At 33.4% G+C, this 72,089-nt stretch overlaps 3 protein-coding genes across 8 annotated transcripts; all 3 read right to left on the bottom strand.

The window, feature by feature from the left end:
- Positions 1-19,353: 19,353 nt before the first annotated feature.
- Positions 19,354-28,223, bottom strand: LOC100807768 (uncharacterized). 5 transcript variants are annotated; one of them, XR_005892077.1, is made up of 8 exons: positions 27,839-28,220; positions 27,597-27,633; positions 26,376-27,495; positions 25,225-25,431; positions 23,506-24,373; positions 20,640-23,265; positions 19,827-20,037; positions 19,354-19,536 (listed from the first exon to the last, which is right to left on the bottom strand). XR_005892077.1 is itself a non-coding variant. In XM_003528184.5 (6 exons), exons 2-6 carry the CDS (start codon positions 27,532-27,534, stop codon positions 20,008-20,010), a joined length of 4,890 nt encoding a protein of 1,629 aa, XP_003528232.1. In that variant the 5' UTR covers positions 27,535-27,633; positions 27,839-28,222; the 3' UTR covers positions 19,354-20,007. The 5 variants fall into 5 exon arrangements, 1 of the variants encoding a protein (XP_003528232.1); XR_414782.4 differs by having other exon boundaries at positions 25,225-25,401; positions 26,376-27,633; positions 27,839-28,223; XR_414781.4 differs by having other exon boundaries at positions 26,376-27,633; positions 27,839-28,222.
- A 1,256-nt stretch (positions 28,224-29,479) lies between these two features.
- On the bottom strand, positions 29,480-36,882 carry LOC102662757 (zinc finger MYM-type protein 1). Its single transcript, XM_006582501.1, has 2 exons — positions 36,774-36,882; positions 29,480-30,747 (listed from the first exon to the last, which is right to left on the bottom strand). Exons 1-2 carry the CDS (start codon positions 36,880-36,882, stop codon positions 29,480-29,482), a joined length of 1,377 nt encoding a protein of 458 aa, XP_006582564.1.
- Positions 36,883-36,966: 84 nt separating this feature from the next.
- LOC100808826 (tip elongation aberrant protein 1) lies at positions 36,967-46,646 on the bottom strand. 2 transcript variants are annotated; one of them, XM_014776614.3, is made up of 12 exons: positions 46,551-46,646; positions 46,154-46,392; positions 45,328-45,477; positions 44,976-45,143; positions 44,646-44,798; positions 44,382-44,534; positions 44,052-44,216; positions 43,750-43,920; positions 43,121-43,304; positions 42,845-43,049; positions 41,491-41,758; positions 36,967-37,292 (listed from the first exon to the last, which is right to left on the bottom strand). In XM_014776614.3, the coding sequence occupies exons 2-12, from the start codon at positions 46,311-46,313 to the stop codon at positions 37,228-37,230; spliced, it is 1,842 nt and encodes a 613-aa protein (XP_014632100.1). In that variant the 5' UTR covers positions 46,314-46,392; positions 46,551-46,646; the 3' UTR covers positions 36,967-37,227. The 2 variants fall into 2 exon arrangements, with proteins under 2 accessions (XP_014632100.1, XP_006582028.1); XM_006581965.4 differs by lacking the exons at positions 46,154-46,392; positions 46,551-46,646 and adding an exon at positions 45,999-46,146.
- Positions 46,647-72,089: the final 25,443 nt, after the last annotated feature.

The raw sequence follows: 72,089 nt of genomic DNA on the forward strand, positions 1-72,089 counted from the left end.
ACCACGCTGTCAATGTCTCACCTTCGACCACCGCAAATGCTAGAGGAGGGACACCACCATTTCCATCTTGTGATGTGGCCATTAAGAGGGTCCCACGGTATTTGCCGTACAAATGTGTGTCGTCAACTTGTATGATTGACTTACAGTACTTGAAAGCCTCTTTACATTGGCCAAAAATCCAAAAGACTCTATGAAACTGACAGTGTTCGTGACTAACCGTATTCCCAACGATAAAATCGTCATGTAGTATTTGGAAATATGATCCAGGAGAATGATTTTGCATGTGTGTTAGCCACAACGAAAGTTTCGCATATGACTCATCCCAATCACCATATTCAATAGCAATGGCTTTCTGTTTCGCCAACCAAGCTTTTTTGAACGACACCTTGTACGCAAATTCACTGTTAATCCTCTTTTGAATCAATGAAATTTTTATCGATGGATCTTCTCTGATCATGCCTGTCAATAGAATAACAAAATTTAAATGACAATTAAGGCTAAACAATAACATAATATGAACATAAAATACACCTATTACACAAGTGACAATTAAATCTGAATCAAGCTTCTCGTGATCTTGGGTCATGGTCATATTGAGACATGTGTGTGGTCCACCCCATTGAGTGACTTTCCATGAATCAGTTTTTTTAGATAGAATTGCCCTCATATAGAAAGGGCAAGGACAATCTGCATTTTTATTCAAGCAACAAACGACATACTTGTCCCATTTGCTTTCAACCACTTTGAAACTTTGATGCACCTTCATAACATATTGTTTGACTGCATTCTTGACCGCATCTTTACTATCAAAATCCATGCCAACATATAATTTTTGGCCAACATTAAAATTGGATGGCATCTCCAAACCACAAATGTCCTCCTCATCAGGATGACTCCAGTTGATATTATTATAATGCAAAGCATCATTCCAAAATGGATTTTGAATTCCTTGTACACCTTATAGTCCAAAAAAAAATTATTCAAATCATACTTATTTAGCCTTTAATACAATTGTCGTTAAATAATAAATGTATTGACGTATTTTTTAAGAGGAAATTATACCTTCTACTGGGTGAACAATTCTTACTGGTGGAATCATGTCAGTGATTTCATTGTCTGTATCAGATATACCATCAACACTGTCATCTTCGTCTAAAGACTCTTCAACGTATGAGTTAGACACAAGATAATCATCATCATCATCTTCGTCAAGATGTAAATTGCTCATATTTGTTGGCGGTTGTGTCTCATCATTAGATAAATAATTTCCACATGATGTAAGCGAATTTGCAGAATGAAACATTGAACCACCAACCACATCCTTTTCTATGTACAATTCTAGAACTAACATTTGCTGTTGTTGTTTAAAACTTTCCAGCATCGTTTCAACGTCTTCGTCATCACAAATTTGCAAGACAATATATTTTCCTGACACTAAAAATCTACAACTGATAGCAGAAATAATTTCATTATTTTGTAACTTTACCTTGTCTTCAATTTTTTTTCTTCAAAGCATTGAAACTAATTTCATGTTTAATCTGAATCGCTTTTTTACTGCCTTCAAATATTACACCATCATTATCTTCATATATTCTTCCATTGAAATACAACACTGTTATAACCGAATTCATTGTGTACCTACAAAAATAATATTTTAATTAATTAATCATAATAAATTCAAAATAGTAAAATGTAATCACAAAAAGTCTCTTTAACACAATTTGACATTAAAACTTTATTCTATAAAAAAGTTATTAACTTTAAATATTTTTTATGGTAAACACTTAAAAAAATAAACAATTCCAAGGTAGTAATTTTAAAGCCCAAATAAACCATAAACAAAGTTAGTATTATTTATAAATAATTCACTTTTACAATAATAACTTCAACATACGTACTTCAAATAAATATAATGGGAAAAAATTATTTTTAAATACCGTTCAAGTGGAATGCTCATAAATTTTTAACACACACCAACAAATCATGAACATCAATCTTATCTAATTAAAAAATTACTATAACTTTATATTAAAATAAATTTCCACACTCAAAATACTTACTTCAAATAATTATGATGTTACAAATTTTTTTACTTTCACAGACTTTTGACAATACACGATTGATCAATTTTTAACACACTAACAAAGTATCAACACCAACCTAATCTAATTAAAAATATACTATAAATTTTATATTTACCAAATTTTTTCGGGACTCAAATATTTTCTTTAAATAAATATCATGACAAATTTCTTCTATTTTATACACACAAACAAGCATATAAAATATAAAAATAATTTAATTAAAAAATTATTAAAAACTATAAATTCAAACTGCTCTAAAAAATTACTTAAAAAATATTTTATAATACAAATTATTTGACTAAAAATTACGAACCTCATTTAGCACACTCAAGAAGCAAATTTCAAACCTTATGCGGACAAATTTAAATATCAAGAACACTCACAGTTTTTTAAAGCTTAAATCTAGTTTTTAAATCTACTTTTGAACACACACCAACACTGAAGTAATTTAATTAAAAATTTGATGACAAATTTCTTCTATTTTATACACAAACAACCATATAAAATATAAAACTAATTTAATTAAAAATTTCATAAAAACTATACATTCAAACTGCTACAAAAAATTACTTAAAAAAATTAAATACAAATTATTTTACTGGAAATTACAAAATAAAATATAAAACTAATTTAATTAAAAAATTAATAAAAACTATACATTCAAATTGCTATAAAAATTACTTAAAAAAAATTATAATACAAATTATTCCTACGAACCTGATTTAGATATTGAAGCTTCAAGAAGCAAATTTGAAACCTTATGCGGATAAATATAAACCCTAAACACTCACAGTTTTAAAAACTCAAACTTACTTGTGTACACACAGCAACACTGAAACAATTTTCGCGTATATAAAGACCCTAAATCGCCATCTGGAATGGCTATTCCTACTGCCCTAACTCGCCAGTGGGAGTTGCAACTTGCCCTTAACTCGCCAATGACAGTTGCAACTTTCCTTTCTCTGATTAAGCTCCCCTACCACTGAAAAGCATCTGAAAAAAGACTGGTACGCGCCTGAAAAAAGCCTGGTTTTCTGCAACTTGGAACTCGCCAGTTTGACTGGCGGTTCCCCTTGATGCTGATATCGCCAGTGGCAGTGACAGTTCCTTCGAAAACACCAAACTCGCCAATTCCACTGGCGGTTTGCTTGGGGCCTCCATGCATTTTACGTAAAAAAAACAACCCCCTCCCAGAAAATGTTTAGAAAGGACTCCATCTGGGGAAATAGTTTTTAAAAGTACCCCAGATGGGGAAATTTGCCGAGGTATGCCAAAGGTCCAAGTAATTTGGATATTTTCATAGTTCTTTAGTTAATGAGTATAAGCATTTACTTCTCTCAAGGTGGTTTTGAATACTAAAGACCCATCTCGATCCATCATGTTTTTAATCAAATGAATCAGACATAGATGAGGGTGGAAGGTTGTTGGAGGATCACAAATAAGGTCTAACGCCATTTGGGAATCACTTTCACACGTCACAAAGCAGAAACCATCATCCCAAGCTTTAGAAAGACCATGATAAATAGCAATGAGTTATGCATGCATACTAGTTGTAAAACCACAGTACCCTAGAGAAGGCAGATATTCAATTACTAAGATAGTGTCGAAGGATATCGTCGAAGCCTAAACGACCAAGACTGCCTTTGGAACTCCCATCAGTGTTGACCTTAATAAAAAAAAAAAAGACCTTGTGGCGGCTCCCAATTGACTTGACAAGAAGGTTGAATCTAACAGGCATGTTGAAAGGCCACCATCATATCGTTATAGATAGTTTGAACCTGATTAATAAGACGCCAAATGTCTAGATTCTTATCGTAAAAAACTGAAGCATTCTTTGCCTTCCAAAGAGTCCAACATGTCACCACATACAAGGAACTACTAGAGCTTTCCAAATTAGACAACACCATTCATACCAATCCACAATATAGAAATTTGGTTGTTGATCAAGCTTCAAATGACAACAAACTTGTTGAGATAGTCCACAATCCTAAAGTAAGTGGATCATCGTCTCATGTCCATTGTTGCACCTGATACAAGAGAGGTCAAAAGAAACATGTTTATAGACACGAAAATCAATAGTGGGGAGGCTCCCGTGTAAGGTAAACCAAAAAAAGTGTATGATATTTTCTGAAAGTTTTAGTGACCACACTCAAGACTAGTTCTTAAATTGAGTATTAGACGATAGTTTTTGGACACAGACCCATAATGGAAATATTATATGAGAAGTATAATGAATTTTTAGGTATTTTGTTTGAGAGAAATAAAGAAAAAAAGACATAAAGAGAAATAAAATAAAAATAAGTTTTTTTTATAGATTATTGATTTTAGTTTTTGATAATCAATATTTATTCTTGTGGTTTTAAATTGTTGGAAAATTAAGAAAATTGCCACAAGAATTTCAATTCCTCAGATTTTTTTAGCTGCCACAAATAAGTTTGTTTTTGGCATTTTTAAATTCACAAAAAAACACATAAAATTGTCATAAAACGTCAATTTCTAGCTGGCCCAAATAAATCACCATAAAATTATCTCATTTCCACCTAGTACTATTCATTTTCACACAATTTTGTAGGGAAAAAAAGTATAAGTATCATACCATTTTATTTCTCTCTTACCTTAGTTCCTCCCAACTAAACAACCCAAGCTTTTCACATCTCACCTATTTCTCCTCCCTCCTTCCTATTTTCCCATAATTTCCACTTTACGAAACAGTGTCAATAACACATGGTGGCACTTGGTAGTTTAGTTGGACACTTCTATTATTCTATTATAGTTATAGGGGATCATGCATGATTCATCCTGTCTCAATAATTCGACCCATTCAAGGTTGATTTTGGCTAGTTTAGATTTTAGAAATTAGACCTCAAGTTCTTTAAGTTATTTTAATAATTAAAGTAAAAACTGGGTAGAACTATTTTTAAATAAGCTATAAGTTGTTTTTAATTATAAACTATCTTGGAGAACTTATTGAAACAAGCTCAAAATATCTTATGGACACATCGAAAAGCTCTCACAAACACATACACAATTCCTTTGTGAAATCCTCTCTCCAAGAGATTTGTAGGCCATGAAGAATGGTTCATAGTTCACTTGAATGGTGAAACATATTCACAATCTACATGCACAAGCAAAGATGAAAAACTCATGTAGTCCCTTAAAATTCCACCACATAGGCAAACTCTTGAGCCTCCTTCTGTCATAACACAATCACAATTAAGCTTCAGAATGCCTATTAGTGGCAGCAAGCAGCAAATGGCTAATATACAAGCTTCAATTTAAAAAATGAGAAAGATAGAGGCTAAAGTAACCTTAGTTAATCACAAATGAAACACTCAATTTAGGTCAAATTAAGTTAATCATAAATTTTTAATGTTTTTTTAAAAAACACCTAAATAATTTAGAAAAAAATGCAATTAATTCCTTATTAATATAAAAAAAATTACATAACAATCCGTACAAAATAATTGTTAAGTGACCTCAATAAAATTTGAAAATTTGAACATCGGTCCCTAGTAAATTGCAAATAAAACATTTGTGCATTTACCAAGAGGTCCCTAATATAGTTGTGAAAATTGCAAGTAATCCTTTTGTGATTGCTAATAGGTCATTGACATAATTATAAGAATTGCAATTCATTGCTAAATGACTCCTACAGTAAATGTTGCAATTTACAGTAACACCCTTGTGTGTTACAAATTTGTCTTTGAAATTTTTATTTTTTTTACATTGGTAGGAATGTTGGAGTGATTATTGATGTTTATTAAAAAAAATACTACATTATATTATTATTATGAGGTCAAATTAAAAGTGTAGTTTAATCATTTTTATAAGGTTTAATCTAAAATGTTTCACCCATTAATTGTTTTTAACAAATATGTTATTCATTAAAGTTAGTCTTACAATGATGTGATAGTAACAAAAATATAACTCATTAATATTTATTGTATTAATTTTGTTCAAATAAATAATTTTAAAAGAAAAAAATAATTTAAAATAAATTTAATACTTTCAATTAATACACAAAATCAGATGAGTCCAAGTGAAGTTCTGATATTTAACAATGTAGAAACCTACTTTCTAAATATTAATCACATAATTTATCTTTTGTACAGAGACAACAAGTTAATAGTGTTGTTAAGTTATCTAGAGCAACACCATTTTTTTTTTCATCTTTCAGTTTTCTATCATGTTACTACTGAATGCATTATCAATAAATGTCATAAGTATCTTTTCGTAAAAAAAATAAAAAATTATTGAGGGCTACAACCTCTAAACTAAGATTGAACCGTGAAAGTGGAAATTCATTGTCCATGGAGATTGCATCCATTTTTCTAATTCACATCACCCAATGATCCAATCTACACCTATGGTATTTTTTTATATAAAACACCGATGGTATGTTAAACGTTTAAAGTCGCTAGTATAATTATCTAAACGTTTAAGTAGATAGCTTATATTAAATCATTGTTGTACATGATATTAACGTGTAAAATTTTCAGGTTATATCTTTTCATCTTTTTCTCTTATTTATTTTATGACATTTTTTATAACCTTCATTGTTGTCTTTTTATTTCATTTTATTCTTTTACTCCATAGAAATGTTTAAAGAAGTTAACATTCTTTTCTAAATGCATGCAAAGTTTTTCATAAGAAAAATGCATCCATTATTTATAGAATATTATTAATAATAATAATAATCATTGCTACAATTGAATAAAGTTTTTCAAAAATAAATTTTCTTAAATCCTATTTAAGATCAACAATACTATTACACGATATATTAAATGAATTAGTTATTTTATGTATTAGAAATGAAATATTAAACTTACTTAATTATAAATTATTAAATAAATGATTTTGCAACTCATATAGTTAGAAGAATATTAACATAAAAATAATTAATAATATTACATTAAATTGCTTAAAAAATTGTCTATGGTCCCAAAATTTATAAACACGACCATATTTATACATATGCATAGAAAATTGGTGAGTTGATCTCCTTGTATAGTGGTGAGTAATTAAAGATGAAATACCATTGACTTTTCTTGTCTACTTTTAGGAAAAATATTCATTGCTAGTACTAATGGGATAATGGTCATATTGGTTACGTAGATGTTGTGTTTTTGGTTTTAATATGGGAAAAAATTATAACTAATTAGTGTTAGAATTTTCCTATTAATTATTATGGTCTACAATTCATTCATTGTAATATTTTATTTTTTCAAAAATATGTTAATATTATGATTGATTTGATGATATTTAAGTCCATTAAATAATATGATTAATGGTAATGGGTTTCGGACACCTAATTTTGATCCGTGTGAAATAATTTGGGCTGAGCCACTAGGTCTATGATGGAGGTGCCTATGGTTAATAAATAGAGATGTTAAGTCCCCTTCATTGTCATGTCATTAGTTGTTATCTAGGATTTGTCCCATTGAAAACTCTAGAATTTGAGCATGTGTGATCAAAGGGAGGAAGACTTGTCTTTTGGGTTTCAAGTGATTGTTGCATATACACACATGATTCTTTTGATTATGTGTTCAACAAGTAAGTAAACTTATCGGTGTTCTAAATTTCACATAAATTGCTTGATAAATTATTTATCCTACATTTGGTATCAAAGCCAATTTATATGATTTAGAACCAGCTTATGGATTGAGTGTTTATTCTTATTTCTAATCATGTTCGGTGCATTGCATGTTTTTCAAATAATTGTAATTGTAATGCACCTATTATTTTATAATCGATTGTATTTTTGTGTGTACGTGAACTTTTTATCACGATGCCTCTATATGATCACAATTGTATTTTATGTTGGATATCTCATTCACCCCATGCCTCTGATGATATGCTTTTGAAATTTTGATCCTCAACGCCTCTGATAATATTGAAATCAAAATAATTCACACCTTTTCTAGTGATACATGTTTCCAAATAATTCACGCCTTTGATGTTTCTTTTCATGAATCCATTCGACAAAATTAATTTAGGCTTTCAAAAAATGCAAAATCAAAATCACACTGGATTTTTGTTTTGTTTTTGCAATCACAGATTTTGGATATGCATCTACAGTGAATTGTTATGAAAATCATATTTGATATTTGATTTTGGTTTTGAATCATTATTCCTTTTTAATATGATATTTTTATTTATCTTCAATAATAAACTACAAGTAATTGTAAAGTTTTTTTTATTTGATTGTATTATTAAGTTATTATATAATATTTTGTTTTTGGACAAATTATCATGCTTAATTGGAAAATATCATTAAAATATTTAATATGATATTATGTTCCCAATTATATTAGCCTATGAGTTATTGATAATACCAAATCTGTTGCAATTTTTTCTTAAGCGATAGAATTTTTGTGATTGCGCTTTGAAAATTACTAATAGCATATATTTAATTTATATCTTTATATTTGATTTCAAATTTATTAATTTCCGCTGCTCTAAATATTATTAGAATATTTAAGAAACTTAAATGTTTGAATTTTATTTGATTGTTATTGTTTAAATTCAAAATATATGGGAAATGCTCTTTTAATTTATTTGACGGTGCTTTTTTATGCAATTGTCTATTGACTGGATCAGGTTTTTGGACAAGAGAAAAAAAATTGATTCCTATTCGAGAATTTTCATGGATTACTATAAGTCGTTACCGACAAAGTGGGACCACTTATTTTGATTCATGAAAATTTTTTTAATTTGAGGAATGCTTTTAACGAGGGTGGTTGTGTGTTTGGGTTGAGAGTTAAAAGTAGATGAAGTTATTGGGGAACACACAAAGTTAAGGATATGTTTACCCAAAGGGGACTATTTTTTTGTGTATGCTGATGGATTAACCCATCTAAGGTAGTGACCTCGGTTGTAACCTTGGTTTGTATATTCTGCCCAAAGTAGAATGTGCTATGGTACTAGCTTCATTTTGATAGCTTGTTTCATTTTGAGCTATATCTTGTCCTGAATTTATCCTAATGCATTCTTGTTTTGACTTAGCAGTGAACTTTTTCTGTGAATAATTTCATTGAGATCTTGAATGGATCAACCTACCCCAAATGGAAGGAAGATTTGGAATTTTCCTTAGGAATTTTTTATCTTGATTTAGCTTTACGTGAGAGCAAGCCTGTGATCAATGCGGAGACTGCACCTGTACAAAAGGAACTTTTGGCTAAGTAGGAGAGGTCTAATAGGTTGAGTCTGATTGCCATCAAGAGGATAGTCTTTGAACATCTTCCAAGTTGTTTGCCAAAGAAAGTGACAACCAAGGAGTTTCTTGACGCTCTAGGAGAGAGGTATCGAGTATCTTATAATGCTGAGTCTGGATGTCTAATGAAGCAGTTAACAAACATGAGATATGATAATGTTAGGGTGTAAAGGAATTCATTATGAAGATGGTTCACATCCAAACCAAGCTTAAATCCCACAAATTGACCTTAATGAGAAATTCATTGTTGAACATGCCTAAAATTGCCTACCCACCGATTTCACACAAATTAAAACTGACCATAACACCATTGGCCAAAAATGGATTGTGAATTACCAAATGAGTGACAGATCTGTGTTATCTGTCCATAGGAAACCTACTTCTGGCAAAGGACATTGGAAAAATACCAAGAGTACATCTAATGCTTCTCATAAATATCAAGGTTCTTGGAAACCAGACAAAGGTTAGAAACAAAATGTAGAAGGTCCTAAGTCAACTACCTTTAAGAAGGATATTTGGTGCTTTTGATGTAAGAAGAAAGGGCACTAGAAAGCTGACTGTAGGATGTCCAAGGTCTGGCTAGAGAAAAGGCAGAAATCAGAAGGTAATAACTTAGCTTTTGTGTGCCTTAAGTCTAATCTAGTTAATGATCTTATAGATTCTTGGTGGCTTGATAGTGGTTCCAACCCTATATTTTTGTGTCTTTACAGGGGTTCAGATATCTAAGGGAGCCCAGTCTGAGGGAAAGCAAACTAAGGGTAAGAAATGATCTTAAAGTGTTTGTGGAGAAAGTGGGAGACATTAGCCTAGTATTAGCTTCTGGATTTGAATTAGTTTTGAAGGATACCTTTTATGTACCTTCTTTTAGGAGATATTTAATTTTAGTTTCTTGTTTAGACAAACTTGGTTTCACTTTTACTTTTGGTGATAGGAAAACAAATCTGATGTTGAACTCCTAAATTGTTGGTTATGGGTATTTAGTGGATGGTTTATATAAATTTTCTTTAGATTATGATAATGTTTCTGCATCCGTGGTTGTTGAGAGTTTTGTTGCTAAAAGGTCTAAAATTGAGGAAAAATGTTTTGTGTTGTGGCACAAGCGCTTAGGTCATATTTCTAGGGAAAGGGTTGAGAGATTGACAAAAACAAATATTCTACCTTCCTTGAATTTTGATGACTTGGGCACTTGTGCGGATTGTATAAAGAGAAGGTTCACTAAAACCAAAAAGAAAGGTGCAACTAGAAGTTCAGATCTTTAAGAGATTATTCATACAGACATCAGTGTGCCCCTAACTCCTACAATTTGTGGTAACAAGTTTTTCATCACATTAATTGATGATTTTCTCGATATGGTTATCTTTATTTGATTAAAGAAAAATCTGAAGCACTTGAAAAGTTTAAAATTTTTAAAACTGAAGTAGAAAAACAATTGGGAAAAATTATCAAGGTTGTGAGGTTTGATCATGGTGGAGAGTATTATGGTAAATATGGTGTCACTGGGAAACATATGGGAGACCATTCACTTTATATTTGGAAGACTGTGGAATAGTTTCGCAATACACCATGCTTGGGACCCCTGAACAAAATGGTGTAGCCAAAAGGCGTAATAGGACACTTAAAGATATGATGAGAAGCATGATGAGTGGATGTAACTTGCTAGAATTTCTGTGGGGAAAGGCCTTGAAAACAATTCTTTACAGTCTAAATAGAGTTCCCAGTAAATTTGTTCCCTAAACTCCTTTTGAACTTTGGACAATAAGAAAATCCAGCCTAAACCATCTTCAAGTCTGGGGTTGCCCAGCTAAGGTGAAAATCTATAATCCCTTATAGAAAAAGACAAACCCTAAGACAAGTCATTGTTTTTTATTGGATATTCAGATTGCGTTAAAGGATACAAGTTCTTTTGTCCTAGTAGCGGGAGCAAAACTGTATTATCCATGAATGTCATGTTTTTGGAGCTTGATGTGGCAGACCCCATTGATCCATTTAATGGTTTTGATATTGAGTCACCTAAGACTATCTCTTTGCCACTACCTATTCCAAGTGTTGGTTTTCTAACGATATTCCAATTGAGACTATAGTTGCAACTAAAGATATAGTTGGCCCTCAAGCCAATTATGTGATTGATCCTCCTACTGTGGATGAAAATGAACAACCTATTGAGCAGGTTCCACAAGTTCCTTTGAGGAGGTCGACTAGATAGAGAAGACCAACTATTAGTGATGATTTTCAAGTCTATCTCAGTGAAGATGCATATGATATTGGAGATATGGTTGATCCAAAGAGCTATTGGGAAGCTGTTTCTTGCCCCCAGTCATAGATGTGGAAGCGTGCAATGAATAAAAAGATGCAATCTATGTCAATTAATGGAGTTCCAAAGTTTGTTGAGTTGTCTAAAAACTGTAAGGCAATTGGTTATAAATGGGTCTTCAAGAGAAAGAAAGACTCAGATGGTAGCATTGAGAGATTCACGACCAGACTGGTGCCAAAGGGTTTTACACAAAAAGATGGTGTTGACTTTAAAGAGACATTTTCACCTATGTCTACAAAGGATTCTTTCATAATCATTATGGCCCTCATAACTCACTTTGATTTGGAGTTTCACTAAATGGATGTGAAGACAACTTTTCTGAATGGTGATTTGAGTGAGACAATATACATGCAACAACCTGAGGGTTTCCATGCTGGTGGTAGTGAGAACTTGGTATGTAAACTGAAGAGATCAATTTATGGCTTGAAACAAGCTTCTTGATAATGGTATCTAAAATTCGATGAAGTTGTTAATTCTATGGGATTTAAGGAGAATAAGGTTGATCAGTGCATGTACCTCAAGGTCAGTGGGAGCATATTTGTCTTCCTTGTGCTATATGTGGATGATATTTTGTTGGCTTATAATGACCTTAGAATGTTGCGTGAGACAAAACAGATGTTGACGAGATCCTTTGACATGAAAGATCTTGGTGAAGCTTCTTTTGTGTTAGGGATTGAGATTCACAGAGATAGATCACACCACACACTTGGGTTGTCTCAAAAGGCTTACACTAATAGAGTCTTAGAGAGACTCTATGAAAAATTGTAAACATGGAGATGTTTCAGTTGTCAAAGGCGATAGATTGAGCATGGATCAATGTCTAAAGAATGATACTAAGCGAGCAGAGATGAAAGATAGGCCTTTTGGCAATGCTTTGGGCAGCCTTTTGTATGCTTAAGTACGCACTAGGCCATACATTGCCTTTATAGTTGATGTTATTGGTAGATACCAGTCAAACCCTGGGAATGATCACCAAGTAGTTGCTAAAAAGGTGATGAGGTACTTGTAGAAGATCAAGGAGTATATGCTCGTGTATATGAGAGTTGACAACCTAGAGGTTGTGGGGTACACAAATTCAAATCTTGGTGGGTGCCCCAATAATAGGAAATCAACTTCTGGATTCATCTTCATGATGGCTAGAGGTGCGATATCCTGGAAAAATAAGAAACAAACTCTAGTTGCCTCTTATACCATGCAAGCAGAGTTCATTTCTTGTTATGTTGTTGCTACTCATGTTGTTTGGTTGAGGAATTTTGTGACAGGACTTCGCATAGTGGACTCCATTGCTAGGCCATTAAGGATTTTCTGTGTAAACAAAATCGCAGTGTTTTATACGGAGAATAATAAGATCTCTAGTGGATATAAGCACTTGGAGTTGAAGTACATGACTGTCATAGATCTTGTGAAAGACAGTTCCATGGTAGTAGAGCATATGCACACAGATTCCATGCTAGCTAATCCCTTAACCAACAGACTTAGGTCTATTGCTTTCATTCGACATGTTGAAAACATGGGCATTTTGAGTTCTTTTGATATGCTTGGTAAGTGGGAGCTTTGGATTTATGTTATTTCTTTTTATGTTGTTGACTCCTTATTTTAAATTTTGGGGAATAATGTACTATTGACATTTTGCATTTGATTTGATGAATAAATGATGAGATGAATTTCATTGTGATACTTTTGTATGTGTATATCAAATGTGAAATTAATTAAAAGCTTGGTGCCTTTGGGATCACTATGGTGGTGATCGACACCAAAATTGGAGTTGAGGCATAATGATATCAAGCTCAGTGTCTTTGGGATCACTATGTCGGTGATTGACACTCGGATTGGAGCTGAGGCATAATGGTTTTAAGATAAACCATATAATTTCTCTAGCTTTTAGGCACTTGAGATAAATTGAGGACTAACGAAGAAAATGACAGTATAGCTTTGAAATCACATTGGCACATCATTTTCTTGCTACACTCCACATTGATGACTAGTTGACGGAGTCAGTGATATTTGTAACTATGGAAGGTGTTGCATCAATAAGGGATGTAATTACTGCCATGATCTGGTGTTACATGACTTTTGTTGGATGAAGATTAGGCGTGTGATCAAGTAGACGAAGCCTTGTCTTTTGGATTTCAGGTGATTGTCGTGTATACACGGACGTTTCTTTTGATCATGTGTTCAACAAGTAAATTTATTAGTGTTCTAAATTTCATATAAACTGTTTTATAAGTAAAATCTGAGAAAAAATTATTTTTGTAAAGGCTCGATGTAACATTCCAAAAATTATCCAATAATTATTTAGATAAAGATTATCTAAATATATCTTTTAGTAAAGGAAAAGATAGATTAAATTATTGTAATATATTAGGTTGTTATATTTTTTTGAAAAGATATTAGTATAATAATATATTAGATTGGTTAAAGATAATAATAAATAAAGATAATAAAAATAAGAGATAAAGAAAGGTTGGTTAAAAAAATCTCAAAAGATATAATATCAAACTGAGTACAACTCTTATATAAGGATAAACAGTTTCTTTTCCTAGAATCACACAAATAAACAGTCCCTCTTGACATTAGTGGGTTGCTCAAGGATTAAGAAAAATGAAGAAAATGGAAAAAATTTGTTGAGACAAAGGTAATAAAGAACTCGAATGACTTGCTTCTAGAAGTGAGTAAAACAACCTTCTTCTAAACTTTCATGGTATAATTATTTTATGAACAATTTCTTCTACGGTTTCCTTGATATAAAGAACTCCGGAATTAACGGTGTTTTAGACGTTCACATAATATCAAATATATTTTAGAATGGGTATAATTTCTTTAACTAATTGATTTGTACTATAGTGTGTTACACTAATATTTTCTCTCAAGACAACAAACTTCAATGATATTTTAATTTGTTATACAGGGATGTGCGGGAGTTCTTTTCTCGTTCAAATATTTGTGCCGATGAATGTAAATATAAGTCTAACTACTTTTGATTTATGTTGGACTATATTATATTTAATTTTTGAATAACAATGGTAAAGGAAAATTTAGGGTACAAGTGTTACGAACATGCACACGCACACACACACACACACTTTGTGCCTTGTGCTTGAATGATAATATTGATATTAATATATTTGTGTGTTTACTTAATTATAATTGTGAATGAAGCATTGTTCATATCATATATTGATAATTTTGAAATATATGATAAATACCTCCATATGGGATGGGAAGAAATTCTAGACACCTCCATCTATGATAGGGAAGACCACTGCATGAAATATGAACTCATAGATCCTTTGAAGAATCTGAGATTCACCTTGGTTTTGGAAACCAAAGAATTGAGTCTTGTGATTATGGGAATCACTAAGTTGTGTTTGTTATATTTATTTGGATGCTTGAGGTGTTGTCGTTTATTTAAATTTTTATTTATTCAGAATGTTGTGAATTGTGATTATTTTAATATGATTTTTATTGGAGTATATATCTATATATATACATATATAATCTTATTTTAAATTCATTGCGGATATCATGACTAATTTTTTGGATTACCGTGCTAGCTGAGAACAACACTATTTACAAACACTTTAGGTTTGTTTTATTCATTGAGATTATCATCTCATTAAAAATGTTATTTTCAGAGCATGGGGAAGAAGCCGCTGAAATTAAGGTGAAGACTTAATTACCTTTAGATACATTTTTAACTTTTTTAGTATTTAGAATAATATGCCGAATGTGGTTGATTACATTATACTTTTAGTGTTGGTTATTTTTAGATGCTCATATTTGAGAGTAATATTTTTACTTATATAAATACTTATTTATTTGACTTTATTTATTATACATGAGATATTTTTAGATTAATATAATTTTGAGATTTTATATTCTTTTTAATATGAGTTCAAATTTGGAACTTGGGTAGTATCCAGATGATTCAACCTTAACTTAGAAATGTTAATCACTTTATTTAGGCACATGTTGTTTATGGCTTTTACAAAATAAAAATAAAAAAATTGTGGAAATAAGGGACTAAACACCCCTGATAGCATTAAAAACTACAAGAGAATGTAGTTGAAAATATAACGGTCATAACAACATGAGAAATACAAGCAGAGATAAAATCAAACACTCTAATGTGGCAATCTAAAGACAAGACATAATTAGTCATCCAATCTACAACTTGATTTGCTTCTCTCAACGCATGAGACCAATAAAAGATACCACCTTTCTACACAAACTCATTTATACTTTGTCTGATGCTAAAGCACGCATAAGAAGAGTACCAGCCATGCTTCAACATGTTGATAGCAATTTGAGAGTCTAACTTCACCTCACAATTGAAAATGACTTCAGTTGGAGTACAACCAAAGTCCCACATCATATAAGCAAGGGATGAAGCATGGGTTTACAAGGACAAACATGTCTCAATCGGTACGAGGTCTTTTGGAGGAAGTCAAAACCATGAATCTAACATTTAGATCAACCAATTGGTCAAAGAACTAGAAAACTAATAAAAACTGGTAAAAAAATAAAAAATTCTCAAGTCATGTTTAATATGTCTTTCTTGAAAAATCAAAATCAACCTAAAATATGTCATTTTCTCTTTTTATTCTCAATGTAAACTTGTCACTGTTAATGAACATTGTTAGTTATTATTGAAACTTAGACCTTGGTGTTATGATATATTTTATTCACTTTTCTGTGTACTTTAAATGTTAAAAACTTATAAAATGATATTTTATTTTTAGTTTAGTGTTACCAAATTATGATACTATATTTCCTTAAAATTATTTACATATCATTTAATTATTATTAACATTATTTTAATAGCAAAACAATCCTTTAAGTATGATTAAAGCATTCAACTAATGACTTGACTAGCATAGATATTTTTACACGGTCTTGTTTTTTTTGGTGCTACTAGGGACTAAAAGCCCAAACTAAAAACCACGAAATAAAGGAACTGAAAAACATCCACAACCATAGGAATCTAGATCCAAACTGGAGGAGAATGAAACACATAGAATTGATGTCGTAAATAAATCTATGATGATAAGTTTATTAAAAAAAAATAATTAGTTGGTTGATGTAGTATCATTACATCATTTTCTGAAAAATATATTCTTAGTTTGTGTTCAATATTTTTAATAAATTTTAAAAAAAAATATTAATTTCATAAATTTTCTTTTGAAAACAATTTGGTAAAGGGCTAAATTAAAATTTCATCATCGTAATTTTTTTCTCGTTTTAGAATGATGTACTTTAATGTTAATTATCAAGAAATTCTAACAATTTGACTTTTAAATTGGCAGACAAATTTATTTCAGTAACCTACTATAATTTTTTAAATTTAGATGTATTCATTTGAATTTATTATAAACTTGGTAAGATACAAGATATTATTGGTAAATTTTCTATTTATTCAATTTATTGAATAATTAGATTTATATCTTTAGAGGTGTTAAGTAATCTAAATGTTTTAAATTAAATCATTTGAGATTTAAAACAGAACATCAACAACTTTCATAAAATTTTATACATAACATTATTCATTGGGAACGAAAAAGTAGAACATTCATAATTGTTAAAGTTGTTTGGTTTCACCTCATGCCTTTTTATATAGAGGTTACTTGGTAGGACTTCTGTTATGAGATTCGTAAGGATTTCATGTCTGTGAGAATAATTTAATGAGTCATACATTGATATTTATAGAGGTTGCTTGGTAAGATGTGGGTGATACATTAGTAGGGGTTCATTGGTTGGACATTTATCATATATTTTTTAAGGTTACACCTCATGCCTTTTTTACTATAAGGTTGTTTAGGAGGACCTCTTTAAGTTTTTTAATATTTAAATCCACAATTAGTAATTTATAATAGATTAGAGACTTGCTTGTACATTGTTTGCGTGTCGAACTATAACATGATATTAGTTAAATGCGGAATATCTTGAATGTTCTTAATAATTGTTGAAAGGGATGAATTGATTTATTGTTGAAATTAATTGACTTGTATGGATAATTGTTTTTTTTAGCTTACCCTTGCACTTTGATTGTTTGTATGACTGTAATGATTGTGAAATTGCGCTTGTAGGAGCAATTGTCGAGACGTTAGCACGTCGAAACCTTCCATTTTGAGTTTTTGGAGGCTGCCATTGATCATAGCGAAGCAAGGCGAGTAGAGAGTGCACTACACTACAGATATGCTTATTATCGATGACCTAGTTGACATATCAGCTTTGACGATGATAATCGATGTGATGGTTGAATTCTGGCTTCCGATCGTTGAGTTGGGTTGAGAAGTATTTTATACCCCAGGAGAGACTTTTTCTTCTTACATCCAACATTTGTTCTTGTACACCTAACATTTAAGGTAAAAAGACAAAAACACCCTTACATATAACCTATACGGATTGTCAATCCGTAAAGTCATGGACCTCCGTGTCAAGGTTGGCGGCAACAAAGGACGCACGCGGCATGAGGGGCAGGTGCAACGTGAGGAGGAGGCAAAGGGACTCGTCACACGGCGTGAGCGAGAGACAAAGGGACCTCGTCACACGGTGTGAGGGGGAGGCAAAGGGACCTTAGAGCGAAGGTGACCTTAGCAGCCTCGTATCGAAGGTGACCAGAGGGAGGGCAATGACCATGAAGGAGATGACAGTGCTACAATGCATCAGAGGTTGGAGCGGTGGTGGTGACGATGACAAGGAGGTAGCAGTGTTGCGGCACGATAGAGGTGGCATATGAAGGATTCGTCGTTACGGATTGTGAATCCATATGAAGAATTCATATGGATTGACAATCTGAATGATTCTTACATATTTCGCCATTACGGATTATGAATCCGTACAAATTGACACTCCGTATGTTTTTAAAAAGGGGTCACTTTGAAAAAATGAAGAATTCTTGGGTGTACCAAAAGATGTTAGGTGTGCAAAGTAATTCTCCCAAGGTGACCATCAATGATGAGAGGAACCATACCCTAAAAGAAGTTGCTTAGTAGGACCTCTATCATGACATTTATCGGGGTTCAGTCTAATTGTAAAAATACTAATTACAATTATGACTGTAATCAACAGTGATGGCACTAGTTGTGGTATCTAAGTGTGGTAATGGACAATTGTAATGATGGGTAGTGATGATTGTGACAATAGTGGTATTGGTGACTATTACTTAATATGCAAATAGAAATTGAAAATTTGAGGCGTAAAGTATGAAATTTAAAGTGACTTAATCTAATTTTATAATTTCACAGTCATGAAAATAATTCTAATTCCAAAAGGATTTCCAAACATAAAACTCAGAATTAATGGGACCAGTTTAATTTCATGCTCAATTCTAGACGCTGAATGAACACCAAGTCCCTCCAAATTCTCCAAATATTACAGGGGAGAGAAGTTGAAGAGAGGGATTTTCGCTCCCTACACTACGCTCCAGACATGTTGGAAAGCACACGAGAGAAAGACAATTTTGGACTCCAAACTAAGATTTCTTCTTTTGGTAATGACTAAACTAAAATTAATCTCGAAAAACCTTCATAAGGAAGAAAATTGACCTTAAAGTTTACAAGAAATCTCAAGACAATATCATTTTTTTAATAAAAAAAAATATGTAAAGAAAACAGTTTACAAGAAATATTTCCTTTTGAGAAATTTTCACACAAGCTAAACTCGTGCACTATACAAAAACCAGTGATATTGTCACTTAAGTAACAAGCTCAGATGGTAGCCGGTATTTCTGCCGGAGAGAGGACTTGCTTCAAATCAAATATATGATAAAATAAAAGACCAAGGTCAATTTACATTATAATTAATCAGAATATAATAATGCATCACCAATCCTCCACGATTAAAAACAAATTTGATTAACAGCATCTCTGCAAGAAAAGCTTCTTCATTTCCATGGTTCAGTTCGCGGAAGATATTTGATGAGGTCACTAGTAAAGAGAAAAACTTCTTAGTCTCTGCCAACCCACGAGATGCTTTGGAACATAAAAAGAAAAAAAAATATGCACCAAAAAAAAAAAGATTACTGTTTTCTTTTAGTATTTTTTTTACTTGCAATTCCTTCTAGTTATTAGCTTATAAAAACAATAAAGAGAGAACTAATTCCAACTTTGCAATATTCAAGAGAAAACCACTTCAAAATGCTATTATATAACATGAGGTGAAAACTATATGTTAAAAGCAAATCACAAGAATAACAAGTAGAAAATACAATACATACATATCGGGGACGACCAAAACTTCTTCAGGAACTTGAATGTTGATCAATCATTCTCGCACCTACGTAGTACGCCTTCAACTGAGAGGAGACAACTCCAGAGAAGTAAGCATTGACGTTTCCTGTTGAAATGATGCACCTATATTGACATTTAATGTTGGAGAAACATTTGCATACTTCACTTTCATACCTTGACATACTTGTCAACATAACCCTGCATAAAATGTAGGGAATGGAACATCATTAAAAGCAATTTGAATATTAACGCTTAGGCATATTGTTATCCTCAAATCAACTTTCCTATTCTGACAAGTAATCTATAATGTTTTGGTAAAACAATTCTTGTATAATGCTTCCCATCTCCAACTCCTTTATTAAAAATAAAAGAAAAAGGTAGTTGCTTGCATATAAAAATCATTGGAAGATAGACCACTGATGAAGTTCAATAGAACACTAAAACCTGTCTTACAGATACATGCAGACAAACTATCTTGAGTTTTGGATCTATGTAACCAGTAAGTAACACAGATCAGCACAGAAGCAAATTTCCAGTTAAAATCACTGAAGGAAACATTTAAAATGCAGTTAAAATCACAGTACCGACCCTTTCAAACAAGTTACAAAGAATTCTTCTTTTTCATTTAAATACACTTATATTTCAAGACAAAAAGGTAAGTTTCTGCATCAAGCCTCGCATCATTTTGTCAGTGACAGAGATTTGTTTATAAAATAGACCTTTATTAACTCTCAGCAAAGCTTCAGGTAGGGATGCAAACATACAAAACCAAACACAGCAGCTATGAGCTAATCAATTACCATCACAAGTTTAGTCAACTTTCGCTGTGATGAATCAATATATTGACTTATCTTCACTTGGGACTTGGGTACACGGTGGCCTTTCATGGCTCCTGACACTTTATCCACAGTCTTTTTCACAATGGTTTTGAAAGCCACCTTACTCATATTACCTTGCCGCCATGATGGTTTCAAAACCTCCTTTACAAAATTCGCAATGGAAACTTTGAACAATTTCATCGATCTGGAATCCTTACTCTTTTTTCTTTTCCCAGGAGACTTGACCTGATTAATCTCAACCTCCCCTGAAGTCATTTTTGCAACATCCACATCATCACTTAGGCTCTCATTTTCAACAGCACCTACTTCTGCATCTGCTGTTTCACCATATTCATCATTATTTTGAGAAGTGGTAGAGGCAACAGCCCCAACCTCCTCGTGCTTGTTCTTCTCATCCGAGTCCAAAGACATGTAAGAACTTTTGGGCCTTAGGCTGATGTTGGATTCACCTGTAACTTCCTTCTTCTGATCAAAATCATTTTTTTTCAGAGAAGAGGATGATGGTTCAATGCTGTCAAAAAGTGGGTCATATTGGTCACCACCAGACCTAGGTAAAATCTGACCAAGAGCTCTAGCTGATTTTGATGAGGAAGCTGACTGTCTTGATCCAACCCCACCACCATCTTCCCCATTCACAGGAGTATGGTTCAATATTGAAGAAGCATAATTGTTACCATGGATTATTTCATTTTCCTGTCTAAAAATACTTGAACTGAATTTGAAAGTTAGTGGTTTCTCAAAGGTTGATGCATAAGGATTATAGTGAGCAGATATTCTTGATCCCCCAAAAGATGGAAGAGAAGTTGAATGATTGCTATCCAGAAAATCAGGTGGATATCTTGAAGCAGTAGCATTCTCCCCAGGCACACCCAAATTAGCCTCGGAAACAGAACATTGAAAATTATATATTGATTGTTGCTTCTGTGATAATGAATCAATGTGGGAAGATGTCATATGATGTCCTTCAGGAGGCAACTTGCCACCCAGACTAGGTTGTAGTCTGTTCACATCCACCTTCCAGGAAAATTGATTTGGTTGAGGCTGCAGGCTGCCAAATGATGGGGTACTTGAAAATTTTGAATCCTGCATAGGAAGTTGATTATGAAAGTCATCTCTATTGAGATTAGAGCCTGAAGGTAATTGACTAGCTGGTTTCCCCTGAGGGAGATGCTTTGGAGAGAAAGGTTCTGTAAGCATGAAAGCTCGTGAATGATCCTGCATTGGAGGGTATGCTTGATCCAGAAATTCAGAATTCTGAGAACCAGTTGGTAACCCAGGCTTCATGGAAGTCTGAAAAACAAAGTCAGTTCTTGAATGCAATTGACTCTGATTGAATTCAGAAGAAATATATGATTTTCCAACTCCTGAGTTTAAACTGGAATCATACACCGCTCTTGGTGGTGGCGGTGGTGGCAGGGGCAAGGATGTCCAAGAGCTATTAGGTGGTACATTGAAGTGAGCATTCTGCATGTGTAATGGAGCTGGATAAGGTTCATACTTTTCTCTGGTAGTGGATTGGAAAGGAATGAATGCACTTTGTTGCATCACACCATACTGCCTAAAAATTTGAGGCATATGCACAGGATTTTCACCCTGGAAATGTGAAACAGCAGAAGCAGGCAACTGGTAAGTATGAAGTGGAAATTCCCCTGAAGAACCACTCTGTGGAGGTAACTCTTTAGAAGCCTGACAGTGCAATGAAGGCTGCTCTGATGTGACACATTGCCCAACAGAACTAGTGGCTGATTGTTGCTGAGTCGATGACAACAATGGTAACGGTTTACTACCAGGAGCTTCATTAACACTAGCAGAAACAATTGATCTTCTATCAGGTGATGAACTGGTCACAAAGGATGCATTTACATGCTGAGATGCATAACCAGAATGTTCTGGAATTCCAACAGCTGCAACATTGAGTTGCATTTGCTGAACAAATGAACCATCTTCTGAGGGAATGGCATCTTTATATGTACCAGATGGTTTAGAAGCATCACCACTGCCTAAAGCTTCAGGGTGAAAACCATCAACTAAGTTTTGCTGATGAGAATCCCCTGCTTTCAAACCATCATTTTCAAGGATTAAAGTCTTAGGCTCCTCCCTCACTACTATGGTTTCCTGCTTTTCAGGAGCAACCTCTCTGATATATTCAGATTTACTTAGATTGCTATTAACTGAATGACCATCAAGATGAATAGTAGTTGATGCACCAGCATGCCTCCATGAATCATCTTTTTTCTTCATTACTTCCTGGCTAGTTACATTCTGGCAAAGATCCACATCCTGACTTCTGACTCCATCACGCTCATTAACCAACACTTTAGAAGAAATACTCTTCATGTCTCCATTAATCTTAGATTCTTTTGCATGAGAACTGGCTTCCAGATCATGTTTATTCCTATAGTGCCTTGAAGTAGCATTCGTGTCAGATTCATGGTGAATGTACTTGCAAGATGCTCCTCGATAGCACTTTCCTCGAAGGAAGTCCAAGCACTGATCCTTGTCCCTTTTCACATTCTCACCACGAAAGTCACCTGAACGTCTTGAGATTGGAGACCTACTCCTGCTTCTTCGGTGCCGGGGAGACCAGCTGAAACCAAAAAATATTGAAAATTCTATATAGTATTTCTTCACAGAGATAATTTAAGATATCAAGAAACAAGATTCAAAATGTAAAGAAAGATAATAAATCCTCATTAGCAGGAGGTTTTTTGTTCAATCCATACAACAAATAACCTAGGAAAGGAAGACTAGTGCAAACTAAAGAAAATTGTTTGTTTGGGGACAAGATTCATAGGGACATCCTACAAAGCACAACAGCGGTACATACCTGTGAGACCTGTTTCTTTTATCCCTTCTCCTCCGGGGACTCCTCCTATTCCTCCTACTCCTCCTGTCTGGAGGAGACCGGCTGCGACTCCAGCTTCTATCTCTTTTGTTTAGTCTCCTTGTCCGATGATAGTGTGAATTATCAGAGTCACTATCTGTAAGACCTTCTTTGAGATGTCTTCCGAATTCATCAACTTTCAGAACATTTGGTTCCAACTTTGAGGTTTTCCCCTCATCTTCCTTTTCAGTATTACCACTTTTACTACTACTGTCAATGCCAGTACTCTCTAATCCATCTTTGCCCTTTAAAGCAGACACTTGATTTTCAAGGTTATGCTCACTAGACCAGCGTGAGACAGATTTTTTACTGTAAGGGGTTTTCTTAGACTCTTGTAATAAATGTGGAGCTATTTCTAAATCACCCTGCGATTTTCTGGAGAGCGGCCCAAAGCCCTTTTGGGCACTGAAGGGACTCTTAGATCCAATGTCAGTCTCCACATAACTCCCAGAATCTTTTTGAGCAGCTGAAACACCAGTGTCAGCACCTCCTGAGACTGTGAAAACATTAGCATCTGCAGCATTGCCTTCTTCTTCATTATCTGAAGTGTCATCAGAAGCATAATCTTGAAGAAGTCTTATTGGGCTACCACTCCTTATGAGTTGCCCAGAATCTCTATCAGTAGCAGTGGTTTCATTGTGATCAGGAGTACCAGTACGTGTGAAATCATCATCTACAGGAGCTGTAGATTTTTCCAAAGCTGTGCCCAGCGGTAATTCAGCCACTTTAGTGGAGTCATTCACAGGACTACAAACCTTGGTAACTGATCTTACAGATTTCATGTGCTCTGATCCAGATAAAGTCTCTGGTCCTGTATTTATTAAAGAGATTTATTAACACCAACAAAATTCTTTGAATAAAACCATATATTAGAGAGTTAACTCTGGAATGAATTTGACATCAAATAACAAAGTGGACTCTCTTAATATTCTACCACTTCTGAATTCTGATGAACTACGTCAAAAACGACATAAAAAGTAATTTCTTCTGAATGTATTCCACATGCAATGATCATGAACAATGACTTGCTATACCTATCCTCTTTTTCAATTATATAAAAAGAAATATAGTTAATCACTTCAAACTTATTGAAATTATTTAATGAAATGAAACAAATTGGACAAAACAAAATCCTACAGTGGATATTAAATGAAATTTTGTATTATGAATAATTACTGCAATCCATGCACTGCATAAAATCTGTTGGAAATAGTGAAAAACATTAAAACATCATTGGAACTTATGGGAGTTAATGTATCACTGGAAAGATTAGAGTTGTACTAAAAAGTTCAATTCCTTATCATTGTTTGAGTAAACATAAAATTTATTTATTCTTTTATCCCTGTAAACATCAAGGATGCTGAGTGCTCCCACTCAATCAAATTTACAGGACTTCTGTCTAATTTCTACAAGTCTATTTTAAAGTTTCTCAAGTCAATCTTCAAACTATCAAGTCAGATTCAGTGTTTAAAGTGAGAAACTTATCAAATACTCTAAATTAAATACCAAATTTATTCAGCACCGAAAAATCAGTGCTGAATTGCAGTGCTTAAACTTTCAGTGTAATAAAAAACTGCATGTGTCTCAAAAGGAAACTCTAATCAAACAAATATTCCAAAATTAATTAAAAATAAAGAACAGCAGTTTTTCTGAAAATAAAACCTTCATTCTGTTTGCTGACTCCCATGGATCCAAAGTATGATGCACTGCAGGATGAGATGTCCTGGGCAGGGCAATTCTCTGTTAAATTCTGCAGCTTCTTTATATTCTGATTCACACTAAACACTTCATCATCCCGATTATGTTGATGAGTTAGGACTTCAGTTGCATAATTTGAACCTAGGTCCTTGTCAGAAAGTGTAATATCATCTTAACCCACCCATTGAAAAATTTTAAAAAAAAAAAAAAAAAGCAGATCAGACTCAACATCTAAAATGAATTTTTATTTGTTTCATTGTTAGGAGTATTTATCAAATAAAAATTGCAAAGTAATCCAAATAAGTATTAGAAGACTACTTTTGGCCACTCATGTTCTCTCCTAGCCAAGTAACCAGCTATTATCCAAAACAATACATAACAACGCATCCAATTAAAAACAAAATGATAGACCCACTACCCCACCGCCCACCGCCAGCCCAACACACACACACACACTTTTTTCTGTCCTATTCTGCAACATAAACTTAGTAGAGAAGAGGATATCAGAATATAACAGCAGAGATATTCAACCTTAGTAGAGAAATTATATCAAGTGAGCAACCTTTAGTCTTTACTCTTTAAAGTGCAAGTGGTAACCTGTGACACAAAAATATAGATTTGGGTTCCCAAATATCCCAACCAACAGACACACACTTCTCTTTCCTATTATGTTACATAAACTTAGTAGAGAACAGGATATCAGAATAGAACAGTTGAGATATTCAACCTTACGGCTACTAATAGAGAAATTATATAAACTGAACAGTCTTCTTTACTCTTTAAAGTGCAAATGGTAATCTGTGATGCAAAAATAAAGATTCGGGTTCTCACATTTCCATGGTTTGTTATCCAAGTGTATTTTATAACACTCAAAACTATGCTTTCCTAACAATGGTTATCTACTCCACACTTTACTTTCTAAAAGTGCACCCTGCACTTTAGAGCATCCAAATCCAACACAACTATATAGACTTACATATTAAGAATATATAACAGCAGAGAGCAGACTCAAACCAATGCTGGACCAGAATAAGAGATACCATAATTTAATACCTAAACACAAAAAATGTTAAATATCAGTTTTTGATGCCAGGATCATAACAAAGAAAACTAACCTTCCATTTCCATGTCAGAATCAGCACTCACGGTTGTAACATGCAGATGATACTGTTCCCCTGAAGAGTATACTATATCTGATTGCCTTTTCTTTTCATGCCATCCAGTATCCAAATTATATTTCTTCTTCATCCACAAGAAATAAGTGTGAGAAATTGCAGCTTCGGTTCCCGGGTCTCCACCAAACAAAAATGCATATTCAGGATTCTGAAATTCATCTTGGCGAATCTTATCTTCAATATCAGCACCCTTCTCAGCAATAAGCTGACACAAAGCTTCAATCTTCTCCAAAGTTTTTTCTTTTGTTGGCTTGGATGGGGGAAGATCCTCATCTCTGCCAGCACCAGCAACCTCTCTACAACTTGCACCATCCCAATTAGAATCAGAATCATGTACAGGCACAAGACCAGATGGATGAGAAGCTACAACTCCGTCAACCAAATCCACAGCCTTTGATTCCAAGCCAGAAACCTTCACAGAGTGAGGGTCATCAGTGCGTGCGGCATTTGGTGATGCAGAGGTTACGGGCGGCGGAGCCGGCAGAACAGGTGGTGGAGACGATGGCAATGGTGGGGGAACACCAGAAGGAACGTGGTAATTCCCAACAGTTGAATGGAAATACACTGATGGAGGAGGTGGGGGAGGAGCATTATGCAGATTCTGAACATCACCGGGCTGCAGACGAGGGCGATGGAAAGGAGGGTTATAAAAAATTTGTCCTTGGGAAACCGAGGGAGGTGGCGGTGGCGGTGGCAATACTCTAGTTGGTGGCACAGGAGCCCAAGATGTTTGCGGCCCCATGGTGTTCCCAAGGTGCAATTGAGAAGGGACAGCATATGATCGGCCGGCATTTGGCATCACACTATGGGAACCTTGAACCGCAAGGTTCAAGGGAACTGCGGAAGACGAAGTAGGCGGAGGGGGAGGTCCAGGTAAATACACATTATGAGGTGGCGGAGGTGGTGGTGGTGGACCACCAATGTTGGGAGGTGGTGGTGGCAGCGGTGGACCACCAGTATTAGATGGTGGTCGTGGCGGTGGTGGAAATTGATGAAAATGTGGCGGAGCTAGCTGATACTGTGGTGGTGGCGGTGGTGGCAGCACCGGAGGAACAGAACTCTGCCCAAAATTAGAACCGCGATTCACTTGATTATACATCTTTCCAGTGAGAACTTTCTATTCAACTAAAACTAGTAATAAACTAACACCAAAATCCCAACCTTCACTGCTTCTAATAGAGTACAGAGGAATGATTCCCTGAACAACAACAACACGAGCAATAAAGTGAATAAACAATTCAGAGCAAAACAAGTTACAATATGAAGGGGAAAAATAAATCCAACTCAGCTAGTCAGACAAACTAGATTTGAGTTCCTGAACAGAAGAATTTAAAGAAACAAAATAGATTCAAGAAAGAGTGATACGTATTTCTATAAACAGAGGAAAAAGCAATTCCCCTTACTCTTTTTTATATTTGAATCATCGTAATTTCCACGAGCGAAACGCTTCGTTTCGATTCTTGCTAAACCAGAATCGGCGAGGGAGAATGAAGATTGGGATGGGGAGGGGAAGGGTAGGGTTTTGTTGGCAGTGAGTGAGTGAGAGAGATAAACCCTAGCTAGGTGGTACCTAGGGAAGAAGAGGAGTTTAGGGCGAAGTACATTGGATTTGTGTAATTTATGCGATGAGTGAGAAGAAGGAAGAAGGAAGAAAGAAGAAGAGTTTGGGGGGAGTGAAAACAGATTAATGTCGGAAAAAGGCAATAGGCCAAGCGCATCTTGGAACCGTTACTGCCACGGCCTGGGTGGATGTTGTGAAACTAGATTTTTTCTTTTGTTTTTGTTTTTTTTTTTTTACTGGAAGTAGTAAATTAGTAAACCCTCGTCTGAATATATATTACTATTGGATTGGATTAATTTGGATAAGTGAAAATAAGAAGAAAAGAAATTAAAAATATGTAGAAAAATATAATTTCTTTTAATATAGTTGTTAGTATGTAATTAAATGTGTGAATAAATTGATATGAAATTATTCTAACTTAAATACTTAAAACAGAATTATTGAGAAATAAAATTAGATCATTATGACAATAGTATTGAATATTTAATGATTAAGTATAATTTCTAACAAAATTTGATTAACCATTTTTAGTGAGATTTGTTCTCTCAATTACGTTTTTATCCTTATAGAAGTGAACTCAAGATTTTGTTTAATAAGAATGAGTAATTGAACAAATGACTTTTGGTTGAGAATTTTTTTGAAAAGGATGTAGTTTTTTTAAGCTTTAAAAGGTCAAAATAATTTTTTTATACTTAAAAAGTCAAAACATTAAAGCAAATTTCTATAACATAAAAAATAAAAATAAAATATATTTCTTAAGCTAAATTTATTTACTAACTGATATAAAAAATGCTTTTATATTATTTTCATCTTTTTATTTCTTATTCATTTAAATAACATGTTTTTATACTTTTTGTTTTATTCATAACCCTCTTATTCCATTTTTTTTCTCTTTCATTTCACTTATCATCCAAACAAAACTTAATAGTTAAAACAATTAGATTTAGTTGGGTTCGGTAGTGATTTCTAAACCTGTCAAAAACCAACCCAACCCAAAGAACTTTGGCTTACCATTAGTTAATTGGGTCCAACCCAATTCCTTTCAACATATTAATTAACCCTAAAAGACTAAATGGTTTACTTCCCTTCCGTGAAACTGAAACCCCAGCCTCCCTCATCCCCTTTTCTTTCTCTCGCACTGGGGAAGAGTGGTGCCAAGTCTACAACCATTGCTCACCTCATTTCCCTCTTTGACCATCAAACCTTCTCTGCCACCAACTTCCACATTGACGCTTGTCGCTTTTTCTCAATGGAGTTGGTTGACGCTTCCACCAACTTCCACGTTGACTCCTTCCTCCTTTTAGGTTGCTGCTTCACCGTCTTCTATGGAGGTTGTTCTATGGTGGTTTGAGAAGAAGGTGGCACCATAAAAGTGGGTGATTCCATTAAAGCTAATGTGATTTTGATGGTGTCCTAGGATTCAACAACAAAAAATGGGACCCTTGTGGATAGGGGTGGATCCAGACAATAAATATCAATGTGGCTAAAATATAAAAGAAATTATAGACTCAAGCATATTGACCTTACCAAAAAAACCACTAACATCTTTGTGAGTCTTAGCACATGCAACAAGTGCCAATTGAAGTTGATGGGCAAAACAATGCACATAATAAGCGGATGGATTTTCATTTTGAATTAAAGTTCTCAAACCACCAAACTTACCTCGCATATTGCTAGCTCCATCATATCCTTGCCCCCTTATGCTAGATAAACTCAAGCCATTAATAGACAACAACTTCTTAAGTGCCTCCGTAAGTGACTTAGCACTTGTTTCTTTAACACTAACAATCCCAAGAAACCTTTCTTTTATGAAACCTTCACTATTAACATAGCGAATAACAGCAGTCATTTGTTCTTTACCAGCAACATCATCGGATTCATCAATCAAAACACAAAATACATCATCCGCAATATCACATACAATTTGTTGAGTTATTTCACATGCACAAGCAGCAGCAAGATCCTTTTGAATCGTAGGAGCAGTCATAAAGTTATTGCCCAGAGCACAATCTATTACATTAGCTATCTTTGGGTTAATTTTCTTTAAAGTGTCCACCAACTCAAGAAATGGCCCCTTAAATAAAGAGTTAAAGGACTCGTCACTCCCTCTAAATGGCATGCCACACCTTAAAAGAAACTTAGTAGCTATAAGAGATGTGTTTACAAGAACACGATATTCGGAATTCATTTGTTTAGTTTGATTAACAAATGCAGCCTTAATACTTTGGTTTGGGTTCATGAGAGCATAACTCATATGCACACAATCAACATGACTATTGGAAGAAGTAGCATGATTAGCCAATCTTTGAGAATTCTTCCAATCACTAAACCCCTTGGTCACAAAGTGATCTCCCCCGTATTTAGAGACATTCTTAAACAAAAAACATGGCAAGCAAAATGCTAGGTCCTTAGATTCACTATAATCAATCCAATCATACAAATCAAGCCAATTTTTTCCAAATCTACGTCTTTGATTACCTTTAAGAGACCAAGGGTAAACGAAATTATGAGGAGGTTGATGACGACCTATTTTTAAATAAGCTTTCCTTACCTCATTTTGGATGTCAGGATGATAGCTTGAAATTGGAGGCCTAATTCCTGGATCTGTTTCCAACAATTCATAATCAACAACTTTAATACTCTCACTTGGATGTTGAGTTTCTGATGCTTCTAGATTTACCGAAGAAGTAGCTTTGTCTCTAGAAAGCATAGGAAATTTTTTTTTCATCCTATAAAGAGACAATGAAACCACTAAAATTAGTTAATTATCTAACTCAAAGCCACTGTAATATTTAGCTGTGCATTAATAATTCATTGCAAGAAGTTGAATTTTGAGGTTTATTTGGTGAAAAAGGAAAAGGACCAAGTCCCTGAAAGAGGAAGGAAAGAGAAACAAAATGGACAGAGCAAAAGCAAACAAGGCCTTTCATGGAAACCTTACCTTAACAAAGTCGTGGAACGGTGGAAGGGAAGAGGCCGAGAGGGGCAGTGGTGGCGACAGTGCACGACGCAATGGAAGAAGAGGCGTAGTTCACCGTTTAGCATTCAGATTTCAGAGGAAAAGGAACCCTAGGTCAGGTGCAGCACAACAACAGTGAACGAGAGAGAGAAGGAAGTTTTGTTTAAAAAATCCTACTAATCAAAATGACGTCGTTTTGAAACAAAAAAAAAACTCAAAAAATCTAAAAAATTTGGGTGTGGCTATAGCCACACTCTGCCTCAACATGGGTCTGCCCCTGCTTGTGGATCATGCCCTGTTGTAGCTAGTCTGCTCTACCTATTTCGGTTGATGAGCACTTGAGGCAACCTTGGACAACGATTGTTTTCCTGATTTAGGAACGACAAAATGTAACCCTTGGGGTTCATGTGTTTGTTTGTAGTTGGTTTTCCCCCCACTTGTTTCCTGAGTAAATCTATATGGGTGATATTTAGTAGCCTTATATTGCAAGTTTTGGCCTCTAAGACTAGTTGTAATGGCCTGAAATATAAAGGTAGTTGCTTAAGAATAGAGGTGAGAGGACAATCCAATTACTTCGGTAGCATTTAGGGGTTGCCTAGCCATTTGGGCAGTTCCAATGGTTCCAAAAGAGGTCCATACACCTTAACGCTTGTCATAGGTCCAATGATCAAAGGCTGGCATGGTTGAATTCTATGCAAAGAATTAGTCGACGCCTCCAACTGACCATGGTGACAGTGTTCCTCCTTTTTGGCCTTTTGAATCTCATTATGTACCTGGGGATTCACAATATCTTCCAAATCTAGTACATGATGTCTTGTACTCCTATCTCCATGAGCTAATGGATATAAAAAGGTGCAACTACAAGATTTGATCGTTTGAGAAAAAAAAAAACAAAAGCAATCGTTACACAATTGTATGAAATAACAAGTATCACACTAGATGAGAGGTTGAATAATGTATTAGATAAATGCTAAAAAATTTTCACAAAGAAAGATTATCCTTAAGTAGATATGCAAAAACCAAGTTATTATTTGTTTCATCCAATGAATAAAAAGAAATTTTTATGTAAATAACTAATTATCGTCCTATGCAAGATAAAACAATATTTTCACAAAAGTTTTTCAAAATAACACTTGTGTGACTAAGTGTGACAAAATAAGTTTAAGAGAATATTAGTAAAATAACTTAAGAAAGAAGTAGAAACAATTAATAACTACCCATGATCCTAGATTTTAGGAGATCATGAATTACATTATTTTAACTTCCTAAGCTTTTGTTGAAATTGTGGCCCATGTTTCTTAGAGTTGTTGCAAATAATGCAAATAAAAAACTGTTATTTTCCACTAACAACTTCTCTTTTTTTTTTTAAGAATTATGGATCCACATGCATTTGACCTTGAAAAAATTACTTTGAATTGTCTTCCACATTCAAATACTACTTTAGACTTGGTCTTCCACAAAATTGGATTAATTCAACTCTTATGTGTTAGCTGACAGAAATTAGTTGTCAGTTGTTAGCTGAGAGAAATTATCTGTTAGCTGTCAGTTGACAGAAATAGTCGTTAACCATAAAAAATAATTCTTTTAATTGTTAGCCATTAGAAATGGCTATTTTAATCTTCAATCATCTTTAACACTAGGACAAGGTAGAATCCATTGTTCTGCATTAGTTGATGGTTGTCTACTAAATTAGTCGTTAGCTTACGATAAACAACTAGCCTCAATAGCAAACTTTTTTTGTGTTAACAAGGTGTCACATGTCTTCTTAAGTTTTTGAGGAAGAAGTCTCAAGCTCTCGTTGTTTCACCCATAGTTTTAAAAATTGGACCAACCAGGTCGGTCAAACCAATTTGAGCATGACCTAGCGGACCAACTAATTTAGTCCAGCTATTGGATCAACTTTGTAATTCACCCACTATGCTGCGACTTGACCGAGTTGGTGATTGGACCAGTGACTCATGGGTCAATATGACTCATGGCTCATTTTTTTCAAAATAAAAAATAAAATGTTAAATGCTGAAAAATTAAAAAAATTTAACAAGAATGAAAGGGAAAGGGGCAAATGCAGAAAATGACTTCTTTAGAACAAAGTTGAGCTCTCTATCACCTCGAACCAACACAAACTCATAGAATTGGCATCGTCACAACTCGCATATCGTCATAGCAAGCACATCGTCGTTGCATTAACCATGACTCACACGTGGTCATCATGTTGTCTGTTTTGTGTCTCTAATTGTGCTCTTCCTCATTGGCCTCTATCATTGTGTTGCCACCAATGCTTATTTTTCTCTTTGCTCAGTTTATGTCTGGTGTTTTGCCAAATTTTTGTGTTTTGCCAAATTTTTGTTTTGTCCATGGCTTACTAATTTTTGGACCTCCTTAGTTGGGTTATGAAAAAGTAAGGCCTGTTCTATTCCACCCAACATTTTAGTTTTTTTCACCCTAAATTCTCTTTGTAATTTTTGCTTCTAAATATAAAACTTATAAATTGTGGTGTTCACACCCCAAACCTTATTGGTCTCATCCAAACTTATCTCAATCAAGCCTATTTAGGCTTTTAGAAAAAGAAACACACACATTGTCGTTGTTCTTTAGAGATAGACAAGTGAACCTAGTCTACTTGTAGTAAGAAAGTAAGAGTATTGAGTTATTGTATCCATAGAGACTTATTTTAACAATTAGAAAATCAACAATAAAGTTATCCAAAACAAATAAATTTTTAGAAGCATTTGTTGCAACGAAGTGTCAATTTGTTGTAGCCAATGTCTTAGGATTTTGTGCTTTTAATAAAGGAATTCACTGTAGCGAATTAAGTGTTCGCTATAGTGAAAATAAATTGCTTATAGTTTTTTAAAGGATTGTTAGAGTGAAAACAAATTTAAAAGTAGAAAAAGTGTTGCCCGGATGAAATCCATAAAATTATACATATGTAATTTAATCATATTCATTCTCTCATTTCAATGTAACTAAGATTCAACTTCAATGATAAATCCTAATTTCTTAGGTGATTAATCCTTGAGTTTTAAGTCAAATCCCTAATTACTTAGGTGATTCAACCTAAAACTAAGAACTTGAACCGTGAACCTCTACAATGCAAGAACATGATTTCATCCCTAAAACCAAATCCTTGCACAATTTCAATTAAGAACAAGGATATGAACATGTTTCCACACAATTAAAATCCCTAAAAGCTAGGTCGATCACTCTAAGCATGCATCTAAGCAAAGAATTGAAATAGAATTACACAACTAAGAGAATTGACTAGAAAATAGAGAATTACATACTTAAATTCTTTTTCTTTCACTCAACAATTGAAAATTTAGCTTATTTGGATCATGATTGATCCATATAAAACCTCAAAATATGAATCACAAATGAAAAAAAGAATAAGAGAAAGAGAGAGAATTTTGAGTTGCTATTTCTGAAATTAAAAAATGAACAAAAGATTCTCATTTGAGATGTTACAAGTTTTTATTAGTAAAAAATAATTTTACCAATTTGTATATTAAAATACAAATAGAATATTTCAGTAAATTGTTTCAAAATAAATAATAATTTTAGGTAAATAATTAGAGTAAAAATAATTTGTATATTAAAATCAATTTTAAAAAATTATGTAAATAATTTACATATTAATTTATGAAATTTATTTATAAATTATTAAAATATGTAAATAATTCAAAATAAAAACATAAAATAATATAAAAAAATTATATATTAAATATTTTTAATTTATAAATTTTTAAAATTTGAAAAAAAAATAATAACTCTTGAATAATGATACATAAAAAATAATGTTAATATAGTTAGCTAAACAAAATAAATGTTTTAGTGGTTTATTGTCTTGTCTATAAATACAAGAGTCATGATTTCAATTCTAATTAAGAAATTTTTTATTTTTAACTTCATATAATTTATTTTTCACATTAAGAATCATGTCAATAGTCTATATAAGTTCGTTAACATTAATATGTCACATCAAAGTCAACATTTGATTTTAGATAGTGAACTAATAGAAAAATTAAAATTACTTATGAAAATTAAATATCTTGATTTATAAATAAGAATACGAAAATTATAGATTTAAAATTATAAAAAAAATAAATTACAATTTAATTTTTTTTTAATTAAGACATAAAAAGTCCGTAGAGCCTACAGTCAAGCTCATTTAACTCAAGTTAAACGATTTGGGCTAAAAATTTGCAACCCATATGCAGGCTGCAGGTTATGTGGGCATTACAAGAACCCAAGCCCAAATCTCCGACTCTAGTTGTAATATTGTTGAAAAAAAAATAAAAACAAGAATTTCTTTTTGGGTTTTTTAAGAAAGTATCCACACTAGATAACTTTCATGAAAATGTACTTTTTTTTACAGATGGTACAAATCCATAATCCTCTATTTTGATTTGCTTATTAAATAAATTGAAGCAAAAATTTCAACTAATAAGAATAGTACCCTGTGTTTTTAGGACATTGAAATAAGAAATCAATAAATGAAAAGTTTTTATTAAGAGTGTACAAGAAATCATAGAAGAGTGCACTATAACATTTTCCAATAGAAAATTTTCTACTACTCTTTACAGGACACGGTTAGCCATTTTCATAAAAAAAAAAAAGTGTTGATAAAAAAAGTTTTCAAAATGTATCACTAGTATTTATTGACATGGGTAATATTAAAGCAAAATTTTGCAACATACATTCAAACACATATCTCACCAAATGGACAAACAGAAACGCCAAAAACTACTAAGACAAGATGATAAATAAAAACAAGATTTCTCTATTGCCCTGAGGCGTCTAACTCAATTGTTTTAATTATGTGATTTTAATGTCCTACTAGTAATTTACAAAATTAAATAATTTTAATCCATTCATCATGTTTTTTTTTCTATTCATAGGAATTAAAATTAGATATCAGATGGTTTAAATCAATTCACACATTCATGCATCTTGTTTAATCAATTAAATTAGATCCTCTCAATTTTTTATTTGTTGATAAATTTGATTATACAATTTGAAAAGTGATTCTTTCATTCTCTCCATGCTTGAGGACCAAATTTTTCACAATCACCTTAAATTACTATCCTTTTTTTTTTTTTTTTTATACTTGGTCATTTTAAGACTAAAATAAAATAACCATTATTTTATTTTACTCGATGTACAATTTTCACCTTCTTATAAAAAAAATAGACATTTGATCTCTTTATATTTTCAAAATCAAGGATTTTAGTTTAACCTTCAATTTTAGGACATTGATAGTTAATAAGAAAATACTGATCGTTAAATTGTTGATGCAACCCTATAATATTGAGTTTTTCTAAATTGATAATTTGATTAGTAAAGCATTTAATTTAATACGAATTAATTAAAAATTATTAAAAATACTCTCTTTAAATTCCCTAAGAATTCAATTAAAAAAACTCAACATTACATTGTTACATCAACGATTTAGCATTCAACATTTTTTTATTAACTTTCAATACTTGAAATTGACGATTGAAATAAAATCCTAGATTTTGAAAAATAGGAAAGCAAATTTACAAAATAAGTAAAATATGAAGAACAAAATTATATTTTAGTCTAATTTATCCTTTCAATTTACCTTTTTTTTTTTACTTCTATCTCTAAATTAAATTTCATTCATTTTTAAAAATTGTTGATATCTATAATTAATTTTATATTACAATTTAAATTATTTATTCATCGTAAATTTAAAATATAATTTATATTAAATTACTTATTCATAATAAATATTAATCATATAAATTTAATTAATGATTTATGTATTAAAAAATATATCTTTCCCCCTTGGTCTTGCCTTGCCTAAGCCCAAACCTTATCCCACCACCATAAACCCCATTCATTTTCCTTCCAACCAAATCGTTCATACCACTCACAGCTTCGTCTTCACACCACAACACAGACATGTTCACATCATCATCTCCCACCTCACTAGGTAGTGATGCCCACAAAACAAGGAAAAAATAAATAAAAAGTTGGCAACTACAGTCAACCTCTTAACAAAATCTTTTTTTTCCTTGCAAAGACAAGTTTAATGTCGGAAAAACTCATTAGTTTCAGTCTTTCAGACAAAAAATTCTAATACTACCCCTACACCTAAGGTAATAATGGTTTTTCTCAACAAATTTAAGATCAATGCCTGTCTAGGTAACAATATACGTATATCCCACCAGTTAGCACTTTTGTTTGTAGTAAACTGTTTACGAGCATCTGTTGTCACCTTCAGAAGAGGAATGCACAACCGCTTGAATTCAAGTTAATTTTGCTTGTTCATTGTGTCCTTCTGTCCTTGGAGTTGTGCAATCCCCTGTTACACCTGTATTCAAGGCAACAATAAGATTATTGGGGGGACCAAGGATGCATTTCATATAACAAGAAATGTACTCAAAACTCGCAATATTTTATTCAATAAATTTTTCAATTGCTATTATGAAATGAAAACTACCCCTTTTAGCACTAATTGTCCGAAAATCTTAATTCAAAAACCAAGTCATGTTAGATATATCTCTCTACAACTCAACATGAGCTTAAATGTGGTCTGCTGTAAGTAAACATCACAGTGCCGCATCATTGTGGTAATTAAGATTTTTCACTTCCAGTGAATATTTTAAGTGCTTTATAAATAAGTAGTAGCATCATACGGTTCTTAAACTGATAAATTTCATAATATATTAGTAGATTAAAAATCAAATCATGATTATTTTGATTAAAAAAATTATATTCTAATTAACTGCATGTTCAACATCTATTCTGACAATAGCATGTTTTCAGGGAAATAGATGGGTTTCTTCAAACAAAGGAAAATTTACTCCAGATTTTCAAGTTTTCAGCAATACACGAGTTCATATAACATCACAAAGACATCTGTTGGACGAAAAAGGTGGTTGGATGACACCCTTTGTACCGTCCAATCCAGTCCTCTAAAATGTAACTTAGTCTTCTGTATGATCGTCCAATCATGCTACAGGAGGAGCGTCCAGTCCTCTTAGTTGTTAGATGGTTCAGATAACAAGTTCTGATTTGTAACAGTTTTTTGTCATTCCTTGTTCCTATATACAAGGGAGTTAGTTATAAGGGTTGAGCAGACTCTGAGAGAGTGAGTTTCTGAACCCATTAATTGTATTAAGTTTTTCGTGAATAATAACAACATACTCTTTATGTGTTACTCTCTTCTTCTTCTTCTCTGATAGTCTTCTTCCCTATTCTGAACTTACTCAGTCTTACACACGAACTGGTATTTAGAGCATCGATTCAGATCATTTCTGCATCTATTCGTGGTGGGTATCAATGATCAACCATTTTGCTTTTCTTTTTGTTCGGGGTGGGTCTTCAAGATTTGTTCAAGAAACTGGTCAACACAATCAAGATTGACAAATTTACAGGAAAGAACTTCAACCTCTGGCACATCAAGATGCATTCCTTGTTGAAAGAACAAGGAATTTGGGCACCTCTCTCTGGCCTACCGTCAAAGATTGATAAATCTGTGCTAAGCTCATTCGATAATTCTCTTGTTTCTATTGATGAAGTTCTTTATGAAGTTTCTGAAGAACAAACTACATATGAGTTGACTCAAGCTAGCGAAACTCTTCATTACGAAATTAATATGCTACAAGTTGCTGTAGAAACAATGTCTATTTGCCCTCTAAATGAAAGGAGTGTCTCTAAAAGAGCACTTGGGCAAGTTAAACTCCTTATGGAGCTTTATGACATTGATGCCAAAATAGAAGATAAAGATCTTGCAATGATTTTGTTAGCCTCTTTCCCTCGTTTATATGAGAATTTTATGAGTTCTTTATGTGTTGGAAAAGACTCAATTACACTTGAAGCAAGTTCAGTCTTTATTCGAGAGAGCTTCGACTCAAAGCATCTGGAAATAGTGATGAAGCTGCTGCATCTAGATTATCAATGAACAACACTGCTAAAGGGGAAAAAAAGAAGAAAGACAAAGGAAACAAGAAGGGCATGATTTATCCAAAGGATATCTGTAATTACTGCAAAGAACCTAGTCATTGGAAGAAAGATTGTCCCAAGAAAACAAAGAAAGAATATGTTGCAACCATTGTTCAAAATGATTCCTCATCAGAAAACGATTTGGTACTCTTTGTTGTTGATCAACAACAACAACATTCTGAACAATGGATAATGGACTTAGGTTGGTCTTATTATATGTGTCCACACAGAAACTGGTTCGTGACATATGAGAAGAAATTTGCTGGTAATGTCTTGATGGGTAACAGTGCCCCTTGTAAAACAGTTGAGATAGGTTCTATACAAATCAGAAAGCATGATGAAATCGTTAGAACTTTAACCAATGTTCATCATGCTTCAGAGCTTAAGAAAAATCTAGTCTTTGTGGGTGTCATAGATTCAAAAGGTTTTACTTATTGTGCTGAAGGTGGAATTATGCAAATAAAAGGGAAAGGAAAGTCTGCTGTAATGCAGGAAACCAAGCAAGTAAATCTATATATCCTATTATCCTTAAAGGGTCCATTGTGACAGGTTCAACCTCAACTGTTTCACAAGTTGGAAGTCATGCGTCTAATGATAATTCTTTGTGGCACATGTTGCTTCGTCACATGAGTGAAAAAAGAATGAAAATTCTGAGCAAGCAAGACTTAATTGGAAACCACAAGATGAAACCTCTTCAGTTTTGTGAGCACTGCGTCTATGGAAAGCGGCATAGGACAAAATTTTCAAAGGCAATGCACACTATAAAGGCTGCAATGGACTGCATTCACTCTTACTACCAGGGGCCTTCAAGAGTTTCATCCCTAAGAGGAGCAAAGTACTTCCTCTTTGTCATTGATGATTACTCAAGGATGACATGGATATTCACGATGAAGCAGAAATCAGAAGCCTTCAAATTCTTCAAGCATTGGACAATTCTCATGCAGAATTAAACAGGAAAGAAAGTAAAGCATCTTAGGACTGACAATGGTTTGGAATTCTATTATGAAGAATTTAGTGAATTCTGTAAAGATGAAAGCATTGTTAAACAACATACTATTCGATATACTCCTCAACAAAATGGAGTAGCTGAAATAATGAATATGACCTTATTGGAAAGAGCCAAATGCATGCTATCTAATTCAGGGTTGAATAGAAATTTTTGGGTTGAGGTAGTCAACACAACATGCTACTTAGTAAATTGCTCCCCCTCCACTACCATACATTTCAAGATCCCTATTGAGGTATGGTCTGACAAACTTGTTGATTACTCAATGTTGAGAGTGTTTGGATGTCCAACATACTATCATGTAAATGAAGGCAAACTTGAGCCAAGAGCTAAGAAGGGTGACTTTGTAGGGTATGTAAATGGAGTAAAAGAATTCAAAATTTGGTCTTCATCGGAAAGAAAGGTCATTCTATGTAGAGATGTCACATTTGATGAACTCTTTGTATTACATTCTAAGTCTGTAGAAGATTCAAACAAAGAAAAGGATGTCACTAAGCAGCAGGTGGAGTTTGAGAGCTCCACAATCAGAAATTTTAGTGATCAAGAGCACACTGAAGCGTCTGATGATATTGAACAGAATCATCAGACGCAACCCCAACAATATCACTCAAAACCAGTTGAGGAGTCTAACCAAACGAATCAGAACCTTCAAAAGCAACCTAACTGCCTAAGACTAGAGCACCCCGGAAGTCTCAAAGGCAAATTAAAGCACCTGAAAGATATGATTTTGATGATATCATATCCTATGCCCTTCAGGTAACAAAAGAAGTTGATTTATTTGAACCAACCACCTATCATGAAGCAATCACTTGCGCTGAATCTGATAAGTGAGTGATGGCTATGAATGAGGAGATGAAATCCCTTCAGAAAAATCAGACTTGGGATTCAGTTGAGTTACCTGAAGGCAAAAAAGTTGTTGGATGCAAATGGATCTTCAAGAAGAAGTCTAGTTTGTCAAGCACTGAAGTCATCAAGTATAAAATAACTAAAGGCTATAGTCAGAAAGAAGGCGTGGACTACAAAGATATTTTCTCTCCAATTGTAAGACACACATCCATTCGTGTTTTACTTGCTCTTGTAGCAACCTTTGACATGGAACTAGAGCAACTTGATGTGAAAACAACTTTTCTCCATGGAAAGTCAGAGGAAGATATTCTTATGAAACAACCAAAAGGTTTTGAGGTGCAAGGAAAAAAAGATTGTTTGTAGGTTGAAAAGGTTTCTCTAAGGGCTAAATCAATTCTCTTAAAATGTGGGTTTGGATCTCACTAAAAACTAAAGCATATTAGGCCAGAGGTTCTTTTTTCTTTCTTTTTTTCTTTAGTAGTGGGAGGGAGATAGAATTTTGAACTCAGTTACGTTTTACCAATAAAAAAATAAAAAAACAAAACAAAGCAACTTATCAGTTGATTTATTCAGTTTTAACCGTCTAAAAAATCACAGCTGGAAATGTTGCAATATGCTAAATGAAAAGGAAATGCCATTTTATGCCAAGACATGCAAAAGACAAAATCAGTCAAGCCAAAGAATCTTCACTAACTGTTCCATGGTTTCATACCTTCATTTGGCAGACACACAATAATCTCAGCTGCTGCAGGTTTCAGGACATCAGCATTACAGTTTGGTGCATCACTCATTTGAGTTGGAATTTCATAGTTGGAAACTGGCACATTTATTTGAACACCAATTTGAATTTCACCTTTGGAACTTGTCACATCATTGGATCCATCGTTTTTCAAGCTCTCAATTAAGGATTTTGGTGTGTCATTTTTTTCATCACCATTTCGATTCAAAGAAACAGCTTCTGGTTCTGGGTTGACAGAAACCTGCACGATAGTCATGGATATGTAAGAAAGAAACCTTAAAAAACACTTGCAACGCATTCCCAGAGATAATCTTTATTGGCTCATTATTATATTTGGGATCACCAGACACCAACTAGGACTCAATAACTCAAACTTGGGATTAGATTCATGCAAAGCAACTGGAGGTGATCTTTTATTCACTCCCACCATCTAGAGCCATTGAAATATTCCCTTATATGGAGAATGTTATCTTGTGAGATCACAGTATAAAATTGAACATAATTTAACCTCCGGAAACAAAGGAAAAACCTTAGTACAAATATCCTACAAAGGTATCAAACAAATTAGATCCTGACCAAATATATTTCAAAGGAGAAACGCTTGAGGTAAGGTTGTTGAAACAATACATTAGTGAAAATAAAGAAATATTACAGAAGAAAACCCCTATAATCCAAGAGATAAGCTCCTCACACAATCTCTAGTCCTTACTAACTCTAGTTCTTACTAATAGAAACTTCCCCTGACTGATAGCCCCCACTCATTCTTTATCCTACATGTATTTGCCCCTAATTCAGTAACTGTCTCAATACTCAGCACCTTCATTTTTTTCTTTTCCTATCTTGCCTCTCCTCTCATACATGCGCCAGATTTTGGGCCCACTTGTATTTTTCTGAGTCCTTTTTTTTTATTGTGTATCCTATCACATAACATATATGAAATGAAAAATCAATATTTATAAGAAACAGAACAACATTTTCCAAAGCATAACTTAGTGGCATTCCAGAGCTTTTCTTGCACTATACCTATGGAATTTTTATTCACCAATTGAAATTTATTTCAACCTTGCAGCAGTTCCAGCAATATCAAATAAAACACAACCTCTAACCATGTAAAAGATCATATTTATAACCACCTTCCTTCCAATAACAAAACTCAATTGGAACCTTTTGTTATCGATTTAATTTCTTTTACACTAAAACAATCAATTGTAAATTTTAAACTAATCCCCGTTGATGCCTCTAGATAAAATTTTAGAGCCACCAATCAGGCCTGTGTCTAGAACTCTTATTTAACAGAAGTAGAATAAAAATAAAAATACTAATTGACCTTAAAGGACTCAGCAACAGTTGTCGGGTTACTTGATACAACAATAGTATCAGCATCCTTATGGCATTCATGAGATTCTGAACTCTCTCCCCGTAATTCCCGTTTATCTTGCATTCTGTCCTGCCCGAGCACTTTATAAGCCGTTACATTTTGTGAATGTATACCATTTGAAGCAGGACTTAAAATTTCACTGACAGGCCTTTTCCTGTTTTCAGAATCAAGCATTATTGGAGATTCATGGTAGTAAAACATTGCAAAGAGAAAGAGAAGACATACCTACTGGAAGTATTAGGAACTGGAATAAGAGTGTTAGGCTGGTTTTTAAACAGAACTCCATGAAGAGGCTTTCCATCAATAACGGTTTCAATAGTATATCCTGCTGAGTTTTTTTCCTTAACTTGGGCTTGAAACATTTTCTTTCCAGGAAGCAGGGACTGATTTACTGGGATATTTAGTCTGCCTGTAATCGTGATGCAGCATATTTAAATTCCCACTATGAATGTAAATAACCAAATACCATTTTCCATTCTTTGATCCTCCAGGCTCATAAATGGTCTACATTTTTATAAAACATTAGAAAATATCAACTTGCCACAACCATGGTACCTGTCTCAATAAACATAAACAAGTAGGAAGAACAGGTTCCAACACTAATGTGAGTACAGCTAAGAGCACTAATTCTCAAATCTCACTACCTTGACATTATCTACTCAAATGGCCAAAATCTTTAAGACCAAGAAAATGCATTACCACAAGAGAGCATGTAATATAAGCTGTGATATACATTTGACGGACTTCCTAAATCCAATATACCAAGTATGACAGGAAAAAACATATCACTTCAAGGAAAAATAATTTTTTTTTATTGTATTCCTCAGAAAGTTAATATATAAGCAAGTTCTCACTTGGTTGGCTACAGTTCAAGATTTCCATAGGCTGGTTACTGGCAGCACCCACTCCATATCCACACATAACTGGGTTTCGGACAAGATTGGGATTTTGTTCTAGACATTTCCGCTTCAATTGCTTCTTTAAGGATAACTTCTCTGGTCGCTGTTCATTTTCCCGTGCAATCCCTAATTGTCAGAAATATATTGAAAACACAATTCTGTCACATACTTCATAATCTGCAGAAATACTAGAATCAAAATGTTCCTCAGTAAATTTAATAACAGGAAGAAAAAAAAAAAGAGACAATTTGCTGAACCTGTGTATAGGTAATACATATCATCCAGGGCCTCCAGATTTCTATTACAACCACCAACAAACACAAGAACACCACTCATATATGGGTCTAAACAGTCACCAGCTACAGAAAATCTAGCAGAAGGACCATTAGGTGTAGTTGCCACCTTCGTCCACACACAAGTCTCTGTTTGCAATCAGAAATGAAAAATTGCATAAAGGACACAGATTTAAAACATGAAAAACAAACAAATAAATAATAAATAATTTACTAAAAACTAGTAATGAAAAGGTTTGAGCTCCTATTTCTGTGTTAATCATACTTATACGCTAGCATCTATATCAAACATACCAATGTTGAGCATATACAGGTCGTTGTATAGGTTGTGAGCATCCGTAAAGCCCCCAAAAACAAACAAGTTCATGCCAAAAGAAACTGTAGAATGACCAGCTCGAGGTGGCAACAATTGGCCTGACGTACACAGTTTACTCCAGATTAGAGTATCTGCATTTACAAAAGTTGCAGAGTAAATTATACTATGATAAATGTCCCCTTTTTTTGCACTAATAAGCATATCATAAATATAACACTTATAGAATAGGATGCTACAAATACCAGTATCTAGGATGTGGACATCAGACAGATAAGAATCATTTTCATCTTCACCACCTATCACAATAATTTTGTTTCTCCAAGATGAGCAAGTATGGCCATCACGAGGAGATGGAGGAGTGCCTGATGTTGTAGCACGGTTCCAAACGAACAATTCTACAAGTGAAAAGATGAAAAGGAATTATAAGCATATTTCTCATCTCATCCATTAATAAAAAACTGCAAACTACTAATGCAAATGTAATTGTATAGAAGAGAGTAAACAGAAGACCAACAAAATTGCAAAGTGAATTAGCTAAATGAATAAATGGTAGTGAAACAAAGAAAAGTCACCTGTATTCAATATGTAAAGGTCATTGTAGTACACCTCATTAATATTATCAGCAGATTTCCCACAACCACCAAACACAAATAGTCGTTTGCCAACAAGTGCTGCATCATGACCCTCTCGTGCATCCGGTGCCTCCCCTCTCACAGTTGGAAAAACCCATGTATTTGAAGCTAAAATAGTTTATCAACAGTGACTACCATGAAGTAAAACAATTACTGTACACTACAGGGTGTACATAAGTAGTAGATCATCCAAAACTCATTTTTCTTTTTATCTGTATTCTGTAGGAATCAAAGACAACTATCACAGGGTTTACAAATTACAACATGTGTAAGAATTAGAATAATGACTCACAAGTATCTAGTATCTGCAAATCATTCAGTAGCTTGGTCCCATCAGTACCCCCAAACACAAACAGATTATCACCAATAACGGTGCAACTATGGCTGTCTCTAGGAGTAGGTGGGGGCCCCTTAATTGCTGGTTCACTCCAACTCTGCTTCACTGCAAATTAGCAAGCATGAATCATAAAATAGCTGCACATTAACTTGCTAGAGACAGTAACAGAATAAATGCATAGAAACACTTCCAAAAAAAAATAAAAATGTAACCCCACAAAGCATAGAAAAATAAATTAGTACACCATTCAAGTTACCAAAATCCTCTTTTCCAATTAGGGGGTCTAGTCTAGCTCAGTCTTCGATTTATACCTAAAAAATAAAAATCCACAATCCCAAACCGAGTCTACCTAAAAAATAAAAATCCACAATCCCAAACCGAGTCGGCCTAGTGATGGCATGAAATTCTAGGTTAAAATCTTGGTGCCGTTATGGTACAAAAAAAAAAAATCTCATTACCAAATCCTCAAAACAAATTAAAAACAAATAAGATAACGGATTTCCCAATGGTACACGTATCTGATCATTAAGATTCAACAAGAAATATAACAAAATAGCAAAGATGAAAAAAGTGAACAAATAAAAAAAATAGCAAAAAGCACAGTGCTTGATAGGAACCCCACCCACCCATAACACCACACCATGCATCGTGCCCAGTAAGAAGCAGAAAATGACAATGCGATCAAATTTAATAAATCATAAAAAATAAAAAAACAAGATTTCAAAAAACAAGAAGAAGAAAAGTATTCCCATTAACAAAAGAGAAAGTGGAAGTTACGAACGAGTATCGAAGACGTGAACTTGGTTGGTCTGACAGTTAAATTTGCCGTAACCGCCGAAGAGATAAAGAAGTCTGCCATCTTTAACGGCGTTACACGTGTGGCCCCACCTCTTCCCTGGTCCTTCTTCTCTTCCTATTCCCTCCACCTTTTCCCACCTCATTCTCTCTTGTCTTCAAAATCTTTAAACAAAACAAAAAAAATGAACCAAACTTTTCCCTCTCTTTCTTCAAGTTTTAATCCTGCACAAGAGAAAAAGTGTGTGAATATCAAAGAAACAGAAAACAAAAAAAAAAAGAATAAAATAAAATGTGTATCACTAATATTACTGTCACTACAAGAAGAAAAATAATGAAATAAAATAAAATAAAAAAGTGAAAATGGGATACAGAACACAAACCAAGGAGAAGAGACTGAAGAGTGAGTCCTCCTGAATCTGATTCTGATTAGTGGCCGGAGAGAGAAGGAAGAAAGATTGTAATTTTCTTGTTACTGTATTATTATTTTCTTTAATCTTACTTATTTTTATAGGTTGTGTATCCCTTAATATTTCTTAATTTAATAATTGTAAATTATGTTTCCTATACAAATATATTTTTTATCATTAAATGATTTTTCTAAAATTAGTGCAGGTGAATGTATCAAATAAAAAAAATAATATTTGTAGTGCTTTGAAACGTTTGGATGCTTATGAATTGATGTATTTTTGTTTGACAAATTTTAAGATAAATATTATCTAGTGTCTTAATTAAAAAATTTAAAATTAATTTTTTTATTAAAGCAAATAAAATTATATTATTTATGATAATTTTTGTAATTTTTTATAATTTTTAAAAATATTTTTTTTCTTAATCAATATCCTTAAATTATATGTAACTTGTTTTTTTTAATGTTTTAATGAGATTAATTCATTTTGAGATTGCATTTATTAAGTCTTTGATTTTTACACTTTTCCATAAGACAGTGGGCAATGTTTTCTTACGGTTGAGTTATTCCACTGTATGCCTTTATATAATAAATAAATCAAAATAATAAATAAAAACATTCATTGTATTGTCTTTATGTAATAAATAAATAAATTTATCATATCTAAGATGATATTTATTTTCCTCTAAAAAAATTATATTTATTTCTTTTTTAAAGGAAAGTTACTAAATCTTTTATATAAGTTAGGTGTATTTTAAGAAATTTTGCTTCAACTACTTTATATAACTATGATTATAAAAAAAACTACTAAATGTAATATTTAAAGAAATCATTCAAGATTTTAGTCATAATTTATATTTTTTTTTCTGGAGTACTCATAACTTATCCAATGATGTTGGATAAAACAGACAGATAAAATTGCTCATTTATTCAAAATTTGTATAAAAAGAACTTTATTTAAAAAAAATTGAGTTGTTAGGTGAAAAAACTAAAACAACTTATTTCAACTTATCTATAATCTCTTTTTAAAAAAACAAAACTTATCTTTAATTTATAATTTATATATTTGTGAGTTTTCAAATATTTTTCAATTATATTTTATGTTTGTGCATGTACGTGCAACGCACATATGTGTGTAATATTTTCCTTATATAAATTTATTATTTATCATTTTTTTCTAGAGTGCACGTGCATCATGATTAAAGAATTAAAAGTTAAAAAATTAATTAAAAATTATAATAATTAATGATATTAATATATTTAATCAAGATTTTTAATTTTTACTTATTTGTTTCTTATTCATTAGGACAATAAATAGAGAGAAAAAGAATTTTAAAAATTAAGACATTTTCAAATGTTTATCTACATAAGCAGATTTTTTTTAATGTTTGGATTAATTTAATTGAAAAAAGAGTACTTTATCTTAAACTTTACCTCTTTTGTTAATAGTATATTGTAGTTTCATCCTAATTGGTCTTAAACTTTTTTTTTCTTTGCAAATGAATATAATCTTTAATTTTGTCTCAATTAATCCTTAACAATTATCTCTTTTACAAATAAACATCTTAATTTTAATTTTATCTCATTTTTAAGACAAATCCAAATATCATTGAATATGTGTAACCAACTCAACACAAGTTGTGTCAAAATCCTTGTGATAAAAAAATATGCACAAAGAGATTTACATCTCACAATGCCAAATAGGCATTAATTATTAATTATTAATACATTTGATTTTTATTCTTAATAAAAAAATTCTAATTATTTATTTATTTCTTATAAAATATGTCTAGGATAATAGATAGAAAAATCATTCTAAAATTAAGTGATATTTTGAAATGGTTAAATTAGGAATTTTTTAATGTTTGGGTGAATTTAATTTATTTTGAGATGTGCATTTATTGTAATTAAGTTTTTTGTATAAAAAAAAACTTGCATGCATTAATTGAAGTTAAGAGAAATATTTTTTTTCCCTAAAGGTATGTATCTCCATAGCCGAAAGTCATAAAATATCCATTAATGAGAAACTTTCATTCCTACATGAATTGTTATATTCATATAATTTGAACTCCTCACATATGCTTAAAGAAGTCAGACTACTTGTCATTTGTGTCACGCCTTGTGGATGTTGTAAACATAAATATTAATCAAATATTTTTCAAGACCTTATTTTATTATCTATTGAAATATATGTAAGATTGATAATCAAAGCTTCATATCATACTCCATATTTAATTAGTATAATTTTTTATTAAATGATTTTTTTTATAAATTATATTAATAATAAAAAAATATTTTTGACAGTAATATAAAATATATATATTTAAAAGAATAAAATCTAACTTTTTCACCCATATAAAGAGATTTCATATTAGGATTTTTTTGGCGCTAAATTTTTCCTTATATCTCTTCTTTTTTGGTATTCAATAATAGGATTATTAAATCTAATACAATAATTTATTTTTGAAATTACGTTAATACCCTACTAGAAAATAGGCCATTAACATCGATTCTAGAGAACATTTAACATCAACTTTGAATTGATGTTGAGACGGGCATCATTAAAAGTGAGTTATTTTTTACATTGGTTATAAAATCGATGTTGGAAACCATAATCTACATCGATTTTGACTAAAATCGAGATGTTACATAGCAGAATACAACATCGATTTTGACATAACCAGTGCTGTTTTTGCAAAAAAAAAAAATGTTGTATATTTGTTAAATGAAATCAAACATGCAAATTAAAATCAGAATCAATCTTGACACTAAAAATATATATACATAAATTTATATTCAAATTATTATCAAATAAATATTATTAAATAAGTAAACACTTAAAGTACATCAAACCATCTCAATACATAAATATCATCTATAAGCTATGCTAAACATGAGTCTAACAATTCTAAAATTCGTTAAATACTCAATGCTTCAGTTTTAACTCTTAGTAAACATTTTTTCCATTTAATGTGAATTGTCTTTATTCTCAATGGTTCCAATGTTGTTAGATGAGTAAAATTCTCTATCATATAATAAAAGATAACTTAATCAGTGTAAGTAATAACAACTATAATAAATTAAATCTGTTATGAAATAAATAATTACCATTTTCCAATTACCCTTAAAAGTTCTTAGGAATATGGTTGACATCTAATGCATGACATAATAGTCACACTCAATTCTTTCTCTTTGCTTATTACACTAAATTCAATAAGAAGTTCAAATTTATCCCCAAATTAGTGTACAAAGTAATAAAATATCATTTTGAAGAAATCAAACATTGTTTAAATTACAAACTTTAAATGGAATCCATTTAGCATTTGCCTTGGATTTACTTTCGTGTTTATCATTGAATTTCTTCAAAGCACTGGTTAAGAGAAACATACATGTATATTGTACAATTAAAATATTTGTATAATACCAAGGATAAAGTAAATGTGTTACAAATTAAAACTCACATGTTAACTATTCCTTTGATATAGTTGTCAGGCTTATTGTGCAAGGAATAGAACCAAGCGACAACATTGTCCTTAGGACATATAATCAACAGTTGTCAATGTACATTGCATTAGAGAACATTAAGTTATTATAATACATATATTATTTAAATGTATTTGTTCAGTTTTACTTACCCATTCAAAAAGACTCCTAGGTAGACATTTCTCTTTGAATTCTGCATCCATTTTTTAATATAATCCTCATATTCAAACTGTGATTGTCTTGATTTCTGTATGGGCTATGACTCAAGGAATCCATACATAGAACCATTCCCTGATCACATACTTAACTCATTCATAAGCCTATTTTTGTTAAAATGATGTAAATTATTAATCAATTTACAATTAATTATAATTAAAATGTACATACATAATCCACAATTGTATAACAACGATGTTTAGATATTAACCACTGTGTGCTATTTCCCCAAGATCTTCATGCTTTATATATAAAGGGAATATTATCATTGTGCACCCCAAACATAGTTGCATCTCACGACACCTGCATAGGCTTGAGGAAAAGTTGCGGGATCATCAAAGTCATCTAGTAGATGGGATAATCATCAGGTTTCGCCCTATCAACAAGCTTTTTCGGTCCCTTCGATACCTGTTTATCCTACACAGTTAATAAACATAAGTTAATAATAGTCAAGACTTTATTTTGGTCAAGTCTTTTTTTTAATAATAATAAACACAACAAAAAAGAAAATACATGTTCTGAAAAAAGCTTTACAATATGTTTCGCCCAAGCAATGAAGGTGTTCAGGGCCTGTCCCACTAACTAAACCTCTTTAGTGGGTATAGGGACATAAGCATCAGCATCTCGAACTTCTTCAACACCCACCTTCACCATATCATTGGTCAAAGGCATGTGGTGTACAATTGATGACCCCTCATAAACTCTCCCAAGGACAATTAAACGGGGAGGACTATCATCAACATACAACCCGCACTTATCTAAGATATCAGTGTCAGGGTCCTATCTTGAGGGATCAACACAACTTCCCTTTTTGCTCACACAGGCACCAGAAGACGCTACATTTGGCTCAACTGGATGTGGTTGCTGGGATTGCATCTAGCTGAACGACAACATTAGTTGTTTTGTCACTTTTTCAATGATCGACTATTCTAACTCGTCTCGAATATTCTATGTCAACTCCTCTTTAAGATTTTGTTTTAGTTGATCTAGCTCTTATAGGCTTATCGATGTAGATGTGTGGGAGCTTTGTGATGGTGGTCCAAAGTATTGTTTGATGGTGACACAAACTCCAGCAACACGGACACATCCAGGGTGCTTTGGTCACCCAGTGGTAGTAGTCAGTACATCCTGATGTCCATGGGCAACAAAGCTACCCTATGCGGACTGCTCTTCCAGGGAATCCTGCAACCAACAAAATATGGAATTGTTTATGGACTATTGTTTTTATGATATATAGTTACATTTGAAACTAAAATTTTGCTTACAATCTTATCAGTAATTTAACGTACTACCTCAAATGTCATCTGGCCCAATTGCTACATCAACTTGCTCAATTTGGGACCCCTTTTACATGTCTCTCAATTCACCATGCCATATCTATGTTGTATAATTCTTTTCAATCTCATCACAAAGAAGATGTTCTCATATGTCATCTACTACTTGTCATCTCACATTCAAACAGTTAATACAATGACACAAATATTTCCCATCCTTATATGGTCGAGTTCTTTTCAAGGAAAATTCCAAGAACTATTCAACCTCATTCTCAAACATAGGGCTCATGCAACTTACATTCATCTAACTTTGATCCATCTTTCCTCTTCTATGATACTCACAAAATTATTCCATGGATGAAGATCTCATTTTTTTTATTAAAGGCATGATCCTATCACAATCAAGAAGACATTTTTTTTATACTTGATTCATACACATAGGTTAAGTATCTTTTCTTAGATTTAAGGAAATTTTGGCAGCATTTCACATTGATCTCCATGTACACAACATGAAAGCGGTTTCCATCAATTCCACCACAATCAAGTATGCACCTAGAGAACAAAGTGAAATGCACTATAATGAAATTTCATCAAATTTAAGAAAGGACACTTAACCTATAGATATGAATCTAGTATAAAAAATTACTCTTCCCAAACTGTCTAAATAGACAATTCAAGATTCAATGCAACAAAAATGAAAAATGGATAAAAGAAATATTGCAAAAACATCTAGCAGATATATTAATACAAAATTATCATGTAGAGAATTTAGCCTAAACAAATAAGGTCTTATCTAGTTCTTTTATTATCCCTGTCTTTCTTTTTTTGTGTTGTTTTGTGCACTTTTTATTGCATAGATAGAGTCAAAACACACATGTTGTTTTAGCTTATTTTGTTATGAGTTCAACTAACTCATGGCATATGAGCGGATTTAAGTGATTTTTGGACCTTTGGTAGACTCGTAGTTGCATAAGCCCTTTCTTTTTTTGGTGTGTGTGTGTGTGTGAGAGAGAGATAAGGAAGAACACATAAACTAACTAGTCACTCTAATAAAACAGAATTTAGAAGCAGTTTGAAAAGAATTGGACTGATGCGTCAACCTATCCATGATCTAACTTTTGAAAATAGATCCTTAAATAACCCTTGATTTGTCTAAGTATTTAAGATTGATGCTTGATGGACCATCACAAATGATTATATATTTTTAATCTTTGATTCCAAGGAAAGAGAGCATATGACTAATATAAGCATAGCTTTAAAAATTGGCTTGGTGACTGACCCAGTCATGGAACTAGGTCAGTGGTCAAACTAGTAGGTCACTAATTGATCCGCATGACCCGGTCTGTAATAAAAAAATATAAAATTTGTATACCTGTCTTAAAAATATTTAAAAATAACACCACAAATTAATATAATTCCATAACATAGATAATTAGATACCAAAATGTTAAAAAACATCATTGTCCAAGTTCAAACAAACAAGTAACAAAGATTACAAACATAAATAAATAACTAAATAAGTTCAAGTTCAACATATGTTCTTAAACAAGTTCAATTTTTTTCTATGGCCAAGGGGCATAAACTAAGTCATTGTCATTTTCCCTCTAATATTAGGCCTTGAATTTTAAGTAGATGTTTCTTAGGATGTTGGTGTTTCACCAGATGTCATCTATGATACAATTAAACACTTAATAATTAACCTAAATTAGGACTGCTAATCTGCTATTAGATATGTATATAACTAATGAGCCTACAAAATAAATTCACACCATATGTATATGACTAATGAACCTACAAAAATCGAAACAAATCAATACCAAAGTACCAAATAGGCAAATACCAATGCACTAAATGTAGTCTACCGAGCACAGGGATCAATACATAAGTATCAAACTACTAGTGCAATCTAACCAATTAATATAAATTTGAAACAAATCAATACATAATTACATAGATCACTAATTAAGAAATTACTAAGAATATAATAGCATCACACGGTCATTCATACCTTGTTTGAGAATGGAAAGGTAAGGGGTAAAGGTGATTGGTGACGTTTAGTGCAGGTGAGGGCGACCTTGACGGCATCGTGCAAGGACAACCCGATGTTGATGTGGTGTGATGGTGTAGCAACAATTGCAGGGAAGACTCATTGAGGCAGAGGTAGAAGGTGAGGCCGTGAAGGCGACCTCGACGGTGTTGTGCAAGAACGACCTGACATTGGTGTGGCAAGATGACACAGCAGCAACAACGGGGGTAGAGATAGAATGTGAGGTTGTGAGGGCAGACGACACAGACTCATTGGACTCAGAGAGACTAAGGCACCGCGAGATTGCAAGAGGAAAGAGACTCAAGAGAGGCCAACACTCAAGAGGGTTTCTAAAATGGCTTGAAACAATGTCGTTTTGAGCTATAAGGAGAAAAAAAGAAAAAAGATAAGTGAACTGGTCTGGGTCAATGGATCACCGATTTGATCATAAACCCGACTGGGTCGCTCTAGATGGAAATCACAATCGATTGAACGTATGACTTGACCTAGTCTAGCCACCAGGTTGTAGTCCGACCGATCGGGTCAATTCGAGTTTTAAAACACTGAATATAAGGCTATTTGAAGGAGAAGATCCTATTTATGAATTAAAACCAAACAAATATGTATCAAGATTTTACATTTTCATCTCATTTTTTATACTATAAATTTATCATAATTCTTATCATAAAGAAATTTTAAAAAAAGTATTTATTGTGTGTTACAAAGGCACAAAATTGAACCATGTTAAAATTGATTAAGAAAAGGAGATATAAAATTTATATAACTTTTTTTTTGCAACTTATATAACACTGTCTTCTCTTTCTCTTTGTCTCTCTCTCCCTCTCTCTCTATATATATATAATAATACTGCTATCAATATGTATTGTCTCTCTTATTTGTTGGAGAAAAAAGTTGTATAGTTTTGATGTATAAATAGGGTTTCTCTCAAGAAAACAATAACTTGTTAAATAGATGTTCAAAATTAACAAACAAATTAAAAAGGAGAAAAGAACAATTTATTCTATAACTATTTCATTTAATTGTAACATGCAGACATGGATAAATCATATATATATATATATATATATCGACCACCCGGTCACAATCCAATGAAAACCGCGGATGTGGCTGTTGGACCTTGGCTTACATATATAGTAGAACCCATCATGCATGCGTGGCGAATATATATAGAAGTAGTGGAACGAGAAGCTCCACAATAGCTAAAGTTTTGCCCATTACGTATGTTTATTATGTACAGGCACTTAAACAGTACTTGCAAGTGATGTTTTTAGCTAATTAAGTACCCTATAATTAGTATGTACCCAAAACCTATTTATAAAGCAGCCACACTATTTCCACAAATCAATTGGGCAGCTGGAGTTTGATGTTGATGCATTTTGTTCAGGCACCACTAGCTCTTTGTTTGTCCAAATGTCTAAACTGTCCACTGCTATTGGCCGTGCCTTGAAAGATATTGTCTTTTGAAGCATCTTGACTAAGTTGTGAAGCAACAAACTTGTCAAGCACTCGCCAATTAGTTACCGGATCCACTGCTTGTTCATTGGAATTGTTAATGTTGCCATAGGTTGCCTGAAAGTTTTGCTGACCAACATTTTCTTGTTGTATGAGTAATGGGGGAAGCAGAGAAGTTGAGTGGTTTAAATGGTCTAGAACATATGCTTCCATGGGATTATTAATAGGGGTTATGGCAGAAGCAGATTGAAGCAATTTTGGGCTCTCTAGAAGTGGAAGCTGGAGGAAGTGGACAATTTATACTTGAAGATATTTACAATTTATGCATTAAAAAAGATGACAGATACACACAGATACATTTTAAAAGAGTTAAAAGTGGACATCTGCCAACAAAATATAAAAATAAAAACAATCTCTTTATTGAAAAAGTATTTGTTATATGAAAATATAATATATTTTTTTTATAAAATTGTTGTTATGTATCACTTGAATTGAAATATTGACGAAATGTCCCTTCTCCCTGTAGGACAACATGTCTCTATTAGAGCATTTATTATATCTTATATTTCTCTCTCTTTTCTTTTTTCTCTCTTAATATTAAAATTTGTTGTATGAGTTTTGTTGTATAGATAAAATTCCTCACACACACACAAAAATATAGGTAAGTTACATACATTTTTCAATGGGAAAAGATGGTCCCGAAAGGGATGGAGTAATTACAGCACATAAAAGGCAGTCACCAAATGATACTAGTGGATTTGTCTTTAAGAATTGTAACATAACTGGGACAAGAGGAAAGACTATATTTTTAATTATTGATGCAGCACTGCTCTGTTGATTATGTGATGCCTAGGGGGTTGAAGTGAACATCTATTTACTCAGCTTTTGTTTCTTGTCAAAAGAAGACATTATTAAGGAAACAAAGGAGGGTAAGAATTACTCCAGGAGCAACGAAAGGAAAAACTGAGAGAAATAAAATGAATAAAACCATAATCTCAAAAGCACTTTCCAATCTCTCTGTATACCTGCAATATACCCCTCTCGAAAAATACATAGGTTGGAATCCACATAGAAGTCAACAAAAATATTGCCCCGGAAAAAAAATGAAATTTTAGTTTGTCCAGATTTAAATCTTATACCATAAAATAGATTCACCCAAGAAACAATAAAATCTCAAATCCCAAATTAGCAGGTAATCTTTAAAGAACCCAAATAGCCAAGAATTTGACCTTAAAACCATTCTCTTGCCTAATAATCATCTTGTCCTCTCAAACCACTAACAATGTTTCAATCCACTATCTTCCAATCCAAATTCATCCTATAAGTTAATTTCTTGGACTAAACAAATCTACAGTGTTCTATAGTCTGATATGATTTAGATTTAAATTTTAACAATTAAATTGAAAAAAGATCTTTCATATAATTCAGCTCTTTTTAACCTATTTAAAGTGTGTTAAAGTTTCTCCTTTGTTTAACGAGAGAAGAAAAAAAAGAACCATTATCCTTCAGTTCATTGTGTATTTAGACTATCACATTTTTAAAAGCATTAGCTTATCAAGATGGGTTTAGCTTGTAGCATTTAGAGTTGTGAAACACATTGAACATCCCCTGTACCTGGGCTGGCATAATGCCTCATGCGAAACCAAAAGTATGAAAAACAGACTAAAGAAGCATTTCAGAATAGAGATAAGATAAAAGATATGACTCATGAGAATTACTTGAGTATCCCCTTTAGAGACAACTTCAAATATAACTCCAGTATAATAGTCAAGACCTCGGGCAAGACTCAAGTCAAAAACCACTTTATCAGGGCCTTTTGATTTATCCATAAGTTTAAATAAAATTTCCAGGTCATTCAATGCAGCAACGAATCCATCATCTTTTAAGAAAGTACTGCCTTCTCTAAATTTAAACAACAATGCTAGAGGAGGTCCTTTTTCTTTGACAAAAGTTTCAGTTTTGTCAGCTGTCTCAGCAGTTAATCCTTTCTCTTCCACCTATAGCATGACAATACAAAACACATAATTAAACATAACATATCACAATTACAAGGCAATAATAACTTTCCGATACTACAGTAATAAGGAAAATTATTGTCTCAAATTTTAACTGGTCATACACATAGAAAGAAACAACAATCATAAGTCTCAAAGACCTAAGGCAATGTAGTGGAATATACTTGAACAGTTCTACGAACATTTAAATCATGAAATGCAATTGCTTTTTTATTTTATGGAACATTTAAATCATGAAATGCAATTGCTTTTTTATATGTAGTTATGCACACGGGTAATCACAGATATCAATCCAAACATATTAGATGAATGACATCCGGGAATTTAGCTGCACTAGCACAAAAGCAAATACCAAATACAAACAAAATATTAAATCATGTAGCTCGGTTAATATTTATTCAACTCAGTTCCAGTACACATAAGATTGATGAGATGTAAGTAAGCTTCCAAGCAAAATAGCAAATTATTACTATAAACTAACAAATGCAAAAAAAATATTACCAGTTTTGAAAGATAAACATTCAGTATGATACCTTCAACAAGACCTTTTCTATTATTTTTAATTTTCTCAAGTCTAACATATCAAATCAGACAGGTTACCAGTAACTGAAGAATAGAAAATAGATGCAAAAAAACAAATAAAACTCCTATAATCCTATGCTAGGGAGATCTTTAAGGCCTTTTGCCAGAGTCATCATTGCCAACTCTGTCCTATCAAATGTGGTTACACCTGAGGGTTGGAGTGCTCGTACCTTTGTAGGCCAGGAGTAAGATATTTAAATTTTATATTAAACTTGAATTTATTTATTTATTTATTTTTATTTTGAATTAGGATCCTGAAAGTGTGCATAGAAGATAAACTTGAATTTGGACTTGACAGTTGGCATCCAACCAAATTAGCAAAAGAATTCCTAACTCTCACTTTAAAATAGAATTAGCCATCCCTTCCCTCTCCCTATCCAAACATTCCCTACAAGAATAAAACGTTTGCACATATTTAGCCACTATCCTTAATCCTTATAGATCCAACACATTATTAGGATCTAAGCACCAAAATAGTATATGACGTTTTAACAAAAGGGATTTAAATTTATTCAAGTGAGTTCATCTCATATCTCTGGATTTAGATGAAAGGGATTGACATTTAAGCAACATCCAGGCAATAAATTAAGCTTATTTCACTCGATTCTGGCAATTCAAATCAAACATAACTTGTAGTATTACTTTAAAGCACCTACTATATTTCACCAAAAAAAGCACCTACTATAGTCTATAGTATATCTACAGGATGATGGGGAAATTGAAGGGGATGTGAATCATCGCATTCAAGCAGGATGGATGAAATGGAGAAAAGCATCGGGGGTGTTATGTGATGCAAAGGTACCGATCAAGCTAAAGGGAAAGTTTTATCGGACTGCGGTAAGACCGGCGATTTTGTACGGAACAGAATGTTGGGCGGTCAAGAGCCAACATGAGAATAAAGTAGGTGTAGCGGAGATGAGGATGTTGCGGTGGATGTGTGGTAAGACTCGACAGGATAAAATTAGAAACGAAGCTATTAGAGAGAGGGTTGGAGTAGCGCTTATTGTAGAGAAGATGGTGGAAAATAGACTTAGGTGGTTTGGGCATGTAGAGAGAAGACCGGTAGACTCTGTAGTGAGGAGAGTAGACCAGATGGAGAAAAGACAAACAATTCGAGGCAGAGGAAGACCCAAAAAGACTATAAGAGAGGTTATAAAAAAGGATCTCGAAATTAATGGTTTGGATAGAAGTATGGTACTTGATAGAACATTATGGCGGAAGTTGATCCATGTAGCCGACCCCACCTAGTGGGATAAGGCGTTGTTGTTGTTGTTGTTGCTTTGGTTATATATACTCTGCCTTTAGACACCTAAAAGGCATACATACCTATTAGTATTACATAGGAATAAGAAGCATCAGAGTGGCAACAATGTGAAGAAGAAAACCAGAGTGCCTAAACCTCTGAAGTCTGAAACTGAGGTTAGTCATATTGGAGAATGTCTCCTTCGATCTTACACAATCTTTTTATTTAATCAACTACATAGCTAGCAATTAATGGACATGATTTAAAATGGAAATAAATTAAAAGAAAATCGTGGCACACAAACACGAACAGAATGGAACGCATTTGGCAACGGTGTCACGTCTCTTGTGGAGAATATTGCATATGAACATGTGACTACTACGCACATCTTGTGAACAAAACGTCTTTTTTTAACAAAGGAACGAAATGAGTATAGTGTTAGACTAATAATTTGAGAGAAGCAAAGAACAAATAACAATAAACACACCAATAAGCAAAGAACGACATATTAAATACAAAAGTGACTCGCCGAGAGAGAGAGAAGAGTCGTGCGGAGGGATTCAGAAGCGCCGCCGTGGGGGAAACGCCACCGCCGTTGAGGATTTGAAGCCGCAGGGGGTTTTGTTTTGTTGAATGACAGTGAGCGAAACAAATTTAATTTGGCAAAAAACACGTTTTTGATTTTTATAAAAATTGATGTTAATATCACACACATCAATTTTCCAAAAATCATGTTAACAAACATCAAATAATATTAATTTTAATAAAAATCGATATCAATACTGTTAAAAATAATATTAAAAATATATTTTCAATGATAATTTTTATATGATATAAAAAGTACTATTAAAGCTAGGTGTATTTTAATAATTTTCCTTTTAAAAAAATTACAATCACAACTAAATCATGTTCAACAATTAGTATTGATAAACAATCTCATACTTTAAACTTAAAAGGTATAAATTTCAAACTATTTACCTAAAAGAAAAGAAATCAATTTACTCATCATTTTTCCAAAAATAGTGTTGGTTTAAAAAAATATCAAAATTATTGGTTTATTTAGAAGTGAATAACAATTAGGTTGCACCAACGTGATTAAGAAATTTTTGTTGAAAAATATAATATGTAATGCTACTAATATATTATCATAATTATTAATATAAATTATCATTTCTTTAATCATTCTCCTTAAAATAATGATAAATTTAAGTGATGTTTTGAAACTCTAGTGGCATAAGTAAGAATTGATTTTTTTTTTATATTTGTAGGAATTAAACATGGTATCTTAAAATTTACAACACTTATATTTTTGCTCAACCAGCTGAATTATAGACCTTTGATAAGTAAGTAAAGATTGTTTAATATTTAAATGAATTCAATTTCTTTTGATATGTCCATTTATTTATTTAATTTTTTTAATTCATGAATTTATTATACTTTTTTAGAGGGAATTTATTATACTTAAGAGTTAAGAAAAATGCTATTAAAATACTTTCTCAACACCTTTTTTTATTCTTGATGAAAATTTATGCCATATTTAGAATAATATAATTTTATCCTATACTTTATTCATTTAATAAAATTCACATAACCTTTATTTAATACAATTTATTATAAATACTCTCTTTGTTTCTATTTATATATTAAGATTCAATGACCTAATTCAATAAGATTAAAAAAAAATGATTAATTTAGTTGATAACAATGCATTTGTCATATTTTTTTCTTTGAAACCACCATTGTCATTAATACTCGTCCCTCTCTTATAATTGTTTGATATATAATACAATTAATTAGAGATATTCTAGTATAAAAATAGTTAATGCCAAAAGCATTATGGATTGAATATTGTAAAAAAAAAAGCATCACTTTTAATTTGAGTCCTATAAATAGGAATGAAGGAAGTTATAAAATAGTTAAAATAACTCAATACCTTTCATAAAATGGTTAACTTATAGAAAAAAAAATTGAACAAAAAAAATAGGTTTCTTTTAGTAATATTTTTTGCACATTAATTTTTTTAAAAATGTCATGCATGTAAAATTTTAAATATTTTTTCTAAGTCATGATTTTTTTATAATAACTCCTTTATATAAAAATTCTAACTTCGTCCTTGGAAGTGACACTAACATATTGACTTGATAAATGTTGTGATAGATTGACATATATGTTGACATGATATTAATTATATAAATTTTGGTCTCTAATGTCATGTCAGTGCATTGTCACATCCACATAAGCACATATTGGATTATCAAGTCACTCGCATTGTCAATACGTCAGTGGCATTAGTGGTGGTGGTAGCAATGTCATTGATATTAGTGGTGGTAACAATGTCAATGGTGTTAGTGGTTGTGATTGCGGCGACGTTAGTGGTGATTGTGATGACAATGACACAAGTGTATTGTTGGTAGTGGTGGTAGTGACGAAGGTTGTAATACCCTGTTTTTTGTAAAATAAATAAAAAGTTTTTTTTTAAAAAAAATAATTGAGTTTTTAGAAATTAAATAAATGAGAGAAAAGAGTTTTTATAAGTTAAAATAAGGATTTTATAGTATTAGAAAATAAATAAAGTAAAATGATGTTTTAATCAGTTATTTATTTAATGAAAGAATAAAATAGAGTTTATTTTCATAAAATAATAAATAAAGAAAAAATAAAGTAAATAATAGGCTTAGAGTACCCTAGTTATAAATAGAGACATGTTAGGTCAATTTTTATATTTATGATATATTTCTATGCTCTCTCTTCTTCCCAAAGTCGTTCTCCTTTCTTCCTCTTCCAAAACCCTTTCTTTTTACCTCATACATCCAAACTCATCCCAGTCAAACTATGATTTCAGACTTGTTAACCATTGGATCATCCTGAAATTTCAACACCACCTTCAGAAATCATTTTCTCACATTTACACCATTGGAATTTGTGAAATAATGTTTGTAGAGATAAAAATTCCCCTTGCACAAAAATAGTGAAATTAAGGCTATAATCCTTTCTCCTTTTCTCTAACATTTGAAAACCTTAGTAGAACAACCAGAGGAAAACCTTGAGGATTCTTAGGGAATCGCTAGAGACTTTGCTATTGCTCCCAGACTACACACGTGAGCCCTCTTAGAGGTAAGGGATGAGTTTATCACAATTAAAGTTAGAGTGAACATATGTAGGGATCCTTAGAAGATCAAATTGGGGTTAATTTTTTGGTGTTTTATACGTTTTAATTTTTCCTGTACAATGATAACTATGAATTGTTCATGTTTGATGGGTCAATTGATGCCCTAATGCGAATTGAATGATATATTTGAGTGTTTGGTTTTGAATGTTAGAAACCTAAAAATTTGACCATTCTTGATTCTTGCATGTTTTCTCTAAATTGATTGAGGGGTTTTGTACCCCATGATGTGATCACATGTTTTGTGCTATTCATTTTGAACTTGGTTGTGTTTTGAGATCTGAATTGTGTCTCTTTTGCTTCATGAAACAGAGGTTTTTTCGTGAAGCATGACTGTGCTTGATGAGAGCACGCTCGTGTTTAGTGAAAATCAATTGTTTTAAGCCTGTGCTATTTTATTGACAACGTGAGTTAACTTGTAGCCTAAAAATGACTATTAAAATGATTGATTTAGGTTTTGAGGTATTTATAAAAGTTGTAGCCCTGAATGTTAGCTAACAAATTCCGTTGGTTTCACCCAATTCAAAGTTGTATAGCCCCTTAGAGAGTCAAATTACCAAGCAAAGGTTGAGCTATCAGGATTAAGCAATGTGATCAACATAAGAGTTGTAGATAATTGTCTTATATTTCAAACAAGTATGAACTTAATAGGATTAGTACATCCCATGTACTTGTAATTTTTCTCTAGAAAGGTCATAGTAACTTAGGAGGAAATGTAAGGATATACTTGTTTATTATACATGTACGTGTGATTCCTATTAACCGAATGAATAAGTGAACGATTATATACCTTAAATGTTGGAAGATTGATATTGTATGATATATATATATATATATATATATATATATATATATATATATATATATATATATATATATATATATATATATATATATATATAATGTATGAGAAATGATAATGTGTTAGTGAGAATGTGTGATGCGACATGTGTTGTGAACAAGTGTGGGATTAATATGTTCCTCAATGTAATTATACATGTTATTGTGAAGTGTAAAGTGATGACATTGAGTTGTGAGCTATGAATTATACAATCACACAACTATAAGATCCTTTAAAGACGATGAGTTAATGTGCGAAGAATATTGTGATGAGATCCACTATGGGAACCCGACGAGTTGAATAACTTTGAGGTGTGATGAGTTAAAATGATTTTGAAAACAATTGAGTAGTTGTATGTATTGCATAGTTCAAACTCCAATGACACATATATAATTTTAAATGCATGTTTTAATGAGATGATTAGTCATATGAATATAACATATTAATATTATTATTGTGAGATATGTATATGATGCATGAGGTGTGATAACGTGATGTCTTGGGATTATGAAAGTGTGATGAACTATGTGTATGTGACAAGTTGAATATGTGTTAAATTATGAGATCATACGTGTATTGAGATGTTATGTATATTAAGTTGTGAGCTATGAACCATACAATTACACAACTATAAGACCCTTTAAGGACGACAAGTTAATGCGGGACGAATATTGTGATGAGATCCACTTTAGGAACCCGACGAGTTGAATCACTTTGAGGTGCGACGAGTTAAAATTATTTTGAGAACAATTAAGGATTCATCTGTTTTGTATAGTTCATAGATAGGGTCTGAGTGTTAAAATGTTTTATGGGTTGGACCTAAATCACGAGGGAGAGGCCCTGACGAACTCTTCGAAGTCTAGGCCTTGGGGAAAAATACACCCGATTTGAGTGTTCCTTTAAGCTTGTGTCGATCCCACATGGTTGGAGCATTTTTGTAAAACAATGTGACCCTGACTGGTCTCCCTATGATTTTACCTAGTGAGAGTGACCAGACTTACCAGTGGGTGGTCAGTCTTGCCATGTACTCCTAGGCGTCTAACGAGGTTTTTCATTAACATGGTACCACATTGCATATAAGATTGAGTCTTAGTGTATCTATTGCATAACACTTGTGTAATGATCATTGTGACTTGTTATGTGATGGTGGATAATGGATTGCGTGAGTGAGAGATGTGTTGTACTTGAGATGCATTGTTTTGAACATGTGATTAATGTGAAGGTGTGAAATGCGATTTTGTGATTAAATCCTTCAGACAAGTGATGTTACACAATGAGTGATTGTTATGCTTATATATATATATATATATATATATATATATATATATATATATATATATATATATATATATATATAAATATATATATATTATATGCTCTCGTTTATCTTTACCTGTTTAGGAATGTGATAACTTACTCCCTATGTGTTGTGTGTGTTTGGATCCTGTGATGATCTCGAACCTTGTGTTCGTAGGAGTAGATGGTTAGGTGGATGACTTTAAAGAACCTCGTGCTAGAGGACATTGGGACACAACACTTTGATAGAAGTGACATTGGGGCATGAATTTCTATATTATTTGCATAATGTTCTAAACATATTACTTTATATTGTTCCGCTGCTTAACTTGTTTTTCTTTTGTAAAAAAAATTGGACGACCTTGTTTTGGGTTAGAGATGTTTTCATACCCTTATTTGATAAATTTTTAATTTGATGATTAACGTGGATGTGGACATTTTATCCACGTGAACTCTTTTATGCTTAGAAAATAAAATATCATTTTTTGTAATTCTGTATTTTCATGTATTTTATTATATAAATATGTATATCGGGGAAGAGAGTGTCACAAAGGTGGTATTGTTGGTGACAGTGGTGATAATGACAGTGGAGGTGACACTAATGGTGGTGGGGGTGGTGGTAGCAATGCTGATGATGATGGTGATGGTGGTGGTGGTGGTGATAGCCAGTTATGGCGATGACAACAATCATGATGGTGATGGTGGCTGTGGTGTGGTGGTATTGATGATGGTGACGATGATGGCGGTGGTGGTGGAAGTAGTGGTGATGTTGGTGACAACAAAAATTATCATTGTCAAATGTGTGTTTTTAAATTAAAAAACCAAATTCACAAAAATCTTTTTTCTAGGTTTTGTAAATGAATGTAAAATTGCTTCGAAAATGATTTAAAAATTATTTCAATTCCATTTTTTGTCAAACATGTTTTGTTTTGAAAATTGCTTTTAAAACCCAAAACCCAAAATCCAATCTCGCAATCACTCCAAACAAGAATTTTTTTTAAAGGGATCTAAATCATATTTTTCCATTTAAAGTGGGAGTTTAATGGTGATGTACTATTTTGTAACAAAAAAAAAAAACAAAAGATAGTGGTGCATTACTAGTGTAAAATAATTTTAGTTTCATCCAATGATCACAAATCATTATTGGTATAATTTTTAAAGGGCAAAAACTAACGAGTGTGTCCTTGAAGTATCGATTAATGAATTAAAAGAAAATGAAAGATTTTTTTAAATGAATAAAATTGCACTGCTTATAAAATTTTTACGTTGTTTTATAATTTTCATAAACAATACTTATGACTTTGATTTTATACTAATAAACACTATTATTGATATTTGTCGTTCGTGAATTCCAATTTAAAATTTTTTATAGAAAAATTTATTATTGGTATTTTTTATGGAACAATTTAAAATTCCAATGGCGTTGCGCGCCGCTTCTGCAAACGCGCGTTCTCTCCTCAACATTCACTCCCACTTCCACTACAGAAAACAAATCTCCCTTATCGCCCTCTTCCAAAAACACGGCTTCCCCTCCTCCCTCCCTAACCTCCGCCACTCCCTCTCTACTCTCCTCCTCTCCCTCTGCCTCCCTTAAAACGCCCTCGTCTCGCTCCTCACCTCCTCCCCCTCCTCGACCCCCTTCCAATCCCACATCCCCCAAATCTCCCACTCAACCCTAGTCAACCTCCTACTCTATTGCACTAAACATGACCAAGGTCCTAGAAAGGTTTCCCAATGTTCTTGTAACGAGTGAGGCTGAGATTAGTAACGTGGTTGATTTTCTTATTGAATTCGGAATCCCCCGGGATGAAATTGATATTGTTGTTGGATTGTTTCCTAGAGTTTTGGGAATTGGAGTTGACGACCAGCTGAGGTCGTTGGTTCGTGAAATTAGGGAATTAGGGTTTACAAACCGTAAGGTTAGGGGGGAAATCTCAAGGGATTCGAGGATTCTGGGGATGGAAATTGGCAAATTCTCGCGGTGTTTGAGGCTGCTGGAGAGTTTGAAATGTAGGGAAGTGATCAAAGAGAGGATCATGCATTCGGGTTTAGTGAGGGCGTGTTTTGAGGTGAAGCTATGGGTGGATTGCTTGTGTGGCTATAGTTTGATGCGAAACGATGCTTTGAAGGTGTTATGGAAGGAGCTGAGGGTGTTTTGTTATGAGAATGGAGACATTGAGAGGAAGGTTGAGTTTTTGGTGCAGAGAATGAGGTGTGGTGTGGAGTGTGTGGTTGATATGCCGAAGTTATTAGGTGTGAGCTTTGAGAAGCAAATTGTGCCGAGGTACAGTGTGGTGGAGTGCTTCAGAGGGAAGGGTGCAATTGGGTTTGAGGTTGGGTTGAAGGATTTGGTCATGCCTTCTAGGTGAGTATTACTAGGTGCACCCAACACTTGAAGTGAAAAGCCTATAATACCCCTGGCTTATTTTAAAAAAAAAATACAAGAATCTCTCTTTCTCCTGCCTGCGTTTCGGCTTCTTCTTCCTCAGACCATTTTCTTCTCTTCTTCCTCAGACCGTTTTCTTCTTCTTCTTCCTCACCTCAGCCATTTTCGTATTCTTCTTTCTCACCACACCGGCGTTTCTATTTGTCACCATTGTTGCCGTTAAGAGGAGGTTGTCGGGAAGAGGTTCTTCTTCTTCTTCAGCCACCATTGTTGTCGTGAAGAGGAGCTTGTCGTGAAGAGGTTGCGAGGTGCATTGAGGAGGTTTCCGTGAAGAGCAACGCCACTGTCCACCGTCGAGGGAGCTTCGTCACCGTCCACCGTTGAGGTAAGCATCATAACCATGTCGTTTAGTTCATTGTTGCCAGAGTTAGGTTGATCCGTTAGGGTAGTATGTTGATCCGTAAGTAGAGGCAAGCGTGTTACGGATCAACTTGATCCGTAAGTTTCTTACAGATTAACTTAATCCGTAAGAAGTTACGGATCAACTTGATCAGTAAGATGTTGAAGAAACTTACTAATCAAGTTGATCCGTAAGCTCCTTACGGATTAAGGTGATCCGTAAGTTTCTTCAACACCTTACGGATCAAGTTGATCCGTAAGCTTCTTACGGATCAAGTTGATCCTTAAGAAGCTTATGGATCAACTTGATCCATAAGTTTCTTTAACAACTTACGGATCAAGTTGATTCGTAAGTTTCTTACGGATCAAGCAGCTTACAGATCAACTTGATCCGTAGTCTTCAATATATTGTTGAAAAATACATATATTTTTATAATTTGATTTGCTTTCCCAGTTGAATATATTGTCTGTCAAGGCTTATTGTGCCTCATTGGAGTGCATATTAAAATTTAAATGAGGACAATGCACAGGCTTATTGTGCCTCATTTTAAAATTCAAATTTAAATAGTAGAATCTAGTTGACAAGAATAAAGCTCTTGAGTCTTGACCGCTTAGTGATGTAGATGTTATAATATTATGTGCAAGACCTACACTTAAAAGTTAAGCAGAAGGTTCAAGATTAGTCTTATATCTTCTATTATTACTAATGTCTTTTGTAGTTGTTGCTGTCATTTAGAGTAAGTAGTGAAGCAACCTAATTGAGTAGCAAGTTAGGAAAAATGTTCTGAAATTTGGGGGATTATGTGTAGAATACAATAACATTTGAATTTGGTGTCTTTTTGTTCTGAAATTTGCAGCTTACTCATCAAGGTTCTTTCTTTCTCACGAGGTGTTAGTTACACGAATTCTCAAGTAAGTCTGCTCTGTTTGTTTCATGCTATCTTCCCTTTCTTTGCACTTCTACACTATCAATGTTGAATATTAAATGAAGGAGCTAAGGTGTTTGTTTGAACTTTGAATTGTAAGTACTTTATATATTATAGACTTTCTTTTTCCAACATTAAGTATTACTTTGGTAGAAGATTAAATAATACCTATAATTTGGATCATTCTTATTAGATTGCTGTCACAATTTGCTTTGTCAATTTAGCAAGAGCATTGATAACTGCGATGTTGTATATTATAATGTTGGAAGGTTTTTTTGGTTTGAATTAAAGTTTACTATGCATACTACATTTTGTTTGTTTCTGTTTTAATTGTTATCATTCAATTTTAAGGGTTAATGGTTGAAAAACCACCTTATAAGTGGAGTTAATGGTTGCATATGTGTTCCATTTTGTTCCCTTTCCTAACTATTCCCTTCATCAAAGCATGCTACCTATAGATCTAATGCAAAAATGTGGCAACATTCCCATAACCACAATGCCCACTACAATTTTAACCTATACATCCAATGACACTTCAAAAACTAAGGAGTGTCACCAGAGTCAAAGAATTAGGACAAAGTACTCATAAACTAAGGAAACCGAAGCGGGATTACAACTCACACAAACCTTGTAGACTCTCAAACTTTTGTTTGAGCCTTCAAATCTCCCCTATTGTCTATTGGGAACTTAAAAGTAGGTGGAACAACAATTTAGTTTTGATTAGTAATTAATAACATGCAATTTACTATTTCTCATATTTTCTAGAAGAAAAATCTGGTACATATAGCTTAGCTACACATGACTTTGTACAAAGTTTTGCTGGTTGGTCTGACTTAAACCCAAAGGATGGGTCTACAAGCTCACTAAGCTTTCCTGCTTGAATTTTTTTCATCGCAATATTTGCCAAGTTAAATTCATCTCTTTCCCTGGCTGCTAAAACTGCTAGCATCGATGATATCTGCTCAATAAGCACAACCCAAAACTAAAAATAATGAATATTCAATTTATTATATTAAGACTCAAATACATTGAGAAATGGCATTATTGAAAAAATATTTTGACTCATACAAATAGTTCATTGAAAAGTTATGCTCTTGTAAAACATCCTGACTTGCATGCAAGTCAAGGTACTGTTGAGTGCTGAGAGCATACATGTTCATTAAGTAAAATAAAAACCAAGAAAATGGCAAACTAAATTTACAATTTTTAGCCACTTAATATTCTACTTTTTCTACATACGACTAGTTAGAGAGTGAAACATTTTTTTTCTCAATGCTTGGATTCGTTAAGTTTAATATAACTAGAAATGATATATTGTGCTTTTAAGGCCAACCCACTCTGTCTTCAAAATTAGGGCTGCCAAATTCTAAGTCAACAAGACAACAAGATAAAATCCAACTCTTAGGCTTTGTTTGGATAAACTTCTCCATGAGCACTTATAGAAGGAGAAAATAGGAAGGTGAAAAATACACATTTAAACTAAACTTTTCAAATACATAAATAAAATCCTGACAATCTTTCAAATAAATAATTGACTGAATGACAGCCCTACAGTCAATGAAATCTTGACAACTTACATGACTTTGAGTCAATGAAATTTGCGTTAGACCAATGAAATTTGAGTGAATGAAATCAGTGATGGAATTTGCGGTAGGAATTTGTAGATCATGGTTAGGACCCAAGGATTAGGTCGTGCCTTAAGGCACGATACTGACAGAGGTGTGGGCAGAGGAGATCATGATGATTCCGATGATGTTTTGCAGCGTCGATGGCCTACGAAATCCGCACGCAGGCAACGAGTACCTGTCACTGCTACGGACGATGAGCCAGTGGTCCTGCGATAGAGGTTGACAGAGCTTTGATTGAGGCTGACATATATGCATATGGGCCGATGGCAGGAGGTTATGTACAGGACACTGGGCAGACGCTCCTGCAGACACAGGCGCACAGGCTGCTGAGGATGAACCTGAGGGATTTTTGGGTGGTCCGAGGGACCCATCCGTGCTAATCGAGTATGCGGATCACGTTGCAGGCATCGTATGGATAGGAGAGGTATTTATAATATTTAATTTTAGTTAGTTGTTAATTATACTTTATCTTTGAAATTTGTTTTCCTTTAAAAGATGATGTTAATGAATTGTGTGTTTCTTTATACTTCATTTCAGGAGCGTCCTAAGTTGAAGTTATCCTCTCATGAGAGGAAGGTGCATAGTTTAGGCAGGCCTGTCCCTGCCATTGAGGGGCTAGTTGCTGGGACAGGACTAAGTCCTCTGATCGCGTGTTCGATATACACTGGCGATCGAGGACTTTTGTCGTCGTTTATCGAGCGGTCGCATCAGGAGACTTCTAGTTTCCATCTCCCTGTGGGAGAGGTGACGATCACACTGGACGATGTCGCGTATCTTCTTCATTTTCCCGTGGTTGGCGACTTCCATGCCTTTCAGCCCGTGCACGTGGATGATGCTGTACAGATGCTGGTGGAGTTACTGATAGTCCCTGCAGAGGCTGCCAGGGTTGAGACAGCACAGTGTCGTGGACCGTACGTACACCTACAATGAGTACGTGATATCTATGAGCAGCGATGCTAGGCAGGACATTGGACAACTACGGCTCGTGCATTTCTTCTTCATCTTCTGGGTTGCACTCTTTTTACTAATATGAGTGCAACCAATGTTCATATTGTGTTTTTGGAGGCCTTTCGTGACTTCAGTCAGGCTGGGAGGTATGCATGGGGAGTAGTTGTGCTGGTGCATATGTACGATCACCTGAATGATGCTTCTATCAGCACCAGCCGACAGCTTGGTGGTTACATCACGCTGTTGCAGGTAACAAGCATGTTTTTGATTCGTTTAGGTTCAACAATGTTTAACTTGAAATGTTTTTAGACTTTCATTATTAATTTTTATGATTTTCATGTTACCTCTGTAGTGCTGGATATACGAGCACTTTCCCTCAGTCGCAAAGTCCATTACTGATCCAGACTACGACGAGGATTCACCGCGTGCCTGTAGGTGGATTGCTACAAAGAAGACCGTGAAGAGCATACGTACACTAACGTACAGGGAGCGCCTGGACCGACTCTGGATTCTGGATGTCTGTTGGATCCCATATGGGGAGCACCGACCGGTCCGGGACTTCCATAGGATTTCATGCTATTCCGGTCTGCTGCACTGGGGGCCAGTTGCTGTGTATTACTGACCAAAGAGGGTCATGCGGCAGTTTGGATACACCCAGACCATTCCTGCTCTGCTTGCCGATTCATGGGTGTCGTTTAATGATATACACGATAGGTGGATGCACTACTCGAACCATATGGTTGTAGCAGGTGACAAATGCGTTGTGCCAAGGCAGTGTGCCATCGACTACATGGACTGGTTCTTCCGCATTTTGCATCCATTCATGACACCAGGCCAGCCATCAGATCCTCGGGCAGACGGTCATGCTACGCAGCCTAGAGTTGCCACTCAGGATCCAGACACAGATATCCGTGCGGTCATGGAGCCAACAACACCGTCGACAACTGCAAGGTCCGATGTGGCCGAGCTGAGACATGCAATGGTAAGTGTTACTAATAATTTACGTCATTTACGTCAATTTTTTCATAATAATTTGTCTTATTTGTTTGTTTTGTATTTAACAGGAAGCTTGCCATGCGATTGCGAAGAGGTTGGAGAGCCATCTCAACCTAGGGTTGGTCACGCTAGGCACATCGACACATGAGTTGATCGAAGAATCCCTCAGGATTGCCAGGAGTGTCATAGAAGACTGACTAGTATATGTTTAGGTCTCGACGCAGGCGGCGCACGGATCAGTCGTAGTTTATTTACACATTTTATATTGAAATTCGATGTATATGTTAGGATTGCCTAATCTAGCTTAATGGATGATATTAGGATTGTGATCAACTCGCTGCCTATTAAATAATTTTTTGAAAAGTGTTTTTTTAAATATGTTTTAAAATTTAATTATCGCTATACTAGGTATAATTATAAGCACCTGGTTGATGTCGTCTAGATGATCAATCCAATCATGAATCATAAACTGAATCTAAGGGCTCGAAAAAATAAATTAATAACAAATCAAACTAATGAAAGGCTCATCAACTGAAATAGTCAAAATTAAGCTCAACCAGCAGCAATAATTTTCATGTTTATAATTAGTTTTTTTCATCTTAATTAATATTTGTG

This window comes from Glycine max, chromosome 6 (genome assembly GCF_000004515.6).
Source record: "Glycine max cultivar Williams 82 chromosome 6, Glycine_max_v4.0, whole genome shotgun sequence".
NCBI classification, from domain to species: domain Eukaryota; kingdom Viridiplantae; phylum Streptophyta; class Magnoliopsida; order Fabales; family Fabaceae; genus Glycine; species Glycine max.

Excerpts from the sequence above, each read along its gene's own strand:
- LOC100807768 (XM_003528184.5), bottom strand. The coding sequence starts at position 27,534 with ATGTATAATCAAGTGAATCGCGGTTCTAATTTTGGGCAGAGTTCTGTT. Across the intron at positions 23,266-23,505 it reads AAAAGAAACAGGTCTCACAG|CTGGTCTCCCCGGCACCGAA; the intron begins GTATGTACCGCT and ends TTTTGGTTTCAG. Across the intron at positions 20,038-20,639 it reads AGTTGACTAAACTTGTGATG|GGTTATGTTGACAAGTATGT; the intron begins GTAATTGATTAG and ends CATTTTATGCAG.
- LOC102662757 (XM_006582501.1), bottom strand. The coding sequence starts at position 36,882 with ATGTCTGTGTTGTGGTGTGAAGACGAAGCTGTGAGTGGTATGAACGAT. Across the intron at positions 30,748-36,773 it reads AAGGTTTGGGCTTAGGCAAG|TGGTTTCATTGTCTCTTTAT; the intron begins GCAAGACCAAGG and ends AACTAATTTTAG.
- LOC100808826 (XM_014776614.3), bottom strand. The coding sequence starts at position 46,313 with ATGAGGTGGGAAAAGGTGGAGGGAATAGGAAGAGAAGAAGGACCAGGG. Across the intron at positions 44,799-44,975 it reads CCTTTACATATTGAATACAG|AATTGTTCGTTTGGAACCGT; the intron begins GTGACTTTTCTT and ends TTTCACTTGTAG. Across the intron at positions 37,293-41,490 it reads TGTGTGTCTGCCAAATGAAG|GTGTAACAGGGGATTGCACA; the intron begins GTATGAAACCAT and ends CCTTGAATACAG.